Consider the following 68695-nt stretch of genomic DNA (forward strand, 5'->3'; position numbering starts at 1 on the left):
GACCTCTCCCTGCTTTGTGCTGCAGCTCCAAAATCCACACTGCCGGCTTTGGGAAGACCCTGGCAGGCGGTTCATCGGTGCAGAGGAGGGCACGCACACGGGGAACTCCAGTCTGGAGAGGTAATTACTGCCCTCGCTGAGGCCCTGTGATGAGGACTGGTACAGCAGCTCAACACGCAGCGCTGTGCCGGTGCCTGTGTGTTTACGGGGTAAAGGGAAAAAGGAGGTGACACGCCTCATCCTCTGCTCTGCGGCTGCAGACGCTGCTCTGGGGACGGGGCCCTCCCCGGCGCACGCAGCAGTCAGAGGAATCTCTTCCCCGCCACGAGCCCCTCGGAGAGGAGCGGCTGAGCCGAGGGATGGGGACGGGAGACGGAGGCTGCTTGGCCGGGACTCGCTGGTCCAACTCTGGTTTCCAGGTGGCGGGAGAGCCCTACATTACCGCTAAATTACAACTCAACTTCTTCTGGACCTGGTCCAAATGCCCCTTCCCCGCCTGCGCCACACGTGTTTTCCAAGCAGCAGCCGGGCTGGGGAGGCTCGACCAGCCCTGTTGATGCTCCACGACTGAAGCTCAAGTGATGGGGGTAACGGTCCCTCGGGGCCCGTCTGCCCGGCGAGCGTGAGCCCGGCAAAGTGCCTGCGAGGGTCCAGCCCCTCGTCCCGGACAGGCCGGGCTTAGGGACGGTCGGACACCGCCACGGCCGCGGCTCTGGGGCGTGAAACCCGGCTGGAGCCACCGCTCCTCCCGCTGTGAGCTCAGGGCTGGGCTTTCCCTGGGGATGCGTTAGGGGATTTATGGGTGTCTTCCGAGGTTTTCTCCTTTGTGATTCTTGATTAGTAGATAAAAGGCCCATTTCTTCTTTTAATGGAGTCCCTGATGTTAATGGCCTCCCTCCAGTCAGATTAAGGTGCTTTGGCCTGTTTTACTCTAATTGAGGATGATTGAGAAGCGTCTGGCGGGGTCACAGTTGGCTTCCTTGCACGTCTTGTTGTGCCACGCTGCTGCCACCACTGCCGGCAAGAAGCTGCCTGGAAATTAAAAAAAAAAAAGAAAGGCTGGAGGAGCTGATCCCCTCCCTTCGCAGAGGCTCCAGCCTCCCTCCTCCCAGCCTCCTCCTCGCTGTGGACACGTCTCGGGACCGTCCCACGGAGCGTGCGGCCGCGGAATGGGAGAGAGGAACAGCTGTGCTGGGGCTGTGCCCCCCCCGGCGTGGGGGGGGCGTGCTGCCCGCGCTGCCCGTCCTGCCTGCGCTGCCACGTGCCGCCGTCCAAGGGCAAAGCGAAGTGCTGGAGTCTGCAGCCTCATCAGAGCTATTAGAGGCGCTCGTGTGTGCAAGAGGGTGTGAAATGCAGATGGATGGAGGACCCTGGGGAGCGGGAGGGAACAAGAGGGGACGTGCCCCTGTCCCTGCTGAGGCCGGGCGCAGGGGAGCGGGGGCTGTGGGAGCCAGGACGGGGCCCCGGAGTCCCTGTGCCCTGCTCAGCCACGGGCACCTGGGTACCAGCGCGGAGCAGCTCCCCGCCCTGCAGTCCTGTGGTGTTAGTTAACAAGGCACCGTTTCTGCATTTTAAGTGCGTGCTCCTTGATGTTGTCCTGCCTCTAAATGATCCTGGAAATGTATCGTCTACTTAACTACCTTTTAATTAAAAGTCAGGGATATTAGAAAAGAGAAATCAATTCCTGTCACAATTAAGACTTGGTTTGAACAATCGCAGCGTGTTTCAGAGGATCCTCTCTGGACTTATTGATCTGTATTGTCATAATGTCTGCTTTATTACCGTGGCTCAGACGGTCTTAAATGAATATTTCGCCTGAATTATGCATGTCATCTGGCAGGCAGAGGAAGCTGCCTGCTGCCAGTCGGTCTGCCGGGCTTTCGGGTCCCTGCGCCTGATGGCCGGGGCCAGGGCTGGGGTGAGCAGCCTTGTCCCCTGCCGTGTTGGGCCCGTTTGTGAGCATGATGCTCACACTGGGGGTCTGGTGCTCACGGGAGCCAACCCGGGAGTCTCAGGGTTTGTGGCCCCAGGAACCGTCTCAAAGCCTGGAGGCAGCTGTGGGCGAGGGGTGCCCGGGAGCAGAAATCAACAACCGGCAGCATCCGCTGGAGCATCCCGAGCCCCTGCGATGTCGTGTGTCCCTGCTGATGGAGTGGGACCGGGACTGGGACTGGGACCGGGACCAGGAGGGCAACTGGCACCGAGGCCGGAGCCTTCCCGCGGCTCTTCCAGCCACAGAAACCTTCCTCTGCCGCTCCCTCTGCAGAGAGGGGCTGTGGGGAGGCCTCCAGCGCTCTCCACTGGGGAAGTGACAGAAGAGTAGGAGCCTGATTAATCAAAATGAAACATGATGAAGGACCTTTTAAAAGGTGGAAGTTGTCCCAGTTAAGGTTTCTATGCCCTTTAAGAGTTCTTGAAAATTAGGGGGTCTTGGAGGAAAGAAGAATGATTTCTCACGGTTTCTTTTGTACCTCGGGGCAGAAAGTAAATTCAAAGGGACCCTGACATGAAAGGTCAGAGTCTCTGTTGCTGCAGCTGATAATGAGATCTCTCACAGACAAATCAAAACACCTGGATTTCACCACAGAGGAGCTACTGGTTTAACCTAAAATATTGGGATTAGGAAGAAGAGAGGGCACGTGCTAAAATCTTGTCTGCCGTGGAAGCAGAGTTGTCAGCGGGAAAGTTGCAGCCCCGGTTATCCGGGGGTCGGGGCCGTATCCTGCTGCCTCGTGGTGCCCAGCACATCGGTGCTTCCCTGCAGCCTCTGCAGCCTCTGCCGGCCTCCGCCAACACCTCTCGCGCCGTCGCTGCCCCCTGTCTAGCTGGGGTCGGGGGGGGTCGGCCCGCTGCCTGCTAGCCTGCAGCCACGTCTCCCAGACTGGGGTGCTGGGAAGGAGAAACGCCACGGCCGTGACAGCATTTCTTGTAAGCCAGTGGCTGCAGCTCCCAAGGCTGCAGCCCGCTAGATACCATTTGCTTTGTGATAAATAGGATTCACATAATAATTTCCGGCTCTTATTAATGCTTTTAATCCGCAGACCTCAGGAGCACTCAGGCAGGGAGAGGTGAGCCAGAGAAAACCAGGAGAGAGACAGATGCTCAGTACAAAAGGAAAGAAGCAGAGAAAAGTGAGTAGGATGAACTCTTTACCTCTCTATCCCATTAGCACATCCACCGCAGATTGCAAAATCCTGTCAGGAGCGGGCAGGTGGAGCGGGAAGGCAGCACGGGGCGCGGAGCTGGGCTCTCCCGGCCTGCGGGCTGCGCGAGCCGAGGTGTCGGGGTCAGCCCAGCCCTGCCTGCCCCCCACCCCGCGTGCGTCCCCCTCGCCGGGACGGCCTCTGGCTTTGATCTTTGCTCCCCTCGACTGTGGGTTAAGTGACCTTCAGGCTCCGTGTTCGTGCCTTTGGTGTGTGACTAATTGGAGAAGTGTCTTGTCCTCCACCGATGTTACCATTACGCAGCCTGTGATTAAACATGCTGTCAGCCACCACTGTTTACAGATAATAATGCTGCTTTCTCTCCTTTCCTACACTATCAGCCTCATTAGGAAGGTTTATGGATAAATTAGTCAGTCTGGGATTGAATAACGTCTCCAGATGCATCCACTGACACCGCACCCTCCGACGCCGGGCGGCCAGACCTGACCCCGGTGACCCCAAGATGTGCGGGGCACAGACCCGACCCCCACGGGGGTGACCCCTGGCCCCGGAGCCTTAACTGCGGCCCCCACGTTGGGTCTCTCCAAGGAGACCCTTCCAGGGGTGCAGCCCCCCGCTTTTGCTACCAGAGCAGAGACAGCAGTAACTGTCTGGGTTGATAAAATTCTCTCTGATGCTTCATTACAGCAGAATCTGCAATCCACGCAGAAAGATGCTCTTTTTCCACTCTTGCTGAATGGAACATTCATACGTTTCCAGAGAAAGCTCCTGGTACGGATGGTGCATGGCCTTTCAGATACAGTAGGAACAAACCGCAGCTGCAGATGGGAACAGGTTGTTTCTGCCATTTGTTATTCTTTCCCCTAATTATAATGTAGATTGGACGCTCTCTCCAGCATTTCCTCCCTTTCTGTTTATTCAAGCAGTATTTTTCCCAACCTACACGGCAATCTCGCCCAGGATGCAAGTGCACTGTTAGAATGAAACCGAATTTTTTTGCTTCCCTGAGCTGCAGGCCCTTACCCCAGCGTCCCTTCCGCTGCGCGGGGCGCCGGCGCGGGGCTGGGGAGGGTCCCGCTCCCCGTCAGCAGGACGGAGCCGGCAGGACCCCTACGGCGGGTGTCCCCGCGGGCAGCGTGGTCCCTCCCCGGCACAGCAGCCCCCGGCACGGTGGCGGGTGGAGCAGAGGCACCGCGGGCGCAGGGAGCCGTCCAGCTCTCGGCCGCGCGCCGAGCTCGCTAATTGCCAGAGAGCTTTAATGGAGCTGGACACACCGTGCTGGGGCCTTGTTTAGAGTCTGCCCAAGCGCCGAGTCCTGGAGTGCAAAATGCATCTAGGAATTAGCCCCAGCTGGAGTAAATTGCTAATTATCATTTGCAAAGTATATTACCCTCTTTTAGCACGGACAAATGAAAAAGATTGGCTCTGCGTGACCTCCCTGCCACCCTCACCCCATGACCACGGGATAATTGGCGAGTGCCTTGCGGTGATTGAGTTACAGAGCGGGTCCCGAGGTGTCTTTCTTCATCAGCGTGTCATGGAACTTGCATCTTTGATTGCCTAATGAATAGGAGCCAGAACAGCGTTCACCCCGAGGAGAGCCCCTGCAGCTCAGCGCCGTAACCTCAGTGTTGTTAAGGGACGTTTAATGCCACTTTATTGAGGGGCCAATAAAGTTAGAAATCTTGGTAATTGAGTTTAAATGGTGATTAGCACAAAGACTTAAATGTAAAAAAGCTCTTAACAAACAGGGGAAACACTGACACAGGGAAATCCTCACCCGAGGCCCGCTGGCACTCTGGGGTGCCCCCTCGGGGGGGTGTGGAGGTGCACAGACAGAACTGTGGGTCCCCTCGGGAGCAGCACGAGCCAGCTCGGCACTTAGTCTTCAAATTTACCAAGGTTTGGATCTCAAATTCAGCGCCACACTGCCTGGGGCAGTGGCGGGAGGGCTGGGAAGAGCCCGGGCTGCGGTGGGGGCTCGGCCCCGGGACGGCTCTCGAGGCCGGACACCCGCCTCGCCCGGGCGCGCGATGAGCAGGACCCGTCCGTCTGAAACACGTCTGACCAGAGTGACGGCCGCTCGCTGCAGATCCCTTTGTAAAACATAAACAGCCCGCTGTGAAATTATTCCCGATGCCACCGAAAATGAAAATCCTAATGACAGCACTTCAAACAGAACTGCTGCAAATCTCTGTAAGTGATTTTAATGAAACCAGCCAGGAATACAAGGAGAGCAAATCAAAGCTAGGACAACTCCTTTGTTCAAATTACATGTAATTGGTATCAAAATTATGATAATGGTTGTTTGCAGCGTTATACTTGCGGTCTATCATCATTTCTAGCACAGACCTTGGCTCTCAGAGCCCCTACACCTGAGCTCTCAGTCTGCAATTGTGTCTTCCACCCGGAGGAGGGGGAGCAGGAACAGGAGGGCTGAGAGTGCAAAGCCCGTCGGCGTCCTGCCCTGGAATCGGCACCGCTGGTCACGGGTCTCTGCAGGGCGGGACCGTCCTCCCCAGGGCAGCTGGGGCGTCTCTGGTCGGGCCCCCCCAGCCCGGTTATAACGGTGCTGTACTCGCCTCCGTCGGGAGGGTCCACGCGTGCTGCCAGCGGCAGAGGGGCCGGCGCGGAGGCCGGGGTGGCATCGGCCACGGGGCCGGGGCTGCTTGGCTGGGGGAGCGCGGGGGGCCGGTGGTTCTGATCCTGCGGCTCGGAAGGGGCTGAGTGGGTGGGGCAGGACACAGCCCCAAATTCAATATGCTTACTTTAAGTAATTGGGCATTAATTAGTGTTAAATTACAGCTGGATTCCTCTGGAGCTCTAAATTACTTTTCCATTAGCACCAAATGGCTTCCTCTCGGTCAATACCACCCAGGGGTCGGAGCCGTGGGGACGGCCACAGCCCTCGGCCGAGGGAGGGCAGGGTCCGTCTGGCGTCGCCGGCTGGGGCAGTGCCGGGCGCCACAAGGAGCTGCCCTGTCCCTCTCCCGGTGACCAGCAAACCCCCACCGCTCCGTGAAAGGCCGCAGCCGCCGGGACGCCATCGCCGCAGTTGTCCCACGTGTCGGCCGTTGGCGGGGACGGGGTCTCTGTGCCGTCGGGCCCTTTTCCACACAGCGTGGCCTGGAGTGACCTTTGAGAGTGGAGCCAGAAGCACCAGTTTACTCAGTGAGGAGCAAAATGAACGGAACCCTCCCCACACCGGGAGTGAGCTGAGGGGAAAGCTAAAGCGTAATTCTTTCTCCTCAGAGGGCCCCAGCCCGACATCGGCCCCGTCCGAGGCTCTGAGTGTCGCCGCGGGCTGGGACAGGATCGGATTTGTCTGGCTTCGTTACTCCCTCAGCTCTCCGGCCTCAGTAATTCATACACCATTGTGTGCCTCTGACAAAAAACTCCTATCAGATAATTGATTCCCTTTGTTTATTTGTAATCCTTTAAAATCTCCTTTCTGACACTAATTCCCTGTACAGGGCCTTTGCCCAGCCAGCCCCCCACTGCGGGTGGGTTCCTGCCCAGACCCCCGTGCCGAGCCGGCCGTGGAGGGGCAGGGGGGGCTGGGGGAGCCTGGGCGGACCCCGGGTGCTGCTGAAGGGGAGCCCGGGGGTGCTGGGCTTGCCTTCCCCCAGCCGCTGGCAGCTTCGCCAGCCTCGTGCTCTCGTCACCGGCTCCAGCTCTGCCACGTGCCCCCGTCCCCACGGAGCCTGAGTCCCCTGGGAACGGCACAGGGTGTCTCATCAGTGCGTGTAACAAACCCGCAGAATTTGGTGGCCCGTCTGCACTTGTGCACCCGCCGCTTCCTCCTCCACAGAGATAATTACATCAGACAGCTCTTAAAATAGGTGCTCGTTCCCTTGCAGGGGTTTGTGACGGGAGCTGAAGGCAGCACGAGGATGGGTCCGGCACCGCCGCTGCGCCGCCAGCCTGCGTAAGCCCTGGACGCCAGGAGAGGTGGGACCCTCGGCCTCTGTGAGAAGTGACGCCCCTGCCAAAGCCGCCAGAGCGGCGGCGGACGCAGCCAGACGGGCAGAGCCGGTGTGTGCAGGCCGGACGGCGGCGGGTCAGGCTGCCGGGGGGTGGTGGAGCAGAACAAGCAGAGCTGCGGCACCTGGGGCGAAGTGAGGGCACGATGACGCACGGGACCGTTAACTCGCCCGCCTCGGGTGCCCGCGAGGTTTTGGGCTGCGGGCGGTGAGCTCTGCGTCCCCGTGGGGAGGGGGTCCGGGGCTGTGCCCGCTGCGTGCGGGGTCCTGCCCCCAGCGCGGGGCGAGCAGGCCAAGGGCAGGAGGGGCGTGGGTCCCCGCGGGACGCCCGCTCCTGCGCAGCAGTTGGCATCCCCTCGCCTTGGCCGGCGGCTGGGCTCTGCGCGGCAGAAAGCACGGCACGGCACCGCCTGCGCGAGCCCTCCGCTGCTCCCGGGCGCCTTTCGAGGCGGGAGAGGGTGACGTTTGCCACACACAACCCCGGAGCTCGGTAAATGCCTTGGCTTGCCCTTCAGATTCTGTCACCAGATTGCCGCGCCTGGATCCCTCCTGTCTGGCTCTAATTAATAGCGTGATAATTTGTCTCCGGTTGAGTTGGAATTTAACGCTGAATGGATCCTTGCCCCCAGTGAAAGGCTGTGCTTCATACTGACGGTGACAGAACGGAATATTACTTATATAAGTGCAATGATCTTACACTGCCTGGAGCTCTGGATTTTCTCAGTGTATGACAAATGTGAGGCATTTAAAAAATTTAGACACTATATTTTACATTATTTTCTCGAACGTGGATCTCTGTGGGCTGCCTAGAAATCCATTAGCAAGAAATGTAAAGATGCTTAAAGGGATTTACTCAGATTAGCTGCTTTTATATATTCAAGGATCTTTTATGTGATTACCTCAAAAGCTTAAAGAGCTGCTGCAAAACATTTACAGCACAGAGATCCTGAAGCACAGAGTACACATCTGACAGAAAAATTAAGCCGTTAAAAACAAATGTATAGCTCTGGCTGCTTGTATTTTCAGCCAAACAGCATCGAAGGCAAAAGGAATTAACACACAGAGTATTTCCCTCTTGCAGCCCACGATCCAGGGCTGCGCAGCTTGGATCCTGAGATTTACAGGGAAGCGTTACATTCACTTTTGTTTTCGCCGTGGTCTCTAGCAGTTAGCGGCGAGGAGCTGGCGCAGGGCAGGGCCGGGAAGGCAGCGGCTGCCACGGAACGTGGTGCCCGGGAGCCGTGTCCGAGCCCCGGTACGGGCCGGGCGCGGGCAGAACCGGTGCAGGTCGTCTGACGGCACCAACTCTCCCCCTTTCCTCTCCGGGATGTTCGCTTCATGCCGGATACATTTGTGCTGCCGCTGCCTGCTCTGACTCCGGCCTCACCACAGCAAATCTTGTCCTGGAGCATGCTTTTGAAATTGCACACATCCCTTGTTTTCCGTTGTAAGAAAATCCCTTCAAGTGTGGAAGAAGAAGAAGAGGTGCAAAAGCTTCCGTGAGGTTTCTGCCTGCTCCTTCTGTCTTCAAGGGCAGCTCTCACAGCCGCAGACCGAGGCCCGCATCCTCCCGGCTCCTTTGTCCTTTACCATAAAGTCATTTGTCAGCAAAAGAAACAAAGTTTTGTTTTTCAGTCCAGATCTGGCTGTCCTCCCACTGAGACTTTCAACTCTATATCTCAGGAATTGATGGTCTCAGATTCCGATCCTCTTTCCTTGGTGTTCGTATTGATTTTTTTTTTTTTTTTTTTTTTTTTTTTCCAGGAGGGTTATTTTCACTATGGCTTCAAAACTATCTTTCTGTCTCCACTTACGGCAGGTAATAGCTCAGCGAGGAGAATTACACGTTTCCTGGGCCGCGCTGGCCCCAGCTCTCCGCTGAAGGTCCCTGGCCCTCCGGGTAACCAGGGCTCTTTGCTTTCCCCCCCTTGTCCCTCCAGGCTCATCCCGTGGCTGTGGCAGTGCTCGGCGGTCGGGTGGGGGAAGCTGGATGTGAGCGACGGAGGGGACCAGACATCCCGGGTCTATTCCTCTTCCCTCGCTCACTGAAACGGGGCCCTCGTTGTGCCGCCAGTGCTCAGGGGGGGCAGCGGGTGTGTTGTGGTGTCCCGGGATTCTGACCTGGCGGGGCCCAGCCGCGCCGCGGCCTGTCCGCGGGCTCCGAGGCCCGTCCCTGGTCACCAGCCGTGCCGGGGGAGGAATAAATCCAGCAGCCTCAGTTTAAAAGGCTGCTGTTTCCTTCACCCCAGCGATGGCTTTTAGTCATCCAGTCTTGCCAAGGAAAAATTCATGAGATCATTTCCCCAAAACAACACGATACTTCAAAATCGTAATTAAAATACCTCTGGCTGTTCTCGTATTAAGCTTTTATAAGCGCTCGAAATAATATTTCAGATAAATGGAGAAGCTTTGTACTCCATTAGCATGACATACCCTTCTTCTAGTGAACCATATCTCTAACATCGAATCCTCCATACATACGTTGAAAATGCTCTTCCCTGTCTGGTTCTTCGGTGACTCGGATGCATGTCCCCCCCCGTGGGTCTTGGGGGTGAATGGAGCCATCCCGGGGGTCTGTGTCGATTTGCTTCATGACATTAATACCCTCCAACATACCAGCAGCAAGATCCCGCACATGAATACTAAACGGGAGCCTGTTGTGCCCCAGAGGCTGGCGAGCGAGATCCCATATATTACACCATGTGAGTTGTGTGTCATATTAGAGCAATCTAGTTTTAAAGGGCATCTTTCAAGCACAAACTAGCTTTTTCCCACACTTGACTGATCACACAAATAACTGTGATTAAAGGTCAAGTGCCTGGGTTTTTCTATTTTACTCCTTAAAAATTTATATGCGAAAGAAAACCCAGAAGTTAACATAGCATGAAATTGTTATGCAGTTATGGGCCTTTAACAACAACTAAATATCACTTTTCTTCCTGGGTGGCTTGAAAAATCTCCGGTAATAATGGGTCACTTCTGGTTTCCACTGGAGGAAGATTATAAATAAACCCTGTCTTTTGCTTCCCCTCCCTGTAATGTGATGGAGGGAGAGTTTTAATCGTATGAACTCGTGACCCCAGTCCCCAGGGCTGTACCCGGGGCTTGCCCGGAGCCGCGGCCGGGCTCAAAGCACCGGGGGCTGCGGCAGCACCACAGCAAAGCACCGGCCCCGACTGGGCCCTCCCGGACTGAAAGAGCCTCGATAGACGGACGGGGATTTTCTCACCAGCCAAGTGATCACAGAGAAGAGGTAGTGGTTGTGTGGGGCTGAGAAATGGAGGGAGAGCTGGAAACACCCTCGCTTGGAGCGCCCGGCGGGGCCGTCTGCGTCCCCTCACGGGTCCCCCCCGGGGTCGCTGGGCGCGCCGGGCGCAGTTTCTGGGGCCGAGCTGGAACACGGGGGGGCCGGTGCTTCGGGGTGGGAGGAGAGCGCTGGAAGACATGAAGAGCAAGTAGAAATATTAGAGGCAGATATCGCCACATCCAATTGTGCTTGAAAAGTGTTCCCTCCATTTCTGCGGAGCAGCCGCAGCAGCAGCATCTTCCTCTGAGCCGGGCAAGAGCCCCAGTTTTCCAGCAGATTTACACTCGGAGGCAATGCCGCCCGAACCTCTCGAACACAAACATGCTTCAGGTGCTAAAAACAGCTCGGGAAGGCAAGATGCCTGTGGAACAGGTTAGAAACCTTCCGCCTGGGGTTTCGAGCTGGTACGGCCTCGCTCAGGGTTCCTGGTTGTCCTGCGGGGACGTTCGGTACATGGGTGGGCTCGCTGCCTTCAGGAGGAGGGTGCTCAGAAACCGGGCCCCGAGGCAAATCGGCCCCAGTCACCATGTCTAATTAATCTTATTGTGCAACGTGCAAGTCCCAGCGGCAGGAGGCTTCCGTGGGGTTCCCGCTGCAGTAACCCGGGCGTGAGCCAGGCACCGCAGGCCAGGCTTTAGGTCTGACTTGCAGGTTCAGGCTCAGCGTGTCTGGGCAGCCCGTGCCCCCCCAGGGGCCGTTCACGGGGGGTGCCCCAGCAGCCCTCACCGCGCCCCTCCCCTCGCGCCTGGGTTTTGGTTTAGCCGGGCACGTCCAGGTGCCAGCAGGGCTCAGCTCTCCGTGCCCGGGCAGGGCTCTGGGTGCTGCTCCCGCCCTGCCCTCGCCGGGGGGGACCCAGCAGCGACGGGGAGGGCTGGGGGGGCCCTTCCGCGGGGCGGGGGGTGCGTGCAGGGCTGCGGTCTGAGCACCCACCGCCCGCATGGGGGGCCGTGCACGGGGTGCCACAGCCCGGCCCGGCTGTCTTAGGTGGAGACTCGGTATTTTTATTCCAGACTTGCAATGTTTTACACTTGACAGCACATAATCACACCGAGGGGAACATCCCACAGGAACAAGTGTTGCTACATGAGCAGGCTTTGGCGTCACGGTACCCGCCATCAGGTGGGAAACTGATGGGCGTTCAGCCTGACTAAATTCTGCAGGGACCTGCAACACCTACAATTAGCGATAATCAAACCTTGCCGAGTTCCTCCCCCGGCGCTGTGGGCCCGCAGCACACACCTCGCCTGCAGCCAGCCGGGAATTGCCTCCCCCAGCCCGGCCACCCCCCGCAGCCTCCCCGCGAGCGCTGCCCCGCGCGCCGGCCTGGCGGGACCCCCGCCCGCGCCTGCCTGCTCCGGGGGTTTCTTTCCCTTACAGCGGCCGCGGGGCTTGGAGGACCTTGAGATGAGGCTGGGAATCAAATCTCAGGCCAGGAAGGCAGGAGAGAGGCCTGGACACCCAGCTGGCGCTCCTGGGCGTCACTTGTGGGCGAGGGCAGAAATAAGGCTCCGACCGGTCACCGCCTGCCTGTTAACGGCAGCAGGGAGAAAACGTCCCCCGGTGCGGGGCCCCGCAGCACCGTTAATTACAGCTGCCGCCGCAAGGCCACGGCGGCTCAGCATCAGCCGGGGCTGCCGGTGCCCCAGCAGCGCTTCGGCTTCCACGGAGCGGGCGGTCCCCGCCCCCGGCAGCGGCACCGGGCAGCCCAAAGCTCAGCCCCGCCGCGCTCGGCCCGTTCCGGCGGGACCCAGCCCCACGGGTCGTCCAACGAGTGGCGGCTGGCGGGGGCGTTGGGCTGCGGCTGCCATCAGTAGGCTTAAGAGTGAACGGCGCCCCCGTGCCCGCCCTCGCGCCGCCCCTTCCCGCCGATTGGCCGTGCCGTGCCGCGGCCACGCCCCGCCGGCGGCGGTTGGCGGCGCGGGGCAGGGGGCGGGGCGTGGCGGCCGGAGCGCGGCGGCGGCGGCGCGGGGCGCGCGGAGTCGGCGGCGTCATGGCGACGGCGCGCGGCGGCGGCAGCGGCTTTCCCCGGGCGCTGCCGGTGCTGCTGCTGCTGCTGCCGCTGCCGGGGCTGCCCCGCGCCGCCGCCGAGCAGGGTGAGCCGGGCCGGGCCGGGCCGGGCCGGGCCGGGCGGCGGTGCCCGGTGGCGGGTCGGGTCCGGGCGCGCTTCCCCGTCCTCTCCCGGTGTCGCGGCGGTGGGTCCGTGGGGCGGATGCGCCGCCGCTGTCGGGGGAGCGGGACGGGACGGGACGGGGGGGGGGTCCCGGGGCGAGGGGACTCGCCCGTCCCGGCGCCCGCGGTCGCCGGAGGCGCTGGGAGGAGCGAGCTCCGGCGGCGCAGCGCTGCCGGTACCGGGCCGCGGCGGGTCCGGGGGGGGGCAACGCCGACCCCCGCCCTGTCTGCGCCCCGCCCCGGGGCTCCAGCGTGCGGGGCCGGGCCGAGCCCCGCCGGTCTGTGCGGCCGGACCCCCCCGCCGGGCCCCCGGCCCCTCGGCACCGGGACAAGCGTCCGGCGGCGCCCGGCCGTGCCGTGAGCGCCGGGGGGGCCAGGGAGCCCCTGGGCGGCCGCAGGGAGGGCGACACCGTGGCTGCGGGGGGAGCTCCGCTCGGGGCGGGGAGGGCACGGGCTGCCTCGTGGAAGGTCGCCGTCGCCTGCGGGGAGATGCCCGTTCCGAGCCGCCGCCAGGAGCCGTCGGTTCGGGGCAGCCGGTGCCCCGGGGACCCTCCGGAGTCCCTCGGGCAGGGCCGCGGCCTTCCTCGGGGCGTCATCCTCGCAGGGCCGGGGGCTGGGCCGGGGGCAGCCCCCCGGGCTCGGGGGGGGGCGCGGGGTTCGTGCCTGACGCCTCCTCTCCCCGCAGTCGTGCTGCTGGACTCGAAGGAATCGCAGGCGGAGCTGGGCTGGACCTCGCACCCGTCAAATGGGGTGAGTCGGGGGTGCCTGCGGGGGGGGCAGCCCCTCGTGCCCAGCGCTGTGGAGCCGGGGGGCGCCCCCGGGGTCTCCCCGGGCTGTGGCGTTGCCCCCCGGGAGCGGCGTCGAGGGCAGCGCTGGTTGCGCGGAGCAGCGACTCCAGGCGGGTTCTTCGCGCCTGCAAGAAGCAAACGGGCAGCGGCCGGTCGAGGCTTGGGGCCGTAGTTGCCAGCGCGAGCCCCGGGCGGGGGCAGCCCCTGGAGGGGCCGGGGGGGCTCTGGGGCGCTCTGTGGCACGGAGGGGTGGGTCGGTCGGGCCCTCGGGCGCTGCCAGGGTCGGGCTGTAGCCGCTCGCGGGAGGGCGGGTCAGGAGACGCCGCGTTTCTTGGTGCTTTGGGTTCGTTTCCCAGCACGGAAACAAAGCGCTTGGAGGGAATAGTGATAGATCCTGGAGTCATCTGTGTTGCCCAGCTGTTAGTCTGCAGAAGAAACTCTGTTTTGGGTACATTTGGCAATCTTGCATAAATTTACCCACAGAAAGAATTGCTTTGGGAAGTTGCCAGGTCATCCTTAAGGCTGCGAGGGTTGAATCATCGTTTCAGTAATCAGAATCTCTGCTGGTAACTTTGGGGAAATACTGTTTCCCTTGCAGCCAGAGGATTTGTCCCGTTCCAGCTAAAACTTCTGCTCACAGAGAAGCTGCTGTTCACGAAGACGTTTGCCCTGGTGTGATGCCGTGACTGGTGTCACGCCTCCTCGGCCGCCTTGGGCCGCTGCGGGTAGCCCAGCCCCGCCTGGCGTTATGCGGTAACGCTGTGCGGACCTTCCCAGGGACGGAACATCCACGGCACACATGGGAGATGGAGGCTCTGGCTTCTCAGGAGGTGGCGTGTCCAGTTTCATATGAGACTTCTGCTTTAGGAGCTCTGGTGCCAGCGCCCTCTCTCTGGTTGTGTCCCCGTGTTTGCACCTCGGCAGCCTCGGGTGCGAGGTGGTCCCGCAGCGCCGCTGCGCCGCTGCAGCTCCTGGTTTTGGTGGGCTAAGGACTCGGAGTGCCGATGATATAATGGCCTGTAGGTGGAGAGGCTTGTGGTGGTGATATTTATACCCATCGGTGTGTTTCTGCCGGGGTGGCTGGTTCTTGCTCACGGCAGCTCCCGAGCTGTTACAGCCCGTTGTGTTCTTTCCCCAGTGGGAAGAAATCAGTGGTGTGGATGAGAACTACAAGCCGATACGCACGTACCAGGTCTGCAACGTCATGGAGCCAAACCAGAACAACTGGCTGCAGACGGGCTGGATTGCCCGGCGCGACGGCCAGAGGATCTTCATCGAGCTGAAGTTCACCCTGCGGGACTGCAACAGCATCCCTGGCGTGACGGGCACCTGCAAGGAGACCTTCAATCTGTACTACGTCGAGTCTGACGCTGACCTGGGCCGCAGCGTCCGTGAGAGCAAACACACCAAGATCGACACCATCGCTGCCGATGAGAGCTTCACACAGGGGGACCTGGGGGAGCGCAAGATGAAGCTGAACACTGAGCTGAGGGAGATTGGGCACCTGAGCAAGAGAGGCTTCCACCTGGGCTTCCAGGACGTGGGCGCCTGCGTGGCGCTGGTCTCCGTGCGGGTCTATTACAAGAAGTGCCTCGCCACTGTGCAGAACCTGGCCGTCTTTCCGGACACGGTGGCAGAGACGGCCTTCGCGACTTTGGTGGAGGTTAAGGGCACTTGTGTCGCTCACGCCGAGGTGGACGTGGATAATCCGCCCAGGATGCACTGCAGCGCCGAGGGCGAGTGGCTGGTCCCCATAGGGAAGTGCACCTGCGGCCCCGGCTTCGAGGAGAAGGACGGGGGATGCAGAGGTAAAAGTGGCCGCCGGTGTCCTCTGTTTTTGTCGGTGTCGCTGCCAGGTTGCTCCCGTCTGCCCGGTGTCTGAGCACAGCTCAGACAAATGAAACTGCCTTTTGTTGGCGACACGATTCCGTTAGCTCCCCAGCTACAGCTGGATAACAGCTGGATAACAGCTCCCAGCTAACTGCCAGGCCTTGAGCCACAGGGGTGGCCATCGGGTCAGCGGGGCGCGTTGCTGGTAGCTGCTTGGCAGCGCGGCCTTGGCTGGGCAGAAGTGCCCAGGCTGTGAATACCGTCAGGCATTTCCCACAGCTTTGTCTGTAACTCTAAAATGACCCCAGAACATTAACGTCCCCATTGCCGTGCTTTAGACACAATTTAATAATTCAGCGACTTTACGGCTCGCAAGGTTACGTTTAATGACAGCTGTGAAAATGGATATAACCTCTACCTTAACGGCACCCCTCTCGTGGACCTGGTGCTGTGACCACTTTGATCTCGTGTCCAAAGGCAGGCGAGCGCCGGGCACGGGCCCAGCCCTGAGCGTGGGACCAGCCCCGAGCCGGGACACCGCCTGCCGCGCTCCTCTCTCGGAGCGTGTGAGCTGAGAGGGGAGAGGTGTCAGGCTGATACCTCCCCCGGGCACCTTCCATCCCTAGTCCCGGCTCAGCGTGGGCTCAGCGGCCTCTGGCCCGCAGCAGCCGGCGGTGGTTCCGGGCGAGCGGGGGCCGCTCTGTGCGTGTGTCTCCCCCCGGGAGCGGCTGTGCCTCTGGCTGCCAGCACCGGGGGCTTTTCTCCCCTGGGAGGTGTAATTAGCTATCGGTCATTAACTGGCAGCGTGAGTGGCTGCCCTGCACGCAGGGCCGCTCTGGGGCAGAGGGGAAGTCAGGCCACCAGCTGGGACTGTGAGGGGAGACGTTCTCTTCAGTGAGATGTGCCCGAAAGGAGCCTTTGCTGCCCGTGCCTGGTGTCCAGGTGATACCTTGGGCCCCTGTCCTTTCACTTGGTAAAAAAGAGATTGAGAGGGAAAGAGATGACCAGGTCCCAGAGAGGTACAGCTCCCCGTGTTGGTGCGGTGGCAGAGCGAGCTTTTCCTGAGGAATCGGGTCTGTCCTTGAGGAGCCACTGGGGGCTTTTCAGATTTAAGTTGGGCCAACGTTGCCGCCTTCCCCCCGGAGGTGAGAAGCCTTCCTGGCGCTCCGGGTCGTGGCTTTTCTCTTGGTGCTCCCCTTAAGAAGACCTTATTAAAACTATCGAATTGAAATCTCACCGCTGTTCATTGCTTCAGTGCCTGCGTGGCAGCTTGCCATGCTCTCCCCATCTGTTTGGAGTGGGAATTTACATAGCGAGTCCCAGAAGGCTTTTGCTAATGTTTCAGATTTCTCTGTGTTGAGTTTAAATAATTCATATTCTCTAAGGAAAAATATTTGAAGTAATTTAATGGACATAATTAAGTTTTTCCCCCCTCTCATAGAAAGCAGGTCATTAGTCACTCTCTGTGGAGCAACCTCTGATGTCTGGTCAAATATCAGAAAATAGTTTTTAAGGTTGAGTTTTTGGTTTGTTTTAGAGCGCTGCATTAGCATAGTGCTAAGTGAATAACTTTAAAAGATTTCTGATGAAAGCATCCAGGGCTGCGGAAATTCTTCAACAAGGACAGAAGCCCTTGAGCTGAAGGCAGGGAAATACGGTGGGGGTCTGGGGACGCTGAAGCGGCGGGTGATGGCCCGGCAAACCTGGCTGCTGCGCGTGGTCCCATGCGGTGGCTTTGGAGGGCTCAGCTGGTGAGAGTTTGCTGGATCCTCCTTGACAGTGAAACTTCTTGGCCGCAGCCTCTTGCAGCGCGTGGGGCCGTGAGGGGTCGGACCCCGCGTTTGTTCCAGATGCGGCTGCTTTGGGGAGTGGGGGCAGCCGGGGGGCTGAACCCGTCCCGGTGCTGGGGGCAGCTGCCGGTTCTCCAGGCTGTCTCGGTGCAGGTTTGCAGCTCCTCGTCCTCTCCCTTATCCTTCCACCTTCTCCGAGGATTTTCTGGCTGTGCCTGCAGCGCGGGGTGTGCTGGCCTCTGCACTCGCCCAGCTGACTGCTGGGTGCTGCGTGTCGGTGACCCCGTGTCGGTGACCCCGTGTCGGTGACCCCGTGTCGGTGACCCGGCAGGGCCTGGCCGGATCCAGGGTGGATCTCTGGTGATGCTTAGGGCCAAGCGCGTGGGGCAGCTTCTTGGGTCTAAATCTGGAGGAAATGGGACGGCAGAAGCAAAGGAGAAGCGTCCCCAGGCCACCCCACGGCCGGGCGCTGCCCTGTGCCCTTGTGCCGGGGCACACCGGGGTGTCCTGCGGGGACCGGCCGGTGCCCCGGGGCTGTTCGAGGCCCTGGGCCGGTGTGACCCCGGCCCGGCTGGCCGCAGCGGGGGGTCTCGGTGGTGCCGGGGGCCGCGGGCAGGGCTGTGCCCGGTCGGCAGCGCCCGCGGGGTGCAGGAGGTGGGGGCTCCGCTGCGGGAGGTACGAGCTGTATTTCCCGCTGAACCGGGGAAGCTGTTTGAACTAAATCACAAAGCCAGTGTCTCTGTAACCGTGATTTAAGTGCTGAAATCATCCTGCCGCTGAGAGATCATTTGTATCCTCACCCTGAAATTAGGAGAGATGAAAAAAGACCAGCAGGATTTATGGCACTGTTAATTAATGCTGCGAGAAAGCCTTTCACTGTCCATCCTCCTGTGGCGCGGCGCTCCCCCGAAGAAGCCCCAGCGCACCCCAGCGCCGTCCGTGGGTGTGCACGTTTCTGATGAATCATTTTGGTGATCAGCCATCTCTAGGGTGGAACCGAGCAGCTTTAGCATCTGTTTAACATCTACTCTCAAATCAGAGGAGAGGTTCTGTCACTGTAAATACGTTTAGACTGCTTTTCTTGTCTAATATATATCTGCAGGCAGATGCTGGTCTGTGCTTACTCTGATCTTAAAACCTATTTCCAGCAGATGCGTGGCAGGGAAGTGAGAAGTCCTGTTGCACTGTGGGTGATCACCTGTCCATCCCTGTTTTGTTTTCGGTAGGCTTCTCGGCACTGATGTCTTTTTACCCTTAGTTTTACCAGGCGTGAACTGTGGCCCCTTCATGCCATTTACTTTGTGGTGCATTGCCAGAGCTTTTGTGTAAATGAAACCGTGATGCAGAGGATCTGCCTGACATTTGCTGTAAAGTTGTCTCTTTCTGCTTCATCTTTTCCATCCAATCCCTTGTACTATCTGCAAGGAGAATTTCAACAAAGCCCAAGGTTAATATTTACCAGCCAGATTTGCTGTAAATGAGACAACTTCAACCAGACGTTGAATTAATATGATGGAGACCAGTTTCCAAAAATAGCCGTCAGCCACTCTTCTTTGACAGAAACGTAAATTTGCGCTGTAGCTAAGTTTCCTTCTCAATTTATTTCCCTCTGCTTCTGACAGCAGTGTCAGGACTGGCTCTGTGCTGCCGCGGTGCTGGGGAGATGCCCCGCGCTCTGCCCCCCGCCGGCACCGCCTGCGCTCCACGGGGGCGATGGGTGATTACCGCCTGTATCCCTTGCCCTCACAGGGGTGACACTACTGAAACCGGTTTTGGGAAGGAAATAGTGTCTAGTGCTTTGTCAGGAGTTTCAAACGATGTTTTAAGGTGAATTTGGTGTGGGCGGCCAGGCCAGGTTTGGCACCTCCGGGGCGCTTGGCCGCAGGGCCCGGCCGGCGAGGGAGGGCCCGGCCCAGGCCGGTCTCTGCCCTGAGCTGCTTCTGTCTCATGGTCCAGCTGGATGCGTGCAGGTATTTTTAGTTCCCTTGTAATAAGCAGCAAGCGTTGCTGCTTTTCAGGGAAGGAAAACCTCGCACAAGATCAGCAACTTGCTGTTTGTGGCAGCCTGTGGGCATGAGGAGCAGCCACCGGTGTCCGCAGTGGCTGTTTGAAAAGAGGAATAAAAGAAATTCCCCCCTTCCCTGCATTCCTGAATGGATTTTTGAACAGCGTGACGGATTCACTGTGCCATGGGCATGACACGAGGAAGATTTACCGTTTCTCACTTAGGGAGAAAGCTGGAGAAATTAATATCCCTTAGCCTCATTCTTTTACGCCTTTGCTTATAAAGCATGTTGGTCTCCTGAAACAAAACTTCAAGGGTAGAGAGGGGAAAGGTGTTCTGCTGGGGGATTTTTCCTTTTCCCACCCCGTTCCTGTACGTTTGTGATAAACCAGCGCAAGTTGGCAGGCTGGGCTGGGCGGGTTTCCACGCTGTGTCCCGCGGTGCTGTGTTCCTGCACCGACAACCTGCCCGCGGCTCTGCCCCCGTGCGTGGACTGGGGCCAGTCCGCCCCTGGAGCCTTTCCCGGGAGGGCCCGGGCGCGCTCTGGAGAAGGCTCCAGCACGTGAGGCCGTTGGCGCGGCTGCGTCTGGGGTGTTTTTCCTCTGCCTGAAGTGTATTGTCATCAGTCCGTGCTGCGTCCTCCCCGGCGATGTCTGTGTGAAGGACTTTGGGGGCTTTACGAGGCGAGCTGGCGCGGCTGCCGGCCCCGAAACGTAGGGGGAAGATGAAAGGCACGAGTCCACGCTAATCAGGTGAAAGCTTTGCTAATGGTAACTGCTACTGATAGAAAATGTCATGCACGCTCGACACCGTGCAGTAAGCAAGAAATGGCTCCTCTGATCTGCTGTGGCATTCGTCAGTGGTCTGCTGAAAAATGAAGGCCACCGAACTGCGAGCGTGCTCTGCTCGTCAGGCTGGGGTGCGTTATTAATGGCTGTAATTGCCTGATGAATCTAACGCTGTGGTGTAGTATAATTATACTTTACGGCAGCTTATGATTGTTGCTGTTAATGAGGAGACAAGACGCGTGACAGCACCGCCTGGATTCCGATGTGGCCCTTCGCTATTGCTGTTTCCCCACCCCATTTCCGGCCCCCCCAGTGATTCCCTACAGAACTGCCCGGCAGAGGAGCCGCCTGGGCCGCTGCCTCCCCCCAGCCCTGGCTGGGGCTCTCGGGCGCTGCGGGTCTCCCCGGGTCGGCTCCGGTGGGTGTTTATCCCCCTCGGAGCCCTCCGGCGATGCCTTGGAGCCTGCCCGGGCAGTCTGTCCCAGCGCCTCGCTCTCCTCGTGTCTAAAGCAAATTGTCCTTGCAGTCACTTCAGCTTGTAACTCCTTGTCCTGGCGCCCGCCAGCAGTGAGAACGCCGCCCTTGCTACAGATATCTCAGGGAAGTCAATATCTTTCCTGGGCTTGGCTTCTTGAATAGCAGGGGAAGAAGTGGATAAGCAAAGCCTTTGAGAGGATCCCCCTGCCTGGTGTGGGTAGTAGGTTTGTGGACAAAAACACGGCTGTAAATACTGTGAAACGGAATAGTTTTCTCACTGCTGCCAGCCCTTACTTGGACATAAACTTGGTCAGTGCTTTGAGCACATTTAAAAGGAAGGTTTTCTATAAAAAAGAGGTTTTGGGTAAAGTCCTTCATTTTTATTTTCCAAAGGGAAGTGCGACAATAGAAAAAGTGCTTGCTTTTTGAGAAAAAAAGTCTTTCAATTTGTGTCCTCTTGGTACCTCCCCTTTCAGCGCTGGCCTTTTTGCTGCTGAGCACCACAAGTCGAATGTGGGGAGAGATCGCTGTGGTGTGGGACCCGGCTGCGGGCAGATCCTGAGGGCAGCAGCAGTGTGAGGCAGCACCCTCCTGCCGGCACACCGCGCTGCCAGGCTGGGCTGCTGCCTCCCGGAGGTGACGGTGCCTTTCCTTCTGCCAGTGAGTTGCAGACATCGACTTTTAAAAAGGAAAAAAACGTGCCAGAGCAGTGGCTTGGCCCTGAGAGCTCCTGACACCATCTTTCTCTGAATGACAGCAGGCCGTGAGCGAGGCTCGTGTCCTTGCAGTCCCCTGCTGCGAGGGCCGGCGGGCAGCGATGCTCTGCCTGCGGCGGGCGGCTCTGGGTGCAGGCAGGGCCGCGCTCCCTGCGGCGGGGGAGCCGCTGGGCTGGAGGTGCGAGGCCTGACACCAGCCCAGTCCCTCCTGTTGCTCTGGGAATCTGCCGGGGAGCAGGGAAGGAGGCGGACAAGCACCTGCAGGCCCCGTGAGCCCGTGGCTCCTGCCGGGGATGTGGCTGGAAGCGAGCGTGCGTGTGCTCTGCCTGGCCAGGGCTTGCTCCTGCCTGGGTAAAGTTTGGGGTGGGACTGGGAAGTGGTATTGGGAAGATGTGGCTTCAGGATCCATTGCTGTGGCTGTGTGTGTCCCATCAAGGCACCGTGTCACCACAGTGTCCTTAACGGAAAATAGATAGTTCAGGTGGAAGTTAGAGGAATTTAGAATAATAAATTACAGTACTTTGTCATTTAGCGCAAAGATACCTTCTGAAGCCTAGGGTCTGCTTTTGTGTTTAAAGACAAAAAAGGTGGATCCAGATGTACAGCGCTTGGGGCTTTTGATTTGTTTCATCTTTTATACATTACCTCACAAACCTGTATGTGCTTCTGGAGTTTTACTTTATCTTCTGACTGATGCTTGAGTATTATGCATAATAAGTTTATTTTTTCTCCTGGGATCCTGTACGTTGCACAAAGCGCCAGGTTTTGCTTCCATCGCTGCTGCAGCCGCTGGCGTCCCGCAGACAGAGGCTGCGCTGGCGGGGCCGGGGCTGGTGCCCAGGTTCAGCAGCACTCGTCAGGGCTGGACCCAGCACACCCCGGCCGTGCCGGGCTGCAGCGGCTGTGAAACGGGGCTGTGGGAGTAACTCTGCGCCTGGTGTGAAGGAGGAATCACCAAGGAAATTCAGACTTCAGTTTCCTGTCTGAGTGATGGCTTGGCTTTCTCCTCTTGGGGCTGTGTTCCGGCAGAAGGTGGCGGGAGCAGCTCTGTGACCTGGGCAGAGCAACGGTGTGAAGGTGTGGAGAGCTTTGACCTGCGTGGATTTGGAGTGTCAGCCTCTGGCTGCCCGTTGGCGGTGGCACCGTGGTCGCTGTAGACACCTTATGGTAGATGCTGCTTCCCATCAGGCGTGCCCATGAAACACCATGTAAAATATGCTTTCTCTTCAGTCTCCTTTTGGAGTAATGATCGAGCTTGGAGATATTTATTATTTGGGATTGGATATTATATTGCTGGCTTACAGTGTGTCTGAAATAATTATGGCTATGGAAATTGTGGCAGAGCCAGACACAAATTACTCTATGACACTTAATTTTAGAGCAAACTACTCAGAAAATTACAAGCATCACAGTTAGTTTGCAGAATTCTTGTCAGGCTTAAGGTTACAGGTACCCGGCTGCTAGATGGACGTGCTGGTTGTGCTGCTGAAGCAGGGGGGGAGCCTGTGCGGGGGGGAGCGGGTGGCAGGAGCGGGGCGCGGGTCAGTCGGTCCTCGCGGGAATCCTGTGGTGGATGCGTCAGGGAACTGGAAGAGACAACAGTAAATTGCGTTGGCTCGGTGGATGTGCTGCTTTAGCGTGTCCTTGAGGAGCATTCCCGCATAAATAGCAGTGAGGTCCTGTTCGCTGCTGCCCTAGCACTGAATTCAAGCAAATGCGTTCTTTTAGATGTTTCAGGACTGTCTTACTAAATATTCTTGGGTGTTTAATTTTCTTCTGGACCAAATCACTGAATTTAATTTCAGCTATTAAGAGCTCATTGTTGGGGATGCACAAAGATCTAGCCTCTGGACATAGGTTTTCATTTCGGTGCTCTTCAAATTATTTAACAAGGGCAAAAATTATAAAGTAGTGTTGTCCTGAAGGTTTCAGAGATGCTGGGAATGTGTTGGACTGTAGGCTGCTGAAAAGTATTATTGAAAACCAGTTATTAAAAAAGAAAAAAAAAAAAAAGTTTGTGGAAGACGAGCTGCTGTTGAATTCTTTTGGGTGGCGCAGCCTGCAATACCCATCCCGGCAGGCCAGGTGCCGGGGTAAGAGGGGCTGGAGGCTCGATGCAGGGCTGTATCCATCGCTCCCTCGCGCTGGCTCTGTCCCCCTGGCACAGGCGCGGAGGTTGGGCACATTTTCTTTCCCTTCCTCGCTGTGGGGCTCTGCAACGGCATCGCGCTCTGCCTGCGAGGTATCGATTACAGTTTTTGCGCTAAGACAAGGCAAGATTGCAAACCCAGCATGTAAGGGGAAGAGAGGAGCCTCTCTATTACCCTGGGACATTTGTTGACAAGGCTCTTTGACCAGCTCAGCACACCGCTGAAACTCTATTCCGTCGCTGTGTTCAGCACAAGGTGCCCCGTTTGGTTTTGGGCGGCTTGTCCCTGTCCCGGGCGCTGGCTGACACCCGTCCTCCCAGCGTGCCGACCCTCCCGTTCCTCCTCGGGGCCCGCTGCCCCCTCCCTCCCTCCCGCTGGCGTGGGGGTGTTCATCTCTGCATCCTGCCTGCCTGGGCAGCGGGACGGGGCAGACTTGCCTGCGGTTTGGGCGCCAACGCAACCAGGACACTAATAAGTATGGTGCAGAGTTTTGTCATGTATTTTTTTCCCCCATGCTGTCCTGATGGTTGTGTTGCAGGTTTGAGCGTCGCTAGGTGAGGGTTGGGTGCAGGTCTGGGAGCTCGGGGGCCCAGTGCTCCACGTCTGCCCCTCTCCAGAGGGACTGTTGGTCAGCTGGGGTGCCTCGGCCCCTCGGTGCTGCCGTGGTTCTCGCTGCAGAACCCCTCGGCACCGGCTGGTTGTTTCTCTGATCTGCTGTCTTTCATAAACAGCATTTTTATGAATGCCTACTTCAGCAGAGAAAATTAACACACGTTAAAAGCAGATGAACTTTGTCAAATACAATTTCATGACAAAAAATGGAAAGGAATTGATTTTGGAAGACAACCGAGTTGTAGTGTTAATTATAAATGACTGTATAGGCGTTTTGAGTGAAACTGCAGGCGTTATTGATTCATGCTGGCACGCACGCAGCTCTTCCGCTATCTGCAGGAGTTCAGCAACATGAGGAAGTTCAATAGTGCTAACGCAGGCAGTGTCCTTCATGGTTTTTTTTTCCTTTCTTCGAAGACATCTGCAAGGTTTGTGGGTCAACAAGCTGACCTGAGGCAGTTTGGGGAGGAAAAAAAAAAAGAGGCAGAACCCATCAAAAGCATTAAGATTAAATGCTGAGGAGGGCGTGAACAAACCAACAAACTGTGATCTGTTGGGGGGATCATATCCCCTCTGTGGGGAGGGGGGGTGCTTTGCACCCCCAGGGTCACTGCTCCGTGGGAGGATGCCAGCAGGAGAGCGCCCGTCCAAGACGCTGCTGGAATAGGGTTTGGTCTTTGCTCTCATTTGCTTAAAAGCCAATTTTCTTTGTGTGTGTGTAAACCAACGCGCAGAGCGTTTGCAGAGGAGAGCTGTGAACCCTTAAGGGTCAACTTCTGTCTTTGGCTGTTGTCAGTGAGCAGGCTGGACCTCCAGAGACCCGAGTCCTGTTCTCAGTCCTGTTTGTCTTGTACAACTTGGTGCAAACCCTGCAGTTGTTCTGTCCCAGTTTCCTGCTTGTCGGTGTGGTCGATGTTTCCATACTCCAACAAGAAAACAAAGGTTAACTTAATTGTTCGAGATACCCATCACTGCAACAGTTGACTGTCGTAAGCGCACAACAGAAAAGGCTCTGACCAGCTGGTAAATGCTGCCAGGGTGATTAATAACTTCATTTTACTGCTGCATGTAAAATCTTGGCCATGCTTCACTTGAACAACGACTGTGATCAACCCCGGAGCTTACACAGCCGGTGTCCTGCGGTCAGGTTATCCTGCTTGACGCACTTGGTGAGTCACTTCTAATCACCGTTCATTGATTAACGAGATCAAGCTGCTCAAACTCGGATGCCCTCTTGCCCATTAATCAGGATCTCTTCCGCCATTTTTTAAGCCAAAACTTGAACACGCAGCTAACTGTGGCTTAGAAAATGTTGGGATCCTTGCTGGTGAAGGAAAAGCTTCATCATCCCTGGAGCTGGGCCTCCGGGTCCCTGGCTGGGGGGGAAGGTTATGCCCAGGAGCCGCTGGTGGAAAAGTCTGGTGGTCAGGCTTCATGGTGCTGTGAGACGGGGGTGTCCGAGCTGCTGGGGAGGGAAAAGTGAGGCGATCCTGTGCCAGTTGGGTAGCAAACCATGCATTTTTCAACTCTGCATCCTCAGTTGCCCCCCCGTCCCTGTGGCACAGGTGGGGCGTCAGAGAGGACGTCGCCATCTCCCCTCGATAGAGCCATCCGCTCTTGTCCGAGGAGCTGCGGCAGACGAGTCGGTGAGAGAAACGCTTCCCGTGGGTGCATCACGCTGGGTAATCTGCCAAGCTGCAGCACAAATCAATGTTGCTTGTTCTGCTACTAGTTTGATCGTGTGTGCATACAGTGTTACATCAAGGAGGGAGCATGTACTCTCTCTGTCAGTGAAATGAATAAGGCACGCCTGGTGAACGGGGAGTAGCTTGTGTGGGCAGCGATGATGGAGCTGGAGAGAGGCGATTAATCTGTCTGACCCGTCCAGCTGCTTGTCTTTGGCTCTAGGAGAATGTATTATTGAATTTTATTATTTAATAATTAAGTTGAGGTAGTACCAGAGGACAAGGAATAGGATAGAAAATCATGTACAAAACTGAGGATTTCATTCTGTAAATTGATGGCTACATCTCTGGAAAGCTGTCACATGCCCACTGCAAAAATGAGCACTGTGAAATAACAGGGACACCTAAACCAGCTGGGGGCCAAGAAAAACACTTGTAGGATGAGGTGGAAGAGGGTGGGAGTTTATCTGAGAAAAGAAATGGAGATGCACACATGATGCATCACATGCGCTGGCCGCTTTTGTTCTTCTCGAGTGTAAGATTCAACCAAGGAGCAACGTTAAGGAGGAAGCCCCCGGCGGGGCTGCGCCAGGCCCCCCGTGGGACGTGCTCGCGCGGGATCCGGTGCCTGTGTTTCTGGGAAATGCAAACCGAGGCGTTTCATCCAGTTATTACTGACCTACCTTCTGACAGGCACTTTTGTAAACTTACTTCCAGCTATTAGAAAACAGAGAGAACGGCCCGAAAGATGCTTCTAATTGAAAACGTTCAGTGTCTTACGACGGGACGTCAAATTTACGTGGCTGTCAGGCTCACCTTTAAATCTGAGGAGCGGCGGCAGGATGCTCCGGGTTTAGCGCTCAGATCCCATCAAGTTTGTAAACAAGATTGATTTTTCTGTTCTGCCTGACAGAAGGTGCGAGCAGGAATCTCACACCAGCGTTGGGCTTTGTCAGCGTGACGAGATGGGCTTCTCCCCGCGGGAGGGGTGAGCTTGGGCCGGCGCCGCAGCAGAGGCTGCCGTGCTGTGCAGCGCCGAGCCCGCGAGCCCCCGGCCTGGCCCCGCTCTCGGGGCGCACGTCCCCCCGTGTCCCCCAGCCCTGGGAGAGGGGCCGGTTCTGAGGCTCCGGCCCTGCGCTCGGGTCACGGCTCTGCAGAGCCGCGAGGAAACGCTCGGGTCTTCGGGGAAGGTCAAACCTGGTCCTTGGTGTGCGGGGGCTGCGGGATCTGGGGCTCTGCCTCTGTGGGATGGGCGCTGCACGCTCTCGCCTGGCTCCCGGGGGCTTTTACCCCCCAGTGCTGGTGCTGGGTGTCTGCTGGGGCTGGCTAACCCCCGCTGGGGGAGGATGTGCTCTCCGGCCTCTGCTCTGGGCCGTGCCTGCGTGGCGACGGGACCTTTAGCGGGCCACTGCTGATAGCCCAGCCCTGTGTTGTGGTCAGTGCTGCCCGACTAAAGGAAAAAGCAAACTATGCCTCCATTATGTGAACGTAACATTAGTTTTGGTTTGGTTTCTCCAATATAAAGAGGAAGCTGGAAGTTTTGGAAGTAATTTAAACATTCTCTATTTTGTCCTGTTTTATCTAGCACCCTAGGTAGGGAATGACATTTACCATGGATTGTGGCTCACTGTCTTAACCACACTTCCCTGTTGTGTTTGTCAAGCCCGTGCCTGTAAAGCCTGGCTTTATCTGGTATCGAGGCGTGCAGCCTGTGAGACAGGAGAGGTGAGCACGGAGCCGCAGGCTCTCCAGTCCCATACTGGCAGCAGCTGTTGCCGAGCGTTTGCAACATCAAGGAGCAGATGTTGATTCTTCCTCCTAGAAACACGTATTTTCCTAGAAGCGCCTCCTCCAGCACCTCTCAGGGCAGGGTCCCAGCGGCCCGGTGGGCCCTGGCACCCGGTGAAGGTCTCTGGGCTCCCCTTGCCGGTGGGAGAGCAACGAGGGCTCCTGGCGCGGGGATCGCCTCAGCCCCCGGCAGCAGGTCGGGCTGACGGGAAGCGCCTGCGCGTCTCCGGGGACCGCAGCGGGTCCCAGTGTCCAGCTCGGTCACCAGAGCCCACTGACGAGGTGCCCTTCGTGTCTGGGCAGCACGTGCTGGAATGCTTTGCCTTGTCCGGTTCCGTGAGGAACCACAGCCAGGAGGAGCCCAGGAACAATCCACTAATTTTGGTTCCCTCATTTTTTAGATTTTTTTGGGGGGTTTTTTATTCTCCGTTTCAACAATCTAACTCTTCAGTTTATCTATAGAGATGTGGTGTTGAGTCCACACCAGTTGGAAAGTTGCAGTTTCCATTCCAGACACAAGGAAGCCTCTCTTCTGGAATGGGCTCGAGGAGGGCAGGTGCGTTGCTTTCTGCAGGCTTTGCGTGTGTTGGGTGACACGGCAGTACAAGATCTTGTCTGGCACGGAGCAAAGGCTTTTAGGCAGCTCTTGAAAGGCTCTATCTGTTATGTAAGAAAGCGAAAATATCTGATGTGTGTTGTTGCTCTCAGCTCTGCCGGGCACAAAGGGACTCTTGGGAGGACAAAGCTGAGCCGCGGTGCTGCGGCCCCTCCCGCGTGTGACTGCAGGACACCGGGTTTCTAAAAGCCTTGGTAGGTGAAATAACCTCCCTTAAATGTTCACCCATTCTCAGCATCCCAGGGAAGGATCCTCTCCGCCCCGTGCTATGTCTAGTGCTTTGTCCTCAGATCACAGCTGGAGCTGCCAGTTTTATGTCATGCTAAAAATTAATGAACCAGAGTGCACTGGAATAATCTGCTTTAAAAGGAGCAGTCTCAGCAGCCAACTCCTTAAAAATGATAAGAGAGGGGACTGCGCTAGTGGAGCTGTTCATCTAGGAACTTTACAAGTGATTAAGTTTAAATATTCAGGGAGCTGATGAAGGGATAGCAGACAGCAGCAGCGCATTAAGAAGATGAAGAAGCCAAGCAAAACATGAGTGCTTCTGTTTGGCTCGGAATCCAGCTGAGACAGACTCCTGGCCCTCGGCTGGCCCTGGCGGGGGTCACCCCTCGGCTGCCGGCCAGGGGGGCCCTGAGCTGACGGGCTGGAGCTGTGCACGGGCCACGCCTGCCCCATCCCTCGCGGCTGGGACACCAGCAGCGACAGGCGACGCCGCTGGGCAGGCTGCTGCCTCCTTTTCGGGTGCTTCAGGGTCAAACCGAAGCTGTTGCAAGCTGCTTTATGGAGTTTCGCAGCCCTTTGTGCTGGTTTTGTGAAGTGATAAGTCTTCCATGCAAAACCAGCTCCTGGGTGTCCTGCTAGGAGTATTGCTTGTGGGCTGCCTGCTGCTTGTAGTAAAGGTCAAGCAAATCCTTGACCGGTCTGAGAATTACTTGTTTGTTTGTGTATCAAAGGTACTTTTCAAAGGATAAGGGAAGCCTTTGTGTGACCTATAAAAGCAAATTTATACCAGTGTTGTTTAACTTCAGCACATACCTCCCTGCCCACAGTGGTAAAGCTGTAGCTGCCAGCGACGTGGCCTTGACTTGGGTTTGTGTGTGGAGCTCTGGTGACTGAGGAGGTCTCCCAGTTCTTCACTTTCAATATTCTTCTCCTTTTGGAGGTGTTGCCGAGTCCTGCAGTGGCTCCCATGTCATTTCTGCTCTGCTCACCTGACTAAACCCTAAGCCATGTGTTTTCCATATCCTGCACCTTTCTGCAGCCACCTCATCCCCCAGGTCCCTCCAGAACCTCCTGCTCCCTTCACGCGTTGCCCCGGCCGATGTCTGACCTCTTCTCCTGCCCCTTGAAAGAGTCCCCCAGCCTGGAAGTCGGTGCAGAGCTACAGCATCCAAATGTCCCTTCCGGGCCCAACCGAGGGCACATCTCTCCTGGTGCCAGGATTGTGCAGGTGCTCAGGGAAAGCAGCGGGAGGGTGATGTCTGCTGGCCAGCATCAGGCAAAGGATAGCCCAGGAGAAGGGGAAGTGCAGTCATCGAACATGTCTCCCGTTCACCTCGTGGTGTTCTTCCCATAACTCCCTCTCTCTGTCGTTCCAGCTTGCCTCCCTGGATTTTACAAGCTCTCCCTCCGTCTCCCTCTCTGCTCTCCTTGCCCTGAGCACAGCTTCACGCATGAGGAAGCCTCCACCTTCTGCTCGTGCCAGAAGAACTACTCCAGGTCTCCGTCAGACCCGCCATCTGCCTCCTGCACACGTACGTCCCGCTGAACCGGCAGCTCTCCGTGGGGCGAGGAAAGGGGGTGCAGCGCCGTGTCTGCGCTGCGGCGCGGGGCCGGGGGGTGCCCGGAGGCCGATCGAGGTGTCCCCTGCCAGCACGGCCTGTGAGCCCGGGGCAGCGTCACCGGGGCTCGTGTGTCCCTGCCCGCGCCCTGCCCGGGCAGGGGATGGAGGGGCTGTGCCCACAGGCTGAGGCTGCAAGCTGACGAGGCAGACGTGCAGCCGGGTGCGCAGACTCCCTGGTAAAACTCAGGCGCAGTCATTTAGTCAATATAGTTCACAGATTTTAATTAAATGGCCTCTAGTTAATTGGATTGGACCCCAGCTCCTCCCGTGATGGATGCCGTACAGCTGCAGGCACAGCGGTGAGAAACCCTCCTGCTTTGCCCGAGCACGCTGGCAGGGCCCAGCCGGTGGTGTGGGGCGCCCGGGCCCCTCGCCCCCAAACCCCGGGGGGTTGCCAGGTCCGAGTGTTTCTCGCCCACAGCCCCACTGCGCCGCTCATGCGGGTGCACCCACAGCCCCTGGTGCTGCCCCGTGCCGCGGCTGCCCGACACCATGTGCTCTCCCGGGGTCCCGCAGGTTTGTCCAACTGTTCCTCTGCCCGCGCACGGACGCTCTTCTTCTTCCAGGTCCCCCCTCGGCGCCGAGGAACCTGGTGTACAGCCTGCGGCAGTCATCGCTGGTCCTGGAGTGGAGCGCGCCCGCCGACGCGGGGGGCCGGAGCGACCTGACCTACAGCCTGTGGTGCGGGCGGTGCCCGGCGGTGCTGCGGGGCCGCTGCGAACAGTGCGGCAGCGGCGTGGGCTTCGTGCCGCAGCAGACGGGGCTGGTGGACCGGACCGTCACCCTGGTGAACCTCCTGCCTCACGTCAACTACACCATCCGCGTGGCGGCTGTCAACGGCGTCTCGGGCCTCAGCCCGCCGTCGGGGCAGCAGTACGCCGAGGTGAACGTCTCCACCGGCCTCGCAGGTACGGGCGCGGTGCCTCTGCACCGGGAAGGGGCCGCCCGTGCTGCCCCTCACCCCGGGGGTTCGGGTCCTCTCAGCGGCCCGTTCTGCGGCTTCGTGCCGGGAGGACGCGGGGGCTGGAGGTGGCGCGGGCACCGTCCTCGCGCTCTGCCCGCCCCGCGCCGCGGCAGGGCCCCGGCTCCTCCCGGCGTGTGCCGGTGGCACAGGTGTGGTGCTGGGCGGCGATGGGCCGGGGGGGATGGAGACCAACCAGCCGCTCGCCCAGGGGGGGTTCAGCCGGTGCCGTGGGCAGGCGAGGAACTGGCTGTACTGGAGGAGCCGGTGGCCCCGTTGTCTCCCTGCGCTGGCTCGCAGCCCGGTGACAGCCTGGGCTCCTCCAAAGGGACGAGTCATCCGGCCACACTCTGAATTTACGAATCACAAAAAAAGCGACGTGTTCAGCCCATTCACAAAAAACCCTCCTTAAAATAGGTAATGCAAATATTGGCTGTTCTTTGGAAACAAAAAAATTGATTCAGTCTCTCTCTCTGCGCTGGTCTGTGGGGCAGCTTCTTACTGTAAGTGTCCCCTTCGCTTTTCATCTCTCCCGTCTGTTCCCCTGCTTGAGGGGAAGCGAGCAGCCAGCCTGCCTGCGCGGACGGGGCCCCTGCCCACCCGGATTTGGTCCCCCCCCCGGTTGTTGGCTGTGCCGAAGGAAATCGGCTCTGGCTTGTTGTGTCCTTGTCTATTCCTCTGTGGTTACATTATTAATTTGCATGAAAACCCTTTGCCAAGCCACAGTTAATAGAGACAGATGATCCTCAGATACCTCTTGGCAGGAATTGGCCAACAATTTAATCTGAAGAGATTAAACTTTGATCTCGTTATAAATAATTTTCCCACCACTTGATCAGATGTTTTTGCGTGTGTTGTTGTTTTCTCTTCCCTCACATAATAACTCTGTGATTCTGTTGGGTGGATGCTGTGCCGCAGACTGCTCTCCGGTGGAGGTGTCATTCCTCATTAGGATCTTTGCTGTTCAAGGATGGATTTAGCTCTGGGAAGATCTTCTGTCTCCTGAGCTCGGGCTGTTCCTGAGCCAGCGTACAGCTAGGGAGGGGCGAGCTTAACGAGGTTTAATAACGAGCTGCTCCTCCGGAGGCTCCTGCCTGGTGTGGGCAGCGGGGCTGGTGCTCAGGAGCTGCCTCCTCGCCTGGAGCTTCAGGTCGGAGCTGGGGACGAGGCTGGGGAAGGGCAGCACGTGCCTTGTCCTCTGTAGGGAGCGAAGCAACAGGTCCGTGATACCAAGCCCTGCCTTCGCCGTCGGCCTGTTTCAAACAGCTTTTCCTCTGGGTAAGTGGGAATCTCGACCCCTTGCTCAATGCTGTGTGCTCCTGAAGGAACTGAAATATGCCTAAAGAATATGGCATAATTAATCTTGTAATCTGTTCAAAATCAATGTCTCTTGTCAAGCTGTCGAGTCTCCGGATACAGATGGTGGCTCGGAATTAGCTGAGCAGCTGAGGCTCGGGAAGTTTCTTGAAACGCTTCTGTTTCTTGCTGTGGAAGGCGTCTCCTCCTGGGGCAGTGCCCGCCTGGAGCCGCAGGTGCCCGGCGGCCCAGTCCCTCGGTGGGCAAGAAGTGGCGACTAACCCCGGACTGCTGGCAAAGGGGGGCAGAGGGTCGTCTCTGGGGGGGCGGCTTCTCAGGCTGGTCTGCCTGTGACACCCCCTCGGGCGAGAGCCCCGCTGCGAGGAGGCCTGTGCGTGGGGCGACGCGGAGCCACGGCTGGCACGGACGGCGCGTGGAGCCGCTCTGCGGAGCGAGCCCCGAGCCCCAAGCCCCTCAGCGTCAGAGCCCATCGCAGAAGTGCCGGGGGGGCCGGAGATAAGGAGAAAGGAGACTTCAGGGGTGCCCGAAGCAGCGGTGACTTCCTCCGCAGCTGCGATGCGATGGTCTCGGGGAAGTCATCTGCAGCAGCAGGGAAGCTCTGGCTGCAGATATGCAGATTCAGAGGAAAAATTAAACAAAGAAACAAGACCCCATTTAGCTGTCAGATCCCTGCTCCTCTAAATATAGCTCTGAGTGCATTTTCGCACTGCCCTTCCCCTTCAGCAGTCACAAGAGGGAATTAGCACTTGTTCGCTGTATTTGCAGGGGAAAAGAAAAGATGCTATTTAGTCTGCAGGAGGCAAAATTAATACTGTGTTTTTTCTAATCTGGCCCCAGCATGGGACTAAATAAAAGTGTTTGAGGAGGGAGCGGAGCTGTTTACCTGCAGGAGCAGAGCTGCATTAGCGATGTAAATGTACGCTCTGGGACGATGTCATTTAAATTCCCGGCAGGGATCAGCTCCTACCTTAAAGGGCTTTTAAATCTGTTGCAGATTAATAATGCAGCCAGTGCCAAAATGCTCTCTCCTTCCCGAGGCCGGAGGAGCGGTCTGGGCTGACTTGGGTTCTCCGAAGTCGCCTCCTTGGTGCCCGCTTGGTGGGTCCCCGTGATGAGCCGACCCTGGGGCGAGGGGCCCGCGGGGTCTCTGCCCCCCGCAGCGAGAACCCACCCGAGGACGGGGCGGTAACTGGTGAGGCTGCTTCTCTCTTTGGGAAGAGGGACCCCGGGGCGGGAGTTGCCCGGGACGGGGCCCAGCGCACGTTCTGCGTTGGGGTGTTTGTTGGTGGCTGGTGGCGGAGCGGGACGGCGGCTGCCCCGGCGCGAGCGGTGTCAGGGGTGTCGGGGGCGATGGCGGGTCCTGGCTCAGGCTGTGGGGAGCAGCGGGCGGCACACGGACGGGCAGGGTCTGTTCTCCCTCCCTGGGCGTCCGCTCGGCCGCCCGGCTCCGGGAAGCGGGAGCGCTGCGGGGGGCGGCGGGGCGCGGGGGGACCCTCCTGCTGCCCGGCACTCTGGGCTCGGCTCCGTCTCGCAGCGCTGGTCCTTGTCCCTCCCTGAGGGCCCCCGTGGGTGCGGGACGCGGCGGGTCGGCCAGCGCAGGGACACGGTGCCCACACCTCGTTTTATGATGCTGCTGCCGGTACAGTGGGTAATTAAGAGGAGTAAACCCACATACAGTGGGATGGAGTTTATAAAATCAGGCAGGGTGCTGAATAATTTAATGTTTGCTTTTTCAGAACAGAGGCAATGTTAGGGCAGCTTAAAATATTGATGGGAAACACTTTTTTTTTTCCTCAGTGTGAAATGCTTTATAGTCTGTGTGGTTTTTTTAACGTCTTTTAAACATGTTTGAGGCTAGTGCCTGCTTTTCTGGCATGTACCATGAGTTCTGCTCTACAGCCATCACTAAGCGAGTGTGATTTTTTCGTGATGACTTTAACAGTCAGGACCACTCGTTCAGGTTTCTTCAGTCCATTTGCTACATTCGGAGATGCAGGAGGGCACCTGCACGATATTTTATTGATGGGCATCGTATAAAACAGCAAGGAGCACTTCACTTAGTTTACAGGAGCAAAACCCAGTTAAGTGTCAGGGCTGGCCTCAGCCACCTGTGTCACTTGTTTCGTAAACCATGCGGTGACATGCGCTGGCGAGGGGGCCGGGGGCTCGTGGTGGGGGTTACCCCGCCGTCCCAGCGACGCGAGCGCAAGCACGCCTCTCTGCGTTCCTGTTTGTGCGTGGGGGTCGGCCTGTGTTTGTGAGACGGATGAAGAACGTTGAGAATATTTTTTTTTTTTTGTCTTGCTGAGACACTTCTTACATATGAAAATCACTCTCACTACTCCACCCCGACAGCAAATGCCCTATTACAGCCTGTGCTGGCCTAAACCCGGCTCTGATGGTGTGGATAAGGAGCAGTTTGCAAGGTTTGGGGCAAAAGTGTGCCAAACTGGTGTGAATTTGGTTGTACATGCGATTGGTGCTTGAAGTGCCCTGAGAGGACGGCGCCTCCTGCCAGTCCCAGTGGGCTCAAAGGTCTCTGCCGGAGGAGCGGAGCCGTTGCCGCGCGGGCGCTGCCGTACGGGCCGGCGCGAGGAGGGTGGCGGTGCCACGTGCCCGTGGGGCTGCCGGGCGGGAGGGCTGCGGAAAGCCTGGGCCAAAAATGCCAGAGACCCGAAAGCCATGGGCAGGAGAGGTTCGCTCCGTGGGCGCCTGTGAGGATCCGTGGTGCTGCCCTTTGTGCCGATCCCGAGGGGGCGGCGAGGCCGCGGCTGTGCCTGTGCCGTGGGCGCGTGGCGCAGCCGCCGGGGGCCGCGTCCCGCTTGGCCTGGCGGGAGCGTTAATGACCTTTCTGCCTTGCTTCGCGCTGCGGGCGAGCTTGCTCCCCCTCCTTTGCGCGTGGGCAATCCGCTGTCCCTTAAAGGTCATCCCTGGGGCCAGTGTATTTGGAGAATTATTTCTGAAAAGGCCAAAGGCTGCAGAGGAGGAAGCTGTGGGCTCGCAGGTGTGGGGGCTCCCCGCTGCCCTGAGCTCCTTCAGCAGAAGGGACTTGGAATCAAGGAGCAAATCATCATGAATAAAACATCAGGTGGACTTTTTTTTTCAGCAAAGATTAACGAGCTGAGTAAAAAAATACAAAATTCCACAGATACTTAAGTTTACTTTCCAGGGGCTTGTTCTTCTCCACAGGAGTCTCTGGCGTAGGCAGGGTCCAGCAAACATCCTGATTTGAGAAGTGGGACAAGCTAGAAACAGCCCATTTCCCCGGGCAGCTTCCCCTGTGCCCGCTGCCGGGCCGCTGGCGTGAGCGGGTGAATCGCCGCAGCCCCTCCACCCTGCTGTGTTCTGGCCCTAGTGCTTTCGGGGGGAGCCTTGAGCCGGGGCAGCCCACGGCCATGGTCGTGGGGGCTTCTCTGCCCCTCCCTGTCCTCCCCTCGGCTGGAGGAGACTTTCCGCCCCCCGGCTTGTGGCACTGCCCCGGGAGAGCTGCGAAGGCCTTGCTTGGCACGTTCAGCCACTGGCGAGGTCAGTTTTTCTGATCGATCCTAATCTTCTCTCTAATCAATCCAAAGCAGAACAAGGGGCTCCAACAGAAGCTTTTATCAAGGCATCAGGTACCACGTTTACTTTCCCTACTAAAATATTCAGCGTCTTTCTTGAGTAGCACCTTTGCCCAAAGACACCGGTGTCCTGGCCGGTGCCAGGCAGCCCCGTCCTCCCCGCTCTGAGACCATCCCGCTGCCTCGCTGGGGGCTGCCGTGTTCTGGCTGGCTCTGGGGGGCTGCAGAGTCTGAGGGGCACGGCCGGCGTTCAGCCGGCGTGGGAGGCCGAGGCTTTCGGAGGAGCTGCGGGGATGCTGCCTGCAGGTGGGGAGCGGGTGGCGGGCAGTGCCGCTGCCTCTCGGCTGCGGGAGCTGCGCGGGGCCGAGCACAGCGCGGTGGCATGAGGGCAGGAGAAGGTGGTTGGAGGAGGAGCTGGCACGGAGGAGCCCCTGGAGAGGCGGAGGTGGGCGCAGGGGGGGTGAGGCGGGCAGACCCTCCTCTGCCGCCGCAGACAGCAACGGGTCGGGCAGCGAGCCCGCGGGTGGCCGGGACCGTGAGCTGCCAGCTCGTTTGGAGCCAAACCTGGTTAGAACGGGAATAGCTGGCAAGTGCATCTTGCGTAGGGAGATGAACTAAACGGGAGCACATGTGCCAGGGAGGAAGATTCAGCGTGGAGCATGTGCTAACTAGAAATAACCAGGCAGCTCCTGGGGGCTGCGCGCTCGGCAGCGGGCAGCGCGGGGCAGAGCCTGTGCCAGCGCGGCGGGAGGTGAAGCCTTGGTGTGTCCTACGAGCCCTCCTGCTCCGAGACTGTGTTTTGCATCTCCCAGAAATCCTTCAGAGCAGGCTCGGAGCAGGCTAGGAGCACAGGATGTTACCTGGCGCTCAGTCCCCTCTGCAGCGACGTGGGTGGAGGGTGCCTTTAGGAATTTTTGCTTGTTCTCAGGCGGAGCGTTAGCGACTGCCCCAGATTACAAAGCCGTTGTATTTTACCACCACCTTCTCCCCTCGGGTGATCACCAGCTTGGAGTTTTCCCTATTTCAGTCCTGGCTCAGCAAGAGGGAACCGTTGTCTGCAGAAGCAGCACAGTGAAGCTTTTACTGTGGCGTCACAGGGCAGGAGCAGAAATGAAATTACCACAACTGACACGGGACTCGCTGCCCAGATGAGTGAGAGGGTGGGGTTAAAATCCCGTGTAACCTGCCATCTCCTGGTTGCGCTTTCTTGGCTGCTCAGAACCGAAGCGTCGCTGGCCGTGTCCCGGGGCGCTGTGCCGGGCCGGTGCAGGGGTTTGGGCGCTGGTGGAGCAGGAGGGGTGCTCTGCCCCTGCCAGCGCCGCAGACACCCTCAGCTTTCCTCTTCGCCTTTTCAGCGCCGACTCCCGTCACCGACATCCGCACGGATAAGGTTGAGCAGAAGAGCATCTCCTTGTCGTGGCAGGAGCCGGGCTTCCCGCCCCCCAACGGCACCGAGTACGAGGTCAAGTACTACGAGAAGGTGGGTCCTGGGGACCGGCCCTGGCTCGGCCTCGCGCCCCAGCCCTTCCCCGCCGGCTGCCGCGCGCTTCCCTCAGGAGCTGGGGTGTTCCGGGGGGGTGTGCGGGTGTCCGCGGGTGTTGGGCGGTGGGACAGGGCGAGGGTGCGCGTCTGCGGCCGGTGCTGCTGTGAAGATTTCGCCGGCACAGGAAGTGAGAGGAGCGCTTCGGATGGGGCCAGTAAGGGCTCTTCTTCTCCAATGGTGTTATGCAGTCTGCTTATGCAAGTTTCAGGAAATTTGGATTATTTGTAGAGTTTATGTTAATGAGTGGTTCTTTTCCCCCATCTGTGCAGCAAGATTTCATCCAGTCGTAATGTTGACATCTCCCTGGGAGAAAGAGTAAAGCTAATTTTTAATTTATTTTTTTTTTAGTGCATTGGATGGCTTTTTTCAAGGACATTAGAAGCCTGAGATTTGGGTGCTTGCCATTAGCCAGCTAGACAGGGCCTGCTAAGCCATAGCGGGTTTCTAAATCTTTGACAAGGTGACACCTGTATTCCTACCCTGCTCTCTGGGAAAGGGTTGGACCTTCTGGTCTTCGGTGGTTTAGGACCGAGGGCCACTGAACCCGTGACTCTGAGCTGAGAGTGGCCTCCCACGCACGAGGGGATGCAGGCAAACGTTTTCGTGACAGTCTCTTAATTTTAAAAATAGCTGTTATTTGACAGGTGTGGTATGTTGAGAATTTTAGAAGAAATACTGGTGGGCAGAGAGCAGGGACAATGCTCTAAATCAAAATAAATGCAGTTTATGACACAGTTCCACAAATTACCTTATCTGCATGTGCTCAGGCTTGTTATGAAACTGATGACATGTCAAGCAAACTGTGCAGGTGACATGTTGGCGTTCTGTATTTAGAAACAAGCTACCTTGAAGCTGATTCATATTAATGTGATTTTTAGCATCTGATAGATTTGAAAGGAGGAATCTGTGGGTGAGGGCGAACGCTGAAGCCCGAGACGGTAATTCCTGTGCAAATGGGCTGCAGCAACAAGATACTCAGGGCATGTGAAATGAGGAAACGTCCTGCTTGGGTAGAGAATTCAAATGATGGTTTAGCAATTATTCCCTGAAATGGGGCTCTTGATGCTGACATGAAAATCAACTTCGTTCCTAATCTTTGCTTTTAAAGCCACGCTTTAGCTGTGGAGATTCCAGGGGAGAAGCGTATCAAATGGAAAATGCATTTGGCGGCGCTGGCCCTGGCCCGGGAGCGGCGCTGTGCGTGGCTGCTGCCGGGGCTGGGACCGAGAGAGGCCGGGACTGAGGCCGTGGGACGTGGCCTGGCCCCGCTGCCGGCAGAAAGTGGCTTCAGAGAAGCCCAGTCCAGGACCGCAGCAGCGCCGGCCTCATCTTCTCCTCGAGGAGGTTGTTCAGAAGTGCCCGACGCGGCTGGGCGGTAGCGCGGGAGGTTCTGCAGGACTCGCGGGAGGGCTGGGGCTTGTTTTGCTTTGCAGCCGCGGGAAGCAGAGACACAGGGATCTGCTGCTCTGGCACGCATAAGCCTCGCGAGTCGCCCCCGGAGCCCAGGCTGCCTTCGCCGGCTGCGGGAGCGGGGCTGCCCCTCACGCTCCCCCTCGGTCGAAGCAGAGGGGTCTGTAGGTCGCTGGGCAAGGGAATAAAATCCCGGGGACCAGGACTGGTGCCTCAGCCTGTGCTAGCACACGTGTCTGCTCCAGGGCTGAGGGGCCGTGGCCGGGGAGCGGGAAGGGGCCAGAGCCGAGCCCCAGCGCGGGGCAAGCGGGAGGGAAGGAGCCGTGTGGGGTGGCACAGCTGCTCCCCACCGCCCCGTCCTCTGCCCGTCTGTGCAGCGCTTCGTCTGGCTCCATCTGCCATTTCATGTGACCTTTCCGTGTAATTTCTATTAATGAGACATCTAGTAAATGTATTCTTTCTGTTGAAGGTTTTATGTTTAGATAGACTGTCCTGATGGGACCTGGAGGCGAGGCAAAGACAGAGCTGTGCTGTGCCCGCTCCCTGGCGCAGCTCAGTCCTGCTCGATCTCGGGAATCTCATTATTTCACAGGATCAGAGAGATCAAAGTTACTCAACCGTGAAAACCACATCAACAGCCGTGACGGTCAATAACCTGAAGCCTGGCACCCTCTATATTTTCCAAATCCGGACATCTTCCTCGCCAGACTACGGGAACTACAGCCCTAGTATTGAAGTGGAGACGCTGGCAGAGCGTAAGTGCGGGCGGGCTCGTCGTGGCGCACCCGCCTGCAGCCGTGGGTTCCGTGCGCGGAGCCGGGGGTGCTGCTGCTCGCGGCTGCTGCCCCACGTGCTCTGGGTTTTGTGGAGCAGCGGCTGTTCCTCTGGTTCTGCCGCGCCAGGTCTAAGAGCAGGTACTTCCCAGTAAACGTTTTCAATTGCATTTTGCTGTTTGATTTTAGCAAGGTCGCTCCTGCCAGCCTGCCTGTCCTGAGGCGCCCGTCCTCGCTCAGCGTCAGTGAGGGCAGCCGGGCTCTGGCTCCTCGCTGGTGCAGAGCCCGGGGCCGGGGTGTCTCTGCTCTTGGACTGAGCTTGCCCAAGGACGTGCCTAGCAGAGCCGGAGTGACTGGGGGTTGTTTCGCCTTGGCGTGATGTTGGTGCTGGGACAGATCTCGCCCGGTCCCTTTTGAGGGGCCACCACACGGGTGCTGGAGGGGAGCCAGCCTTGGTCCCTGCTGGGGCAGCTGCCCAGGGCAGGACCCTGCCCGGCTCCGCAGAGCAGCGCAGCCCGTGCAGGGGCGGCCAGGCCGGCCCAGAGGCCCCGCTGGCCCCGGACACGTGCGCCAGGTGGGGGACGGCCACTCACCCCCGCCGCTGTCCTGACTCGCGAGGCACTTGGCTTGTTAGCCACGTGGCTGAATAAGGTCAGCCAGCATCGGGGCCGTGGGCTGGGGCTTTTCCTTTTCTCTTTCCATTCATAACTATAGTCCAGAAGCATCTTATTTCACTGACTGAAAGGGGGCTTGGAGAGATGGTAGGGCTTCAGCTTAATAACCCACTCTGGCTGGAAATGAAAGCTCTGAGATGGCTGGCTCAGTACGACTCTCACAGATTGTGTTTAACAGGGCTTTAAATTGCATCCATTTGCCACACAGAAGACATTTTCAGAATGAATTGAAGCCAATAAAAATTTTATATAGAACGTAGCTTTCTAATACCCCTGTTTGCAAAAGCAGGAAGGGAAGGGATTAATGTGATGAAGGAAAACTATTTGTAAGCCATAAATTTTAATATGTCCCTCCGATAAACAGGAACCTGTCCTCAGCGCTGATGAACAAAACCAGGAGGCTGGTGTGGCAGCGCGGGGGTTGCTCCGTCCGCACCTGCGGCGCTGCCCTGCGTGTTGCTCTGACTGCAACAGCTCGAGCTTTTATAACTGAACCAGAGTGCGAAATGCTGTGAGGATGGTGAAGTAGCCTGGCGCTGCGGGCGGATCGTTCCCGAGCCTCGCTGGAGGACGGGGGCTGGGGCTGCCCCGTGCCCTGGGCCCTCCCCGGGCGCGTTGCTGACCCGTCTGCTTCCCCCCGCAGTGACGGTGGCCTCCAGCGAGCAGAACCCCGTCCTCATCATCGCGGTGGTGGCCATCGCGGGGCTGACGGTGCTGGTGTCCATGGTGATCGGCGTCATGGTCTGGAGGAGGTGGGCAGAGCCGGGGCTCGGGCCGAGGGGGTTTGGGGCCGGGGCGGGGGCCGACGCGCAGCCCCCGCAGAGCTGCCCCGGCAGCGGCGCTGGCTCTGGGCGCGGGACCTGGGTTGAACCGCGTGCGGGCTCCTGGTGCCGCGGGCTGGGCTCCGCTCCCGAGCGCTGCTTCGGGCTTGTATCTGCCAGAGGCTCTGCCCAGCAATGGCGTGTGTCTTCCTTCTTGTTGCAGACAGTGCGGGTACAGCAAAGCCAGCCAGGACGGGGACGAGGAGCTGTACTTCCACTGTAAGTGAAGCCTGGCCACCGTGAGGGGATCCCTGTATTTATTGCTGTTCATAACTCTGCTCCTGACAGAGCAGCCCCAAGTCCGGGCTGTTGAAGCGCTGTCATCCCGCATTGCCCCAGAGCAGGGCTCCGCACGGTGAGGCGCTCTGGGGGCAGCGGGCTTGACAGCTTCATAAACCAGCGTCCGTCCTCCCCGCACACGGGTCATCGCCGTGCCGAAGCAGTCGGGGATGCTCTCAGCTTTCCACGGGGCCTATGAATTATTCCGTCTGCTTTTCACAAACGGCTACATGAGAATACAGCTTTGTTTTCTGGGGCTACTCTTGATTATTGAGCAGCAATAATTTTACAGACAGCAGTTGTCAAAGGAAGTTCAGATGTCAGGACTGATGAGTTTATTTGACTCCCGAAATATGCCTCTGAAGCGCACACATGCTATTCAGCTCCCTGAAGCTTTTCAGAAGCAGCAGAGCCCGCCTGCTTCCCCGGTGCAGGTCGGCTCTTTCTCCTGGCCTTGCCGGGCCTGGCCCTGCCGAGCTGCCCTCGGGAGTTTGCCGAAGGTTTTCCGGGCAGGGCGAGGGAGCGCCGCAGCCGCCTGACCCTGGGAAGGCGAGTGGAGCCGAGGTGGAAGGGGGAAGCCTTGCGTGGTGTGACCCCCCCAGGGGCAGCAGGGCTCTGCCGACTGCCCGTGTGCTCGTCCTGGACGGGCCCAGCAGCTCGTGAAAGAACATCCCTCATCCTCCTTGCCTTCCCCAGGGAGAGGAGGAGACGTGGCAGTGCTCTCGCACCGGCTTCGGCTGTTGTTTTGGCTGTTTGTTTTCAGGAAATGTGAATTAGGGTTTTGAGGAAGCCCCGGCCAGCGGGCAGCTGTTTCTGCTCCGGTCAGCCTTGTCCGTGCGGTCCTGGATGGGCTCCCGGGCAGGGTCGCTCGCCGTGCAGCAGGTATTAGGTGCCTGTGGGTGGTATTTTGTGAGGTATTTCGCTGCCCGTGCTGCAAATTGAGGGGACCTGGAATATGGCAGCTGTTCATGAGTATAATTCCCTCTTCTGGGGGTCTTGGAAACGGAGATGATTTGGATACTTGAGGATTAGCACGGGTGGCAGACGGGCTCTGGCCGGGAGGGACTTGCACGAGGGTGAAGGAGCTGCTGCCCTTTGACCCAGGGGTTGTGGCAGTGGAGCAGAGGAGCAGGTTCATTTAATGCCACAGGAAATTTCCTAGGAACCTTAAAGCTGAGACTTTTGCTGTCACCTTAGTCCTGCCAGCAGACCTGGAGGTGGATAACCTGCCAGGGTGTGTCCCGGGACAGGCAGGGGGGAGCTCTGCTGAGCCTTTCTCACACGCCCTTTCTGCCTTTCTCGCTTTCCTGCAGTTAAAATACCGACCAGGAGAACGTACATCGACCCTGACACCTGCGAAGACCCCATGCAGGCCGTGCACCTCTTTGCCAAAGAGCTGGATAACGCCAGTATTAAAATTGAGAGGATCATTGGGACAGGCAAGTTCCCCAGCGGTGGCCGTGCCACGGTGGCCGTGCCCAGGCTGCGCGTGCCCCAGCCGGAGCCGTGGCAGTGCCGGGCGCGCGGGGCCGTGACCTTGGGGCCGTGGGTGCTGCCCACCCAGCCGGCGTCTCCCGAAGCTGCTCCTCGTCCTCCGGCACCCTCAGCACCGCCGGCTTTGCTCCTGCCCTTATCCCAGGGGGCAGCGGGGAGGTGGGAGTGGGGCTGGGGACTATTTTTCTCGGGAGCTTGATTTTGCATTCCCGGCCGGTTTTCTGAGGCGCTAAGAACAGCCAAGCGAGGGAGGCGCAGACCAGAAAGCATCAGCAATTATCTGCATCTGGGCAGTTTGACAGCAGCATGAAAACTATTTATAAATATGTGAACCTAATGATTTATTGATTTTCATCAACTTCACTGCCTAAAACTTAAAAGCAAATTAAAATCCCCTCACTGGGCCCTAGAGCCTTAATCGCTAATGTGTGCCAGAACATGGGAAACACGATTATTCTTTGTCGTTTCTTTTCCTAAAGATAAATTCAGCTGCAGAAAAAGAAGAGGTGGAGGCAGGGAAGAGGGAAGGGCTTGCCCGCCAGCTTAGAGGACAGTGTTGAAGGGAAGAGGACACTGAGGAGAAGAGGAGGTTATCTTTGTAGCTCCTGAGTGGAGCAGCTGAGAGTAGCCCCACGTACCTTACAGGAGCAAATTGGTGTTTGAAAAAATCAAGAAAAATAAGTCAGGAAGACATTTAAATAGAAGGAATTCAGGAGTGCATTTGTCTCACTGCTGACCTAACAAGTACCTGGCTTTCAAATCAATAAAGCTTTTCATAGCTACACATTTTTTGCTGTAAAGCCAATATTGGCCTTTTACGTTATGAATTTGGTCGCTCCGGTTGCCAGGCGCTGGCTGTGCGGGGCGGGATGTTCTGCGGGGGCCCTCCTGGCCACGCAGGCTCCTGCGCCCAGCGGGGAGCAGAGGGGGCCAGGCCCAGGAACGGGAACTCAGTGGCTGGGGGTTTCTCTTCTTTCCATGGGAAAAAGTGCAACCTGCACTTGAGCAGAGCGTGGAGAGAGTGGCTTGGAGGTGTAGGCAGAGGCAGAAGAAATTGCAGTGCATTGTCACCCGTTTTTAGTATCACATGCTGCTACTAAACTTGTCTGAAGGGTTGTGTGCTCAGTAAAGGTGGGGGAAGGTGGTGAAACAGGCTCTGCGGGGGAACTGCAGCCTCGCAGGGCTCCGCGTTCCCGAGCTTATGGACTGGCAGATCCTCTGATTAACGATGGGAAAGTCTTGCTTGTCTCTGCAGCAAGACACATCGCTCGTGCTACAGAAATGCACGTTATGGTCCCAAAGCAAAGAAAACATACCCCAAAGGGAAGGTGACTCCCCAGAGGAGGACTGCTGCCCTTTGCTTTGTGTGTATGGATACACACGCGTATAAAACCTGCGTTTGTAGCGCGTTGCACGGCTCAGCACAGCACCGCCCTGGCGCAAGGGTGCGGAGGCCGTGAGGCGGCCTGAGGCCGGCTGGGGGGTCGCTCTTTCCTTCGTGGTCCGGAGGGGGCAGAGGGATCTGGGCGGAGGCGGGGTGCGGGCAGCGGGCTGCCGGGGACGTCCTGCCCGGGGTGCTGTTTGACTCGGGTCTCTGCTGCGCAGGAGAGTTCGGGGAGATCTGCCGGGGGTGCCTGAAGCTCCCCAGCAAGCGGGAGCTGCCGGTGGCCATCCAGACCCTGCGGGCAGGGTGCTCGGAGAAGCAGCAGCGCTCCTTCCTGGCGGAGGCCTGCACCATGGGGCAGTTCGACCACTCCAACGTCATCCGCCTGGAGGGGGTCATCACCAGAGGTGAGGGGGGGTCATCGCAGAGGGGAGGGGGTCCCGGGCTGGACGACACGGGGCAGCGTGCTTCGGCTGTTGCTTTAGAACGGTGACCTGGTGCCAGAGCTGCGACGCTGCTGGCTCTTTGGAAATGGGGTGTTTCCTCATGTGTTGGCTATTTTAGCAATTTGATGATTAACAGAAGGCTTACAGCTAGATTAATAAATCCAGGTAGTAGGACTGGCTTAGCAGCAAAATGTCCACTCTTGATAAAAGCAAATTGAAGTGAGGTTTTGTGGGTAAAACAGATGACACTGGCTGCTCCTGGCTCTCGTGGGAGTGTGCGCTGAACTAGTCTGCGGATGCTGCAGTTAAGTAGATATTCAGGTAAATCCAAAGAAACATGAGCACACATGCTGATTTTAACCGGCCTTTTTATTAGGCAAGGAAGTATTTCTGTCCTGAATCTTGGGCTGAGCTGGTTGCTCTTGCTTTGAGTGGGCAGTGCTGTCCTCCTCCATGACGTGGTTCAGTGTCCTGATGGAATGGGGGATTCCTGAAGGGAATGATGGGGAGCCTCGGGCCCACGCTCGCTGCAAACCGAGCTAAAGGCCTCGTCCCCGGCAGCCCTGTGGCGCGGGCCGGCCACGCGGGAGGTCGGCGCCCGGGTTTCTAACAGCGTTGGGGCTGCCCGGGCGAGGGGCAGGACTCACTGGGGCTCCTTGTCTGTCCGCGCAGGGAGCACCATGATGATCGTGATGGAGTACATGGGGAACGGCCTGCTGGACTCCTTCCTCAGGGTGAGTAGCTGCGGGGCTGCGCCGGCACTGCCCCCTCCACTGGGCGTTACTCACCGCTGGCTTTTCCTCCTCCGTTGTTACAGAAACACGAGGGGCAGTTCACGGCCACCCAGCTCGTCTGCATGCTGCAGGGAATCGCCTCTGGCATGAAGTACCTGGCAGAGATGGGCTACATACACAAAAGCCTGGCTGCCCACAAAGTCCTCGTGAACAGCAGCCTGGCTTGCAAAATCACTGGTTTCAGACGGCCACAAGAGGATAAGATGGAGACCATCTTCTCCACCATGGTAAGCCGCATTTCCAAATTCTATTTTCAACATTCCCTGAAAGCAAAATGCTGACAGAACGGCTGCAAACCCCCGCAGGGGTGGATCTCTCTGCCTGCAGCGTGTGGCCACGGCCGGGAGCGCTTGGGCTGGTGTCGCTGGAGAGGTTTGCAGCCTGCTCCGAATGCTGAGTGAGCGAAGGCGGGAGCTTCCCCAGGTGGAGTTAATACGACAAGTAGCAATTCTACTCCAGAACCAGTATTTTTCCTAGGCTCCCATTTCCTTCCTCGTGTATGAATGCAGCCTCTGCATCTCAACAGCTCCTTTCTCAGCTGTTCATCGGAAGGTTCAGCCGGGGAAGGTCGCAGCAGCTGCCCGGCTCCGCTCTGCCTCTGGCCGCAGCCCCGCGCGAGCCGCCGGAGAGGCGCCGGGTGCCGGAGGGAGCCCTGGCAGCCTCGGGCTTCCTCACGTCTGTTTTATCACTTGTAGTGAAATTCATGGCTTTCAATTAAGAATTTAAGTCCTCCTACATTCACGCTTATGCCTCGTCAGCTCTGCCAGCCCGTGCGTCTCCCGGGCGCCTGCAGAAGCTGCCCAGAGCCCGTGGGTGCGGGGCTGCCCCTGCCCCTGGGCTGGGCCGGCACCCCGGGACCCCCAGCCCCTGGCCGCAGCCTCCCCCTCGCCGCTTCTTTCACACGTCTCGCTTGAGGGCACGTTGATGCGTTTTTAACTGCAGTGAGACGCGTTTTGCTCGGTACCTGCAGTCGCTTGCTATCCGCTGGGCTCTTAGCGCATCGCATTAACCGGGCATTAATATTTTAAAGAGCATTGATTTCTCAATCCAGTGAGCCCTCGGTGTTCGCAGGGAGCGTTGGGCAGCGCCAGGGAGGCAGCAGCTGCCGCGTGCGGGGACCTGGTGCGGGGTGTGGGCGCCGGGGGCAAGAGCCTCTTCGCGGGGTTCGGCCGCGCTCTGCCCGGAGCTGCGGACGTTTGCCAGCTCCGAGCGGGCCGGTGGCAGGAGGAGTCTTGGGAAACTCAGTCGGGCCTCAGCACCAGCGGCAGGGAGGCCGGCTCAGCGCCGCCGGCCCCGGGGTCCCGCCGAAGCGCTCGGCCCCGCGCCGGGCAGGGCGAGAGCTGCCCGCCGAGCCGGGGCCGTGCGGAGCCCGGCAGCAGCTCCGGCTTCTCCCACCGTGGTGCAGCGGGGCTGTGGCTTTGGGGTCAAGGTCTCCTCGCTGTTAATTACAATTAGCCGCGGTGTCTGTCACCTGCTTCCCCTAGTGCATCCAGAGGGCTCTGCAGATGCCGAGACGGGGATTGCTAATTAGAGAGCAAGCCAGGGTGCAGGGACTGTGTGTTTGAGCAGCTCTGAAAGGGTTTTCATTAAACATTAATTATAAAATTCATCAGCTCTTCCCAGAGACAGTCTCCTTTCCCATTAATATTTCAGGACTCGCGCTCCCATGTAGCATACAGTTGTGTGGCTGTTTTAAATCAAATTGAGGCAAAAGTTTTCTCTCAGTACTAAGCCTGCACGTGGCACAGCGCCTTGCTCGGTGCCCGCCCTGCGGTGCCGGGCAGGGCAGGACGAACGCCCGGGAGCCGCGTCCCGCTGTGCCAGCGTCTCGTTTCTCCCCCTCTGCCCCTCCAGCGCGGGAAGAGCCTGGTGCTGTGGTCGGCCCCCGAAGCCATCCAGTATCACCACTTCAGCCCGGCCAGCGACGTGTGGAGCTTCGGTATCGTCATGTGGGAAGTCATGTCCTTCGGCGAGAGGCCCTACTGGGACATGTCCAACCAGGACGTGAGTCCCGGCGCCGCGCGGTAGATGACGACGGTGCCGTTGCTAAGGGCGTGCCGGTGGCTCCGCGGTGCGCGGAGGAGCTGCTGCGGCTCCCCAGGCCGGGGGTGAGGAGGGAGGTTTGCCCCAGGGCTTTGCCTGTGACCTGAATCGCGGCGCCCATGCCCTCACCTCTGTCCTCCTGCCGCTGCAGGTGATGAAGGCTGTGGAGGACGGGTTCCGCCTGCCTGCCCCGGTGAACTGCCAGCCGCCCCTCCACCAGCTCATGCTCGATTGCTGGCAGAAGGACCGCAGCCAGAGACCCAAGTTCTCGCACATCCACAACATCCTGAGCAAGTTGGTGCAGAGCCCGGAGCCCCCAAAGTTCCCCAGCTCCACGTGCAGCAGGTGACCGCTCTCTTGCTCCGCTGGTTGCCCCCTCGGCTGTGCCCTGCTCCGTCCTCACCGCCCCGTTTTATTGGCAGGTCCCACAGCGCGTCCATCCCCCTCACCGAGCGGACCTTCTCAGCCTTCCCGTCCTTCAGCTCCGTGGGCGAGTGGCTGGAAGCGATAGAAATGGGCAGGTACAAAGACAACTTCACCGCTGCGGGCTACTGCTACCTGGAATCGGTGGCCAGGATGACAGCCCAGTAAGTGAACTGGTTTCCTGGCTATAAGCTTGTGTCGCTGGGCGCAGCGTGAGCGAGCTCCGCTCTGCAGGTGCGGTCAGGCCTCGCTGAGCAGGACAGACCTGCCAAGGCCCGTCCGTGAGCTGGCGGGCGCGGGCCGGGCTGCCTGCGCTGTGCCTCTCGGTTGGTGATTCTTGAAGCTGAGGTTTAAACCTGGAGTTTGTGACTTTAACCAAGAGTAGCGTTGTCTGTCCCAGAACTCAGAGCCAAATCTAGGGCAGTTCCCTGAGCGCCCGTAGCGGGGCAGCGCGGGGTGGCGGGGCCGGGGGCCCTCTGGCTCCTCTCGCCCCGGGGTTCCCGCTCGGGATCCGCGTGGCTTTGGCTGGCTCAGCAGGTTGGGGACTTGGTGCCGGCGGGTGGGAACCCTGCGCTGCCCTCGCCTGGGAGCGGCTGGTGTCGGGACGTTTTACCACTCGGGTTTGTTTTTCCTGGCTGACGCGGGGCTCGTTTTGCAGAGACGTCCTCAGCCTGGGCATCACGCTGGGGGAGCACCAGAAGACCATCCTGAGCGGGATCCAGACCCTCCGGGCCCAGGTGATCCAGATGCACGGCCGAGGCGTGCAGGTGTGAAGCTGCCCCCCCGCAGAGGCGCGGAGCTCCGGGGAGGAGGCGGCCGGCCGGCCCCGCCCGGACCAGACCCCTGAGACCGCGCGGGTTCAGGTGGGATGTCGGAGTCGCTGGGCTGCTGCCAGACCAGTCGTTCCACGTGGCAAGAGAGCAGGGCCTCCTGTCCCCGGTGCCGGGGAAGCCGGGGGTTCCTGGGACGCGTGCGCGTGCCTAGGTGGCTGTGGCTCTCCCTAGCACTGTTCTGTGAGATGAGTCAAACTGTAACGATGCCATTTCATGTGGTAATTAGGTTAACAGGGTGGACGGACCTTTGCGCACTGTCTTAATCCAGAGCTGACAGCATTTTCGTATCTAGCATCCTGCTGGTGAAATCCATCGGTATTTTTATACAAGCTGACATGTTCTAGCAACCCCACAAGGAGCTTTTGTTGCTTTTATTTTTAGAGACCGGAGCACAGCTCACGCCTAGTGCCCAACTTCTGGAAGGTGACTTTCCCCATCTGCTGTGCTGAAGGAAACTTTCCCAGCCACATCCTTTCTGCTCCCAACACTTATTTCCTTCAGTCTTGACACCACAGTTGATGAACAAAACCAAAATTCTCCTCTGAAGTGCAGAGCCAGTGGTGCTGAATGTTTCTAAGGCTCTCTTGACAAGACCATTTCAGGGAAAGAAATGAAAAGCTTTGGAGGGAGCCGTGGCCAAGAGAGGTCACGCAGTGGAGCCCTTGGGCTGCCCCGCTGATGCTCTCAGCCTTCGCTGCCTTTTGTGCAGGTCCCAGTCCCTCATTTCGCTGCTGGAGCCCCGCGGGGGGTGGAACGTGCAGCCAGAGCAGCCGCAGGCAGCACGCTGCTGCCCACAGCCCCGCGCAGGACTGATGCTGAAGCATCTCTTGCTGCTTTGGCCTCTTCCCTGCTTCCTGCCTTGCAGTTCTGTGGGCAGAGCATCCCGCATCTCGCCTTCGCTGCCTGTGGGGGCAGAGCCTGGGGCATGGAGCATCCCCCTCGGCAGCGTCCGCTCTGCCCGCTGCATCTGTGGGACCCCTGAAATCCTGCCGTGCAGTCGGGGCAGACCCGGGCACGGCAGCACTTTAATTTGTGGCACGCTGGCCGTTCCCTCTGATGCAGGCCTGGTCCCTGATGGAAGACATAAATAGCATCAGCTTAATAATACAAGTTTCCTTGAAGTTAGTTAATTAAATGGGTCTTTGAAGCCTTGTGCAGTTTTGTAGGCCTTTTATTATCATCCGTAAGTATTGCAAGTGAATTATTAATGATGAAAGGCAGATTTACAAAGGGAGTGAATACTGTGGGGTGTTCATAGTGCAGCTAAAAATCTGAGTCAGACGCTCCTATTAGCCTGTTCCGAGAGGATGAGGGTCCCAACAGCGATGGAGCAAAGGGCCCTCGGGCGGCCTCTCGCGGGGCCTTTTCCGCTTCCCGGGGCCGTGGCCGAGCAGCGCGGCGTGGCCGTGGGTGCTGGGGACTGTCCTGGGCGCTGGGGACTGTCCTGCGCCCGCTGGCCCCCGCAGGACACGTTGCTGTAGGGACCCAGCTCCGGCCTGGGGGAGCCTCATCGCTGCTTGGCCAGGCTGGGTCCAGGAGTGCTCAGGACTGATGAGATTTTCCCCTCTTGCGGGTGTTTTAGCTTGATTGCTTCAGAGATGAGAACTCTGCCTGAATTTCACCAACCAGTGGTCTCAAGAGGTGCCACCTGATGGCAGTTTACCAGATTTCTGCCCCGTGCAGTGCTGTGGTGGGCACCAACGTGCTCCCAGCCGCTCCCGGGTCCCTGCGCGGACGGGGGCACCGTCCCCCTCACAGGCTCTGAGCTCCCGGCAGCGCAGCCACGCGTGTGCAGGGCTGGAGGACGGGGCCCTGCGGGACCCGGAGCCGCTGTCGCTCTGCGGGCGCCAACGGAGCCGCCCTGGCAGCGGGGGGTGTGCTGCTCCCCGGGGTAAACAAGCTCTCTCCTTCCTGCCACCTCGGCAGTGTAAACGACATTCCCCAATGTCACTTGGTTAGTTTTATAATGGAAATAATTTGTCTTTAAGTTTGGCTCTTGTCCGGTCTGTGGGTCACTTGCCATCCCGCTGTTTTACACCCAGAAGAGTAATAATGGTGAACCGAACCCTTCATTTGGTAGAAATGCCAGATCCCGAGGATCAAGTGCAATTTGTTACGCTCTTTATGTTTACATTTTATCTATAGAGAAAGTCTGTTCTAGTTCTCTAGGCAGGGAGTTGAACCAACTTGATCCCAGTCCTGTCCGTGGGGACGCAGGGAGCTGCGCCGGGAGGTCGCTGCCGAGGGGCGGCCCCAGGTGGGTGCAGCTGCGTCAGGGAGCTCTGGGGAAACCCGGGGCTTGGTGATGAGGTGACAGGGTGCTTCCAGGTCCGGGAAAGAGACCTGGCTGTGAGCAGGCAGCGGCAGGTTCCTCTTGAGCCCCCAGCACAGACCCTGTCTCCGAAGTTACGAGTGCGAGGAGGGGCTGGCTGCGGGTGCTGCCTGCGGGCGCTGCTCCTCAGTCCCTCTGAGCACGGAGCGGCTGGAGGGAGAGAAACCCCGGCCTGGCTGGGGAGAGAGAAACCTCAGCGCAGCGTATCTGGAGCCAGGGCAGCCTCCGGGGCTGGGGGAGCGGTGGCTCGCCGGGAGCCGTGCGGGCAGGGCCCTGCCCTCGCCCCAGCGTCCTCTGCCCGTCGCTCGGTCGCCGCGTGGTGCTCGCTCTGCCGGAGCCCCCGGAACACGAGACCATCCTTCAATCATTTCCTTCGTGTTTCCCTCACTGAATTGGGCTCCCGTCGTACCTTCTCCAGCACAATCAGAATTGAAGGTGTAATTTCTCTGAGTCTCTCTAGCTGTTCCCAAAAGAAATTCAGTGTTTAATTACTTTTCTGACTTGCTCTGGTGAGGGATGTGGCTGTGGTGTTTCAGAGAGCCGTTTCTTTTAGACAGTGGTTCTGTGGATGGGGCCACGCTCTAAGTAGAAACAAGATATTTGCTCTCCTGGCCTCTGCTTCAGGAAAGAAAAGAACGAGTGCACAGTGGCAGTGTGCTTCCTAGCCTAGCTTGCGGCGACAACAACCACCTCTAACTGAGCTCCTCATCAACACTAAAGCGAGCAGATTAAGCTATAGATAGTTATGATTTTAAAATTAGCTTACGTCCTCTCAGCACCTCTCTTTGGGGAAGTATTCAATGCCTTATAATTGAATTAATTAGCAACACTGCTTTGAAGCTGCTTCACGGAGGGAAATGCCTCAGAACTCTTCTGGTCTCGCTGCCCATCCAGCCCCTGCGACGGTGGAAGGCTCCTGCCTCCTCCCTCGGCCGCGGGGATCAATCAGAGGAGCAGAGTGTGTGTCTGAGCCGCCCTTAGGTGGGGGGGAAGCACCCGAAGGCAGCCCCCCCTCGGCCTGTCCCCTCGGCCGCGGGGCCCCGTGCCACCAGAGCGGGGCTGGCGGACACACGGCGGCGGGGCCCCGGCACCCTGCACCCCCCCAGACCAAACTGCAATCGGGTTGGTTCATCTCCAGATGCTTTTTGATATTCATTAGCCACGTGTTATATACTGTAAATACATACTTGAGAAGTCAATATATATTTTTATAAGCTTGAAACAAATGTAATATAATATCATAAGGGACACTGTGTACGTTTCATGTTTGAACTATAGTCAGACATCTCCAGGGAATCACAGTCGCTTTGGAATAATTAATAATAATAATAAATGGTAATAAAGATCTATTGGCATTTTTGTTAATTTTGTATTTATTGGACTATGTTTGAAGATTGCAATAACGAGATATCTAAATACCTAAGTAAAACCAACCACTCCTCCTGCCCTGGCTTGTCTGTGTGGGTCATTTCGGGTGTTCTGAGGGGGGGTGCCGCTGCAGCAAGGGTGGCAGGTAAGGAATTAGTGTTAGTAGCAGCGCGGTGTGAAATGATGCGGTTTTATTTTAAATAGCACGTGCGTGAGGACGAGAGCCTTTGCTCCTGCTGCAGAGGTGGCAGCAACAGTGGAACTCAGGATGGTGGTTTCTTGCTGTTGACACTCTGTTGGGGGGAAAAAGCCCGTCACGTAACGAGCGCAGCGTGTGTGTTCTGGGGACGGAAAGGCCACGGGCCGGGCCCGATGCTGCTCGGGCAGGCGGGAATCCCTCCCGTCACCCTGAGGACCAGGTAACCTTGGCAGGGGGGCTGCCAGCGCCAGGCTAACACACGTGTTGCTGTGTGAGCGTGGGGACGCTGCTGAGCGGAGGGAAAACGCTGCAGTTACTGTGCTCAAGGCATGCAATTAATTGTTTAATTGGGGAAATGAAAGCAGCGTACGGCCAGCATGTTAAATGCGAACACTGCACAAACAATAATATTTAGAAATGATTCCGTGCGACTCTCGCTGGTTCACATTTCTTCTCTTTTTCTTTGGCTGCATAATGCCAAAGAACATGTACAAGGGCCTCGTTTCGCTGTGCTGACAGCAGCGACAGCTGCTCGGAGAGGGGAACTGAATGGGTGCTTAAAATGGGTGAAGTCTATTTGCCTTCTGTCGATCAATTAATTCAGCCAGTCTTCACTAGGAGCCCGGCCAGGGCTGTATTGGCATTATAAAGAAATAATTAGAGCTCTGGAGCGGGGTTACGAATAGCGGATTGCGAGTCACAGCCAAGCAGATGTATTTTTTGCCCAGTTATCTGCACTCGTGCCTCCTGTGGGCCGCGGGTGATGGTTTTACCTCCCTTCAGTGACCCTCCTGGCGGGGTCTGGGCTGGGGACCCCTGTGCTGCCGGGGGGCTGGTTACCCCCAGCGCAGGCAGCAGTGGGGGGGACAGGGGTGATGCTGGGGAGGGTTGGGGCTCTCCAGCTGCAGGCTGTGGTGCGAGGGCGAAGGTGCCAGGGGAAGGCTGCGGCGTGTCGCGTGGATCTGGCCGTTAATAACTGAGATCGTGTCGTACGGGAACGAGTCTGCTGGAGGCTGCGTGCGGCGGCTCACGGAGGTGGCCAAGAAATGAGCTGCGGCCGCAGCTGCCTCCCTGTGCACTGGGAGAGGAGGAGTGGGGCGGGCACTGGCCGTGGCTGCCCCCGGGGGAGCCGCCAGCTCTGGGCCCCCTCCCAGGACTAAGCCTTGGTCCTGGCTTTCAGGCTCAGGAGGCCTTTTCCTGTCTGCCCTGGCAGGTTTGAGCTCATCTCACTTGATGCCTTGTGTGTAGAGTGAAGAAAAAATAAAAATAAGGAAGGTAATTGCCCAGAAATGAGTTGTTACACACCTGTATAATTAGCTGGCATTAATTAACGGCACAAAAGGGGCTCCTTCCCCTCTGCCGCCCAGGGAGCGGGTTCCCCGCCTGTCCCACCGCGGGTCCACACGTGAGCAGTTCCCTGCGTTGCCCAGCACGGAGGCAGAATTTCTGTCTTAGTGGGTCGAGCTGCTGCTCTGAGCAGCGTCGGCGTCTCCCTGCCCTGTCTGAGTTCAGAGCTTTGTCTTTGTAACTCAGAGCTCGCAGTTCTACGACTGCCCTGTTGCGGTGATGGATTGCACGGGCTGACATTGAAGCTGCTGCTCCGTCTTCCCCCACCCTCTGCTGATGCAGCTGACCAGACTGCGAATATTTTCTGCACAGGAGAAAAACCTCTCTCTAATTTGACTTCCCTGATCTGGAGGTTTGAGGGGAAAATTACAGCCTGGGCTGCAATTGTACATGTGTCTTGTATATCCAGCAATAGACTTACCAGCTTGTGACACACGCAGTGTCTTTGAGGAAGAGAACTGGCTCTGGAAAATGTCTGGAAAATCACAGCAAGCAGCGCGGCTGTCGCGCCGTGCGTGGCCGGCCCACGGCTGAGCGGTGCCGGTGTCGGCTCCGGCGCCCCGGGGAGTTTCCCACCACCAGCCCTGCAGCCCGGTCACCCAGCCCGGCCCGCGCCCCGGCTCCCCCCGCTGTGCCCGAGGACGCTGCGCTGGGTGACGAGGGAGGGATCAATAAGCTGTTATGTCTGAGACACAGTAAAACGCGAGACGCAGCAGCGATCAGTCAGGGAAGGGCTCAGCGCTTGGCAGGTGCTGCCTCATATGGGGCATTTTTTTAGACAAAACATTTATTGCGTGATGCTCGTGCTGGCTGCGTGTCCAGCGCCCGCGCCGCCAGGTCCGTGTCTCAGGGTGAGCAAAGGGCTGGGTCCCCTCCTCTTGCTCCGCGCTCCCACTTAGCGGCCTCAGACGCGAAATCCATCACCTTCCCCCTTCCTCGTTTGGACATTTACTGCCGAGAGGCTGCGTGGCCCCGTCTCTGCTGTGACGGCTGACACGAGCCAACGCTCCCGTGGCAGCGGTGCGGTGGGGTCAGAGAAGCCCGGCCCTGCTGGCCCGTGTCCCCTGTCCCCCCCGCGCGGGAAGGAGGTGGCAGCAGAGCGGTGCCCAGGGAATGTTAAACGGAGCCTGGCTCTGGAGGAAGAGCAACGTTTAAATAGGAACGACTGCTAATTATCAGGAAGAGACAGTGCCATCTATCATCATAATCAGCGATCTGTCAGATCAAGTGTCACCGGGACGGAGGCCTCCTTCCTCCTCGTAGTCATCTCCCACCATCTCGGTGTGCGAGAAGACCCCTGCGCGTGCTGGGGCACGGCCAAAACCCCGCAGCTCCTCCTGCCCCCCGCACCCACCTCCTCGCCGGGACTTCGACCCGAGGGACGGGTCCCCTCCGAGGGGCCGCGCGGGGCTGCCGGCAGTGCCACGGGCCACCCACCAGTGGGTGCGTCCGCACTGGCACAAAGGGGCGGCCGCCTGCGGGCAAGGGACAAGGTGACCGCCCCGTGTACCCTTGGAGCCAGGCCTGGGCGCTGCGCGGCTCCGCTCGCCAACCGTCAGTGCGAGCCGGGGCTCCTCCGTGTTCCCTCGGCAGAGCGATGGGCGGCCGCGGGAAGCGGTGGGTGCTGCTAGGGCTCGGGAGCGAGCGCCGGGGCCCCGCAGCAGCCGAATGCACCCGGCGGGCAGAGGAGAGACTGCCGCGGCGCGGGGAGCCCGTCCCAGGGCTGCCAGGGGCCCCTCGGTCGCGGTGCCGGGGTGACCCCGGTGGGCAGCAGAGCCGGTGCCCCCGCTCCTGCGGAGTCCTGCCAGCTCTCGCGCTCTGCTGCGGGTTGCCAAAGCTGAACGCGGCTGCAGGGGAAGTATTAACCTCGCGGGCATCGAAGGCGTCATGAGGAAGATTCGGACAGTTCTTGGGGATGGGTTCAGCTACCCAGGACTTTGTCTCACGTCTTCCTCCTTGCTTTGGGCCAACACTCTCTGCTTGAACCTCTTCTAATCACAGCAGCGGCTGCAGGCTGGCTCAGCGCAGCACAGCGACCAGGCTGCAGGGACCTGCTCCTTCTGCCTCGCCCATCCCTGCTGGGGCCGGAGCGGCCACCGTCCAGCCCAGCCACGGGTCACGCCGGCTGAGCCCGCCCCAGCGCGGGGACCGGGGGGTGCCCGGGGAGAAGCAAGTGCTGGGGGTTGCGGAACGACCCGGTTCTGGCGGCCTTGGCGCAGCCCATGGGGACCCTCAGCTGCCTTTGCACTGAGTGTCGCCTGCTGACAATGGAGCCATCTGCCCAGTGGCCAGAGATGCCTGGAAAGCACAGGAGCTGTTTAATTACACAATTATAAATGTCTTTGGCCTTTTTATCTCACCGAGGCTGACAAGCTCCTTCAGCGTCAGACAAAGAGATGCTGTTATCGCTCCGCGCAGCGGCTGCCTTCCCGGGCAGCAGCCACAGCCGAAGGGGCACAAACAAAAGCAGAGGAACAATATCGAGTCAGCGGGTCCGGAGCAGCCCCTGAGCCACCGCCTCAGCACCGGCTCTGCCACATGGCTGAGTCTCAGGAGCTTGAGCTTCTCCTTTTCCTGCCCCGACAGCGGGAGCCCAGGCTGACAGGGGCTGTGCCCCCCGCCCCGGCCTTTCTGCCGCTGCACGGTGTTTGGGAGCAGAGCACAGCCACCATGGGGATGGGACAGTCCTCACCCCGCTGCGTTCTGCAGGCTGGCGGCAAAGGGGGAAAGAAAAGGGATGGGAAGTTGTTTAGAAGGTTTCTGCTGTTTCCGTTACAATGCAGAGCCCTCATAAGGTTTTCTGCCCAGACACCTGACCCCTTGTCCTGCTTTTTTAGGGTGGCATCTGACTTAGGGGGTGTAACTAATTAAAAGACCATTTTAACGAGTCCTGGTTTATTAGCAGAGCAGAATTCAGGACTCAGTTGTGCCAGGAGCAGCGTTGCACAACTGTTCACACAGCGCCCAGCAAATGGGCACCTCTGAGGCGAGCTGGTGGGCTGCTGGAGCAGGCGAGCGGCCTCGGCACCTCCCGGGAGAAGCGGGAGTCCCCGGTGCGCAGCGTGGCGGAGCAGGCTGGTGACCAGCTGGCAGCCCGAGAGCACCGCGGGCACCGCCGCTGCCAGCACCCCGTCGGCAGCCCCCAAGGGCTCTGGGCCCAGCGGAGCACCCTGGGCTGCACGAGCCAGCGAGCCTGAGTGGAGTGACGCAGAGGCTGCGCGTGGGTCTGCATCGCACCTCATAAAACTTTCATTAGATGAGAGAGACTCCATGAAGTGCGGGGAATTGGCAACAGCTGAGCAAGCGCAGTCATTAGAGATGCAGCCGCATCAGGCTCGGGGGTGCTGCTGAATGTGGATGTTCATTAAGTCACACTTTACAAATGGGCGATGAAATATTTACCCACAAACATTTAGCAGTGATGAGCGGCGTGGTGAGAGCCATCTCCGCTGCCGAGAGCGGGGCCGCGCTGGCGCCCGCGGCCGTGGCTCGGGGCCGTCGTCCTGCCCCTGCTCCCGGGGGCAGCTGTGAGATGTTTGGGGGGGGACAGCGGCAGGGGCACCCCTGGGCGGGGGTGTCACATATCGGGCACCTCCTCCAGGTGCTGCGACGAACTCCCCAGCGCCGGCAGCCCGTGGAGAGCCGGTCCCGCTCCGCACGGCGCGATGGGAGCGCAGCTCGCTGCTTTATGTACGGTCATAAACATTCCCATTAACTCGCACAGTATTTAAATTCCATAAGGGATCTGAAATAAAGCAGCAGCATCTTATCCCCGCTGGAGCCCTCGATCATCTGTTACAAAGAGGCACTTTGGGGAAACCCGGCACGTTTGGATAAGAACTTGCAATGGGCTGGTTCAGGCTTTTCTCACAAGTCCCTTCTCTTTAACGAAGCCTGTTCTCGCTGACCCTTTCCCAGGGGAACAGTTAGTTTGATGCTTAATAGAGTGTTCAGGGGTGATGGGGCAGCCATGGGGCAGCCATGGGGCAGCTGTGGGGCTTTTGTGTTTTCTGACAAAAGAAGCAAAGTTCTGGAAGGGCCCTCAAGGGCCAAACGAGCGCTAGAGGAAGGAATCACAAAACCATCCCGACGCAGCAGCGCAAGGTGCTCCTGTGCCGTGCAGTCCCCGCGTCTGACGGACAGACGGACCCCGACGGGAGGCTGGTACCCGGCACATCCCCGCGGCCGGGGGGCTGCCTGCCCGCAGCTCCGGGCCGGGGAGCTCTGGGAGCCCCCGCTCGCTCCCAAAGCCCTGTGGCTGCAGGGCCGGGGACCGGAGTGCGGCAGCGCCACGTGTTCCGGGGGTGCGAGCAGAGGGCGGCGGGGCAATGTCCCCAGGCAGCCATGGGGACGGCGCTCAGCCGCCGGGGGTTTATGCTGTTAAATATTTTTAAGCGAATTCTATTAAACGCCAGGAGACAAAGAGATTAATAGGGCAATGAAAATGCTTTTTGTGAGATTTAGGTGCGCTGGGGTGACGGCAGTCGGTGCGCTGGATAAATAGCGGTTTGTGACCATAAATACAAGCTCCCAGGGTAAGTGGTATGTAAATGGGCAAAGCTCTGCGTCTCCGGAGAGAAACAGGCTCAGGGACCCAGACTGCCTTCGCCACGGCTGTTTCTGGGCAAAGTTAAATTAAGTGAAGATATAATGCAGCTTTGCAGGAGAAGCAGAATTCATTACAGCGGTTCATGTGAGGAACAGCAAGAGCCATTCCCTCTGCACCATTTCATCACCAGAACTCCCCAAGGAGCTGTTTTATCCTCTCGCTGTCTGTACGTGTGTGTGTGTGTGTGTGTGAGCCAAAGGGTTTGTCACACTCCTGCTGCGAGGTGGATGCTCCTGCACAGCGGCCTCGAGCCCAGCCAGCGTCTGCGCGTCGGGCTCACGCCTTGCCTTGCAAGTCTCTTGCGTTAGGGAAGATGCTGCCAAACCCTCGTCGGCTGAAGACGAAACCCATCGCACCACACACCAGTTTAACAGACGCCCCGCCCAGTCTGCAGCGTGCTGGGGGCTGGCGGTGGTTCCGGGGAGCCCCGGGGGGCTGAGCAGGCGCGGCAGAGGCGCCGCCTTGGTCGTCCCGCAGATGTGCCCAAGCCCTTTCCATCGAAAGCACCAGCAGCCAAAGTGTTCGTGGGGCAGCTGGTTGTGCTGAGCTGGGCAAAAGGCGTTTGCAGTCAGCTCTGCAACAGCTTTAATTTCCTAATCGTGATTAAGTGCATCGTAGGGTCTACAGTGCTTGCAGCTGGGGCAGGTGCCGGTTTCCACTTAAATTATTTTATGAGGAAGCTCTGCTGTGACTGTAACATTTGCCCACAAAAGGATAAGAGTTTCCCTGAGTCTGTTAAAATCATTGTTACCAGAGTATTGTCTTGCCTAACAAGAGCGAGGTGGCTCTCAGAGGCCGTCGCGCTGTCTGACGGCACAAAGCAGAGCACAAGGTAAATCTCTGCTTTCACAGAATGTGTCAGGTATCACGTCACGCTGCATCAAAATGGGATGGGGCTTAATGAATCAAACTTCCAAAAATAAAACTTTCTTCTAGAAATAAACTTGTTATTGTCAATTTAAACTCTCGCCAAAGATTCGTGATCTGATGCAAGTTACTTTTGCCAGCAATTTACAGAAGTGGGTGGTTTTAATGACTATTTATAACATGAGTAAGAGCCTAAAAAGAGCGGGGAAGGTGTCTCTATCCAAACACGCCTGAGCTGTGCAACAGAAAACCCAGATCCTGACTGTAGCCCCGATGCAGAGAGAGGGAGCAGAGCACGGCCCGCTTCGAGCTATCGAGGAAGAGGAACGTTTCCTCCACTCCCCCTCACCCCAACACCCACAGAGGTGACAGCAGCTGCCGCCAGCGGGGAGACTCCGCCCGAGTCTTCCACCCGCGTCCGCCGGAGCATCGTCCCGGCCCAGGACGGGCTCCCCGGTTACGCTGATGAAACTTTCCCCCCGCAGCAAGCGGGAGGGCTGCGGCTCCCTTGGGTGAGGTGAGACGGGGTGTTTTATTTTATAAGGAGCGTATTGGTCTGGAGCTTTGAAGTGCTCAGGTGTTTGCCCAGGTCCCGCTGTGACGGGAGGACGCATTCCCCAGGCCACAGCCCTCGTTTAGGGGTCCCTGACGGCGGGTGGGTGCGGAGGCTCCACGGCAGAGCGTGGGAAGGGGCCTCACGCCCGCGGGTACCCGGGGTAGGGCTGCGCTGGCTCTGGGCTGCCTTTTCAACCAGCAGCAAGAGATGAAAAAAGACAGCGAGATGGTATGGGCTCAGATCAAAATTCCATCAGACTTCCCGTGTCAGCGAGGAGCTGGTGATAAAAGGAAATCTGTCAGAGAGAGTCTGAGAACCCAAAATACAAGACGCAGCAAGGAGCCACGGTTATTGATGGTGAAATATCTGAAATTTGGCTCCTATGCATCAATGTCTAACTGCACTGCAAGATTCTGTGTGTTCCTCTGATTTAGCCTTTGAGGAAGAAAAAAGCTAATTAAAATTCAGCAGCCTGAGGTATTTTAAGTGGTTATTTAGAGACACAAACTTACAAAATTATGCAAGGATGGAAGGGTTCCTGTCTTGTCAACAGACTGCAAGACAGATTTCAGTCTTCCTGACTCAGGAAGGGTGTTTATCCGGGAAAAGCCCCACTGCCAGCGACGCTGATTAGCACGGGCGCTAATCACAGTGGCTCCCTCGTTGGTACATGCAGCCCTGCCATCACCGGGGGGTAACGAGGAGCTGACGCCCTCCTGGACTGTCTTTGGCTGCGAAGACAAAACTTGCCGTGACCACGGTGCTGGGCAGGCAGGCGTGTGATCGGCCCCTGCCCGGGTAACCACGTGTGGGTCCATGGCTGGTGGGACCCCCCGAGCCCGAGCCCCGGGCGTGCTGGAGCAGCTGAGCCCCCCGCCAGCCCCTGCCCTCTGGGCAGAGCAAACACCTCAGAGCTGCCCCCCGTGCTGGTAACCGGGGGCACGTGCCTGCCCTCGCCCCTGCCCTCACCCCTCCCTCACCCCGACCCGCCGTCCTCCCAGGAGACCAACCTGTCCCAGCCCCGTCCCAGCCTCCGCCGGGACGTGCTGAAACGCAGGTGACAAAGGAGTGAGGTGACAGCTACCGAGGGCTGGGGCGGGGGGGGGCGGCGGTGGCTTGGACTCCATTATTGATTTGAGGAATGTTTCAAACAGATCATTTATTTTCATTAGACTTCTGCCGATGTCTTCATATCGGTGTCCCCTACGTAGGTCGACATCTGTCCTCAGGAATGCTTTAATTGCATTTTCTTTGCTTTACGCAGCTCTTAGCTAATGCATTCTGGCTTCATTAGATTAGACACCTATTGTCCTGAGGATGTTGTCATGTTTTCAAATGGCTTCAATCAGCACCTCCCAGGCACCGGCTATTTCGGGAGATAATAAAACCGAAACCTCATTCAGGCTGGATGAGTAATGGAGGTGCATTTCCCAACCCCATCCAGCCCGGCTTTAAATTTGACTCGCTGACATCCCCCTGGATGCTGGCAGAACACAATTAAGCCTCTTGTCTTGCAGGCATCGTCCGCGTGGTTACACACTGCTCGGGAGGAAGAGCTCTGCAACAGGAACTGGGTTTCTAATGATCTTGTCATTGTGAACAGCACAGAGAGATTAAATGAAAGACTGAGGGAACAGACAAGATCAAAACTCAGATTTACCGATGTCCGGAGCACGGCGGGTCACAGGATCCTCGGGCCCGAGCTGGCACCGCGCCTCGGCTGCGCCTTCGTGTGCACGTGCCCTCCTCGTGAGCGAGCCGCAGCCCACCCGACTCCAGCCACGCTGGGGGCTCTTTCCTTGGCAGCTCCAGGCAAAGGGCGTTCTTAGACCGCGTTCTGCAGAAGCTCTTCCCCCCGGGGGAGCCCCCGGACCCTTTGCAGCGCTGAGAGCAGCTCCTGTCCGCACCGCAGAGCTGCAGAACGGTCACAGCCTCAGGAAACCAACCGGGGTAGGAAGGGACTGGCCGGACCCCGGGCTGGGGGCAGAGACGTGTGGGGATGGTGGAAGTTCTGTGCTCCGCTCCCCCAGTGAGGGCTGACGGCTCCGGGATGGTCCCTGCGCTGCGGGATCAGCTCCCAGCACCCAGCTCCCAGCTCCCAGCTCCCAGCTCCCAGCTCCCAGATCCCCGGCCAAGGGCTCTCCTTCCCCGGCCGCTCTCCTCTGGCAGAGGAATTGCCTCAGCCCATCTCCTTATCACAAGCTACCACAATATCCGCATCTATCCTTTTCACCCCACAGGCGGTATTTTGACTTCTGGAATTCATCTTACCTAGCAAGGGACTCTAAATATATCCCAGACAATTTCCTTTCCTCATTTTTAATAATCTCTTTCAGCCTTAAATTAGTTTTTGAAAATATGTATTGGGATGATAGGCTTTTTATCACAGCCGATAGACAATATTCATCACACCCGTGTCCTAATCCTCACAACACATGCACATTCGTTACAGTGGCCCGGCATCAATTTTAACTGCACTTAATTCATTACAACTCCATTACTGTCTGTGCATGTTCCCCCCAACAACTTTACTGGTGATTTGTCACCTGGGTCCCCGCGGGCAGCTCGGCCCCGACCCCACAGAGCTGCGGGTGCGGGATGGGGTGGACCCGAGCGGGTGGAGATGCTGCCCCGTCCCCGCTGGGAACCTCGGGGAGGTGACAGGAGGACGAGCAGAAGTGAAAAAGCCCTTTTCCTGCCCAGGATCCCTTCCTGCACGGGCCGGGCTGTGAGCGCGGGCCCCCGTGGGTGCAGCGGGACGAGGCGACGTCCCCGAGTCCCGGCAAGAGCAGACCGGGAGGATGGAGCCAGCCCCGAGCAGGAGAGTGGTGGTGGCTCCCCGTGCCCTCAGCTCGAGCAGGGACCCCAGCCCCAGTGGGGAGAACCCGCGGGCAGAGCCTGCTGCAGCAGCAGCTCCTCTAGAACAACTACCCCAGCAAATCCCCATTTTGCAAAAATCCTCCCTGTCAGCAGAGGCCTAAAGCTCAGGGCAGACGAGGAGCCTGGATGCCCACTTTGGGCCAGAGCCGAGAGCGAGAAGAGGAGGCGACATGATCTGGAGATTGGTGGCAAAGAGGAAAATCACTGAAGCCTGAGAAGCTCAGCAAGTTGCATTACAATGAGTGCTGCCGAGATGGTGAAGCTGCAACATCTGTCGTGTCCTGGGAGCGCCGAGTTGTCTACTCGGCAAAAAAATAAATCTCGTCGGTCTGGCTGTGCGAGACCAAGGACACGGCGCTCGGTCCCCGTGTCAGCCCGTCTCGCTCCGCCGTGCCCCTGTCGTTAGCCGGCACGTAGAAGTGTAAGCGCAGGATTTACACTCCTCAGCCCACGTGCTGGGAGGTTTATGGCACCGTAAAATGGCTGGGCTCTGAACAAACACAGCTGAGCAATTCTGCACGGCCTCTGGTTTCCAAAGCTGCTTTACGATTCCCCTTCAACGTGACCGATTCCCTTTCACCGCACGGGCTGATGGAAAGGGTCGCTGGGATGGTGATGGGTCCCTCTTTCTTGGGGCACGGTGGTGCTGGGGCTCCCACCCAGAGCAGGGGAGGTGGGACGAGGAGCAGGGTCCCCCCTGCTCCCCCCTTACACCAGACCGGGAGTGTTCTCCTCCTGCCTCTCGCAGGCAGGAATTAGCCCAGAATCGATTAGACCCACTCCACCAGGAAAGGAAATACCCTGCCACGCTGCTGGTACCGCACATGTGGCCAGAAGAGCGCTGCCACGGAATACCCGCAGAGAAAAATTCATCAGTGATCTTGGGAGCCAAAAGGCAATTATGAGTGTAGCAAATCATTTCAGCCTCCAAACAGGATGAGAATATTGTCGGCGTGGGGAGACCTTGAGACGCAGGAAAAGCAACACGGTGGCTCTGTACTTAAAATAGTATTTCTACTTCTAATCAAAAGCAAATCGTTGTTTTTAAGGGCAATAATAGATACAAAGAGCAAAGTGGCGTGACTGCAGCGTCAGGGTTTAGGCAGAAAAGGAGTGAGAAGGTAATGCCGGGTCACTGGCAGCAGGTAGGGAGGGAAAGCTTGGCAGAGACCTTCCCTGCAGCCGCCAGCCCCCGCCTGCATCTGCCGGGTAACGAGTCCTCGGCCACCCTGGTCACGGCCCTGCCCGCACAGCACCGACCGGGGGCCCAGCCCTGGCTCTGGGGCAGATCTTTGGACCTGCTGGGTCCCTCCGTTGCCGCTCTCACCGGCAGCACCAGCACAGCCCAGTGCCCGTCCCGGCGCATCCCCTCTGGACCTGGCGGACGTGCTCAGGGTGTTTCGACATAATTAATTGTAGGGGGTGACACGTGCAGGACGTGTCTGCGGAGATGCTCTGCTCGGGACGTGAGGGACCCCTGTGAGCGCCCGGCCTCTGGAAACGCTTGTGCTGTGCTGCCTCCGCGCTCCGGCCCGCGCTGCCCCGGCCGGGGCTCGCCTCCCCCCAGCAGCCCCTTCCCGGGGCTCCAGCCCTCTGCCCAGGGAAACTTCCTACAGCAAACCTGAGACAAGGCCGGGAGTGTTGTGGGGAACAGATGGCGAGTGCCAGATGGGTAAGGTGTCTGCGGAGGGAGACGTTATTATGTGGAGCGAGCCACAGGCTCCAATGATCCCACTCCAAACAATCGGCAATTAACTCAGCCTATTAGCATCAAACTTTGTCTCTAAAGTTTCCTCCCTCCTCTCTTTGCCATTTGGTCTCCTCATTTCTAGGTGAGCTGGATTTTTAATGAGAAAATGAACCCCTAATTCATTCACAGCAAGGTGCCTGGTTCTTCAAACAAGCAAAAAAACCACCAGAGGGGTTATTTGCCAAAAATAATGGGATTGCTATTGGTCGGCACAGTCCCAAAGGGAAAGGGAAATTGTTTCACTCTTGCAAGGGCTTTTATTTATAGCGAGCAGGTGGAGCCTTGCCACGGTTCCATCCTGTGCTGGCACAGGCCCGGGATGTGCCCTTCCTGGGGAGCCCACGGGCAGCGCCTCGGACACAGAGGTGAGCGGCGGCAACGGCCCCATCCCAGGGCCCCGCTCAGAGCTGACCCGCAGCAGCTTTCCTCGGGCTCAGAGGGACCGTCCCCAGCCTGTTGCCCTCCTCCCCGGACCACCCGCCCGTAAATCCGCCCGTGCCAGGGCTCGGGCATCCCCTAAGGGGGCACTCGGCTGGGTGCTTATCTCTGAGCTAGCTGGGCATTCACGTATGAACTAATTGGGCACTCATGCTTAAATTAACATGGTGTCACGTGTCAGCGCTGCAGACCTCGGAATTTATGCTCAGCACCGCTCGACTTCCCCTCCGTTGCTGCGCTGCCTCAGAGGGCTGAGCCGCCTCGTACAGAGGCCTCGGTGCTGCCCCGGTCCCCCCGGGTGCCCCCGGCAAAGCTCCTGCGTTTCAGCTCTCTGCCCCTTTCTGCCTGGCGGGGCAACAGATCTCTTTTCTTACCTGCAAGAGCCCCTCAGAGCTGGCGGCTCCTGGCAAGTGGTTTCTTTGTCCGGCAGGTTCTTGGGGAGCTGCATCTCCCATCACCGTTGTGCGCAATAATTGAGCAACAAAAAGGGGAAGCGGGAGCGTTTGTGAGCGTGCACGAGCCGGGTGCTCAGCGCTGCCCTGGCCAAGCTCCCCCCGGCCGCACGCTCCAGACAGAAGGTGTTTGCAATTCCCTTTCCATCTGGCATCGACCACCGTCCAGGTTCCTGCACCTCCGCTGCAGGCAGCAGAGGCGGGCTGACTCGCACGGAGGGGAACAACCAAAGGCCATCGGGATCCGGCTTCCCAGGGTGGCTCCTGGTGGGAAATCAGCTTCCTCGGAAGCGGAGCCCTCCTCGTGCCCCTCTCCCCCGGCTCTGCTGCGGGGCGGGCAGCCCATCCGCAAGCTGCCGTTACCGTCCCCCTCCACCCTGCCTCTGGACTCTCAGGCCATTTTGGGGATAAGCGGGAAGAAAATTCACAACTTTTTTTTTGGGAAATAGCGAGACAACACACGGGAACACCCGACAGTGCTGGGTGCAGGGAGACAGGCTCGAGGGACAACACTGGCCTGGCACCGAGCGCGGAGCGGGACCCTCTCCCTCGGGCTCTGGGCTCCCGGCCGTTGGGCAGCAGCTTTTCCTTAGGGAAAGACACAAGTGGGTCAAGGAAGGGGCCTGGCTGCGGAGGGCTCGGGGCTGACTTGGCGGAGGGATTTCCACTGCCACAGCTGAACGGGTATGGCCAGAGCTGCCGCGCCTGCTGCGAGGTGTGAGCTCAGCCTGTCACTTCTTCACCAAGGATTTAAATTCCGACTGCTCCCTGTGCACGAACTGCTGCTCGGGGGGGGGCACCGGGCTCCAGCGCCTGCGGGCAGCGAGGGCTGAGCCCCACCGGTGCCGGGAGCAGGAGCTCAGGGTCCGTCCAGCTCCAGGTGCGGAGCTTCACTCACCTCGCTCCTCCAGAGCAAACCACCATTCCCAGTTACAGCCCTTGCTGGAAATCACGTGGCTGCTCAGAGCCCGGGAACTGGGGACCACGAGCCCAGGTCCGGATCCAGCCTTTGCTGCTCGCGTGGGTGAGCCAAAGCCCCCGGCAGCAGGGAGAGGCACCAACAGGGTCACCCAAGCCATCCCCCCGGGCGAGACGCCGCCATCGCTGCCGCGTGCTGCTCACAGAGGGTGTCACCTGCAGATGCTCATCACGCCAAATTACTCCGTAATTAGTGTTCTTCATGAAGGTGAACGAGGCCCTTTGCAGAAGCGGCGGTTGGGAAGGAGAGCCCGGCAGATGTTTCCTAACGGGAACCACAGAAACAATCTCCCAGGTCGGGTTTATTCTCCGTGGCAGCTCGCGCGCAGCTCGCCCCCCACCAGTGCCCGCCTGCCCGTCCCCCCCGAGCCAGGCTGGATCCTAAACCCACTGACTGTCCCTGCTGCCGGGGACCCCCCAGGAGCCCCCCGCCTGCCTCAGCTCTGGCTGCTGCCCCGAACCTGCAAACAGGGTCAGGCTGCAATTAGTGCTCATCCCCCCCCCTCCCCCCGCCAGGGCTTTTTAATGGGTGATGCAGGAGAAGGATAAATTGTCCCTTTCAGTTGGCTTCGTGCTCGGACCCTAAGGACAGTGACTTCTCCCACCCCAGCCCCTCGATTTGTGTCCCAGCACCGCTCGGGGCTCCTGAGCCCACGCAGGGACGGGGTCACAGCCGCAGCACAGAGCTCGGCAACGTTTCCAGTTGCTACCCCACAGCAAATGAATTCATTTCAAGTTGTGTAGGAAACATGTTGGTTTCCCCGCTCGGTGCAGCCCTGAACTGTGCAAAATCAGCACAGTTTGTACTTTATAAGGAAGATTGACCCATAACTACTAACTATTGATTTTTCCCTTGGAAGCTGCTCTCAGCCGGTTGCTGCGGGGCTGCACGACCCCAGCAGAAGACAACAGACACCGCCAGAGCATCAGACTGCCAGAACATATTTTCTCTTAATGAAAATAATCGCGGCTGCAGTTCAAGGTGCTCTCTCAGGGAGCACTCCAGCCCCGGTGACGGCTGCTCCGGAGGAGCTGGGGGCAGAGCCCATGTGCTCTCACACCTTACGCACCTCGCACCCTCCTGATCGATCACCTGTTCTGCAGACGTGCAGGAGTGTAACGGCACCGGTAGCGACTTGAGCACGTCCAGGGCTGGGCCCATCGCCAGGACCCCTGGACCCAAGGCCAAGGGCATCACCCCACAGGAGCGGGTGGGGGGCACAGGGCAGCGGGAGTTGCTCGTTGCTCCCTCCCCTTCACTCCTCCACAGGGCCGGGCTTAGGGCAGCAACTAAATTTGAGGACATGACTTCCCTGTTAACTGTCTTGCACTTATTAGGGGAAATTAGATTAATTACGTTGTAGCAGGCAATAAATCTTTCCCTGGAGAGACAGGAAGGATGCCTGGGATTTCAGTCTCCGTGTGCAACGTTAAAATTAGCAATTCTGTCTAATTCTATTTTTCAGTGTAGTAACGCTTCCGAGCAAGAGGAGAGTAAAGCTCTGTGGCTTATGGGCACTAATTTTCTGAGATAAATAGAGAATTTCTTCCCCACTCTCATCAGAGCTGAGGATGAAATTGCTCTGAAGTCTGCACCCTGTAAGCTCCGTTTCCCACCACTGTATTTTGAGAGGACATTTACGCTTTCCCCAGCTCTGATGTGACAGCCGAGCAGTGGCACCCTGCAACTCCACAGCGAGGTCCAGCCGCAGCAGTTTCCATATTATCTTGCTGGAAATGAGATTCTCAGGACAACACGGATCTGATTTGCAGCGCAGCTGTGAAAGAAATCCTGCCTTTAAGGGAGCTACCATCTATGAATAAATTGGATATACTTGTTTTGGTCTACTGACAGGCTCAAGCTCTCAGTCGTGAGGCTGTGAAAGCTGGGCCCAGCCTGCCTGGGGGGCAGCTCCCAGGGAAGGAAACACTCGCTCTACGGCTCAGGAAAGGGCTCGCCTTGCTGGGGGATGCTCGTCCCACCCCGCAGGGACAGCACCGTGGCCAGAGGGGACTCGGTTTCATCTCCAGAGGACTGGGCTATCTGGGCAGTCAGCTGCCCCCCCCATCCTCGGAGGCGTCGGACCCTCAGATCCAGGCGGCGAAGTCTGGCGCTGCCCTAGGGAGGGCACAACCCTCCTCGATTCACCGCTGCGATGCAGAGGGACGGGCTGTGACCCAAGACCACCCTTACAGCCGTGCTCGGCCTGCGGGAGCCACAGGGGCAGACCGGAGGGCAGCAGGTACCGCACAGGGACATCCCCCTCCCCAGGGCCTCACGCTGGGCGCTGCGGCTCCCCAGGAACTCATCTGTATCATCAACAAATTTCCTACCCAGAAGCTGAGTTACAGCCCCTCTGGCTCCTCACACAACTCCCCCAAGGCTGATCCTTGCCAGCCAGCGTGCCCCTCCCTGCCAAGGGACCACCCGTCCCGTCTCTGAGCAC

General features: G+C 58.4%; 1 protein-coding gene across 3 annotated transcripts; it reads left to right on the forward strand.

Annotated features, from left to right (window-relative positions):
• The first annotated feature begins 12438 nt into the window (after positions 1-12438).
• EPHA10 (EPH receptor A10) lies at positions 12439-52238 on the forward strand. Of its 3 annotated transcripts, none has more exons than XM_074926345.1 (17): positions 12439-12547; positions 13309-13373; positions 14550-15219; positions 29473-29628; positions 30284-30625; positions 36911-37035; positions 39101-39263; positions 40599-40707; positions 40940-40995; positions 42369-42494; positions 44155-44340; positions 45052-45113; positions 45197-45400; positions 47028-47177; positions 47368-47561; positions 47639-47803; positions 48298-52238. In XM_074926345.1, the coding sequence occupies exons 1-17, from the start codon at positions 12445-12447 to the stop codon at positions 48410-48412; spliced, it is 2991 nt and encodes a 996-aa protein (XP_074782446.1). In that variant the 5' UTR covers positions 12439-12444; the 3' UTR covers positions 48413-52238. The 3 variants fall into 3 exon arrangements, with proteins under 3 accessions (XP_074782446.1, XP_074782447.1, XP_074782448.1); XM_074926346.1 differs by having other exon boundaries at positions 47648-47803; XM_074926347.1 differs by lacking the exons at positions 40599-40707; positions 40940-40995; positions 42369-42494; ... (5 more) ...; positions 47639-47803; positions 48298-52238 and adding an exon at positions 40320-40592.
• The last annotated feature ends 16457 nt before the right edge of the window (positions 52239-68695 follow it).

This window comes from Athene noctua, chromosome 24 (genome assembly GCF_965140245.1).
Source record: "Athene noctua chromosome 24, bAthNoc1.hap1.1, whole genome shotgun sequence".
NCBI classification, from domain to species: Eukaryota; Metazoa; Chordata; class Aves; order Strigiformes; family Strigidae; genus Athene; species Athene noctua.

Coding starts and splice junctions, on each gene's coding strand:
- EPHA10 (XM_074926345.1), top strand. CDS start 12,445: ATGGCGACGGCGCGCGGCGGCGGCAGCGGCTTTCCCCGGGCGCTGCCG. Junction 29,629..30,283: donor GCCATCTGCCTCCTGCACAC/GTACGTCCCGCT, acceptor TTCTTCTTCCAG/GTCCCCCCTCGGCGCCGAGG. Junction 40,996..42,368: donor CGAGGAGCTGTACTTCCACT/GTAAGTGAAGCC, acceptor GCTTTCCTGCAG/TTAAAATACCGACCAGGAGA.